This window comes from Euphorbia lathyris, chromosome 9 (genome assembly GCF_963576675.1).
Source record: "Euphorbia lathyris chromosome 9, ddEupLath1.1, whole genome shotgun sequence".
Taxonomy (NCBI): Eukaryota; Viridiplantae; Streptophyta; class Magnoliopsida; order Malpighiales; family Euphorbiaceae; genus Euphorbia; species Euphorbia lathyris.
In genome coordinates this window covers 3,934,006-4,006,094 of record NC_088918.1, presented here as the reverse complement: position 1 = coordinate 4,006,094, position 72,089 = coordinate 3,934,006, and the positions used below count along the sequence as shown (strand labels likewise).

The 72,089-nt window shown below is 38.3% G+C and overlaps 2 protein-coding genes across 3 annotated transcripts; one reads left to right on the top strand and one right to left on the bottom strand.

The window, feature by feature from the left end:
• The first annotated feature begins 16,500 nt into the window (after window positions 1–16,500).
• On the top strand, window positions 16,501–25,139 carry LOC136205624 (protein MEI2-like 4). The gene is made up of 15 exons (XM_065996303.1): window positions 16,501–16,971; window positions 17,558–17,640; window positions 17,849–17,891; window positions 18,852–19,112; window positions 19,316–19,743; window positions 19,857–20,015; window positions 20,153–20,266; window positions 20,347–20,495; window positions 20,809–20,894; window positions 20,969–21,307; window positions 22,099–22,690; window positions 23,071–23,155; window positions 23,246–23,314; window positions 23,438–23,617; window positions 24,377–25,139. Exons 2-15 carry the CDS (start codon window positions 17,578–17,580, stop codon window positions 24,524–24,526), a joined length of 2,718 nt encoding a protein of 905 aa, XP_065852375.1. The 5' UTR covers window positions 16,501–16,971; window positions 17,558–17,577; the 3' UTR covers window positions 24,527–25,139.
• An 18,387-nt stretch (window positions 25,140–43,526) lies between these two features.
• LOC136207122 (OVARIAN TUMOR DOMAIN-containing deubiquitinating enzyme 1) lies at window positions 43,527–52,080 on the bottom strand. 2 transcript variants are annotated; one of them, XM_065998401.1, is made up of 10 exons: window positions 51,926–52,080; window positions 51,659–51,837; window positions 51,462–51,527; window positions 50,023–50,106; window positions 49,775–49,897; window positions 47,904–47,956; window positions 46,533–46,582; window positions 46,346–46,446; window positions 45,004–45,276; window positions 43,527–43,876 (listed from the first exon to the last, which is right to left on the bottom strand). In XM_065998401.1, exons 2-9 carry the CDS (start codon window positions 51,821–51,823, stop codon window positions 45,016–45,018), a joined length of 903 nt encoding a protein of 300 aa, XP_065854473.1. In that variant the 5' UTR covers window positions 51,824–51,837; window positions 51,926–52,080; the 3' UTR covers window positions 43,527–43,876; window positions 45,004–45,015. The 2 variants fall into 2 exon arrangements, with proteins under 2 accessions (XP_065854473.1, XP_065854474.1); XM_065998402.1 differs by lacking the exon at window positions 51,462–51,527.
• Between the last annotated feature and the right edge of the window lie 20,009 nt (window positions 52,081–72,089).

Below are 72,089 nucleotides of genomic sequence, written 5' to 3'. Positions count from 1 at the left end.
GGGATGAGAATTACACCCAGGAGAGCTGGTTGAAGCTTCCTCAACCATCTCTTCGACCTCATTAGAGACCTCGCGGACATAATCATCGTCAAACGGCGCGAAGTCGAGGTCTGACATGATCGATAAAAGGAAAACAGAAGCAAAAAGCCGAACAAGGAGCAAATGTGAAAAGAAAAACTTACATGAAAGAGACAACACAGTGAAGTGACGGGATTAAGAGGTCAACGCCAGAAAAGAAGTAACGGAATTAAAAGGTCGACGCCGGAGAAAACGAAAGAGGGGAAATGCACAAATTCAAAAACTTTGAAATAATCGGACAAAGACGAAGCGTCCCCTATAAAAAGACCCTAAAAGGGCTCTTGCTAGACCAAGGGGGAGGCATGTGATAACCCGCGAAGCCCAAAACGGGTTATACTCATTTCGTAAGCCCAGCCCATATTAAAGCTCCATGGGCTAAGATTGGACGGGACCCGAATGAAGGAAGCGGGCGCAGTGAGTAAACCGCCCCTAATTCCTAAACGGAGCGACAAGACTCCCACTCAAAACCACGTTCGTTGCCATGAAAACCACGAAAGGGACATAGCCTAAAAAGGGGGAACCGCCCTCAGAACGTGGCCCACTAAGGAGTAACCGCCCTCGGCGGTTACCCAAAAAATACCTATAAAAGGCCTTAAGAATAAGGGAGGAGGTACGTTCACACTTTTTTTCCCAAGAGCTATTGCTAAATTATAGACTCATCCTTACAAAAACTGACTTGATCGTCGGAGAGTTTTCCCGGAGATCCTGTCTCCGGTTTTGTTTTGCAGGTAACTCCGGCAAAGAACATCAAAGCGGATCCAGCAAGTTATCATGTATACATGCTAAATTTAGAAAAACAGTTTTCCAAAAACATATGCTTAGTGTCTAAAGAGGATAACTCCTGGCTATGGCATAGAAGACTTGGGCATGTCAGTATGGACCTTCTTGCCAAACTAGCTAGAAAGCAATTAGTTGAGGGATTACCCAAATTGAAATTTGAGAAAGACCAATTATGTAAAGCTTGTCAGCAAGGGAAACAAACCAAAAAGTCATTTCAAAGTAAAAATATTGTCTCAACTAAGAGACCATTGGAATTACTACACTTGGATCTTTTCGGACCTATCCAGCCACTCAGCTTGGGAGGTAAGAAATTTTCCTTGGTCATTGTAGATGATTTCTCTCGGTACACTTGGATCATCTTGCTGAGTAGCAAGGATGAAACTTTTGAGATGTTCACTGCACTTATTAGAAAGCTTGAAATTGACAAAGACCTAAAAGTAGCTCATATTAGAAGCGACAATGGTGGAGAATTCAAAAACCAACAGTTTGATGAATTCTGTGAAACCAGTGGTATTGACCATAATTTCTCTGCTCCTAGAACACCTCAACAGAATGGGGTTGTTGAAAGGAAGAACAGAACAATTGTCGAAATTGCTAGAACCATGCTGAGTGAAAATAGGCTTCCAAAATACTTCTGGGGTGAAGCTGTCCACACAGCATCCTATATACTAAATAGGGCTCTAGTAAGATCTATACTTAAGAAAACCCCATATGAACTTTGGAAAGGACGAAAGCCCAACATTGGTTACTTTCGTGCCTTTAGTTGTAAATGTTTCATACTCAATACAAAGGACAATCTTGCAAAATTTGATGCTAAAGCTGATGAAGCAATCTTCTTAGGGTACTCAACTAACAGCAAAGCATATAGAGTCTATAATAAACGAACTCAGGTTGTAGAAGAGTCTGTCCATGTTGAGTTCGATGAAGCTGATCTTGTAGGAAAGACAACTCAGCTCACTGAAGATGAACCAAGCTCAGCTTCCGCTGATCAAAATGGAGCCTCTGAATCATCAATACAAGGGCTGACCAAAGGTAAGCAAGAAGTTGAAATAACATTTACTGACCAATCTATTCCTGTAGAGATTGCAGAAACACCTGTTCCAAATGACTCAACATTGCCCAAAGAAATAAAAATCCCAAGAGGACATTCAGAAAAGTCCATTCTTGATGCTGCTGACAACAAGTTGATGACCAGAGATCAGCTAAGGAAATACCTCAGCAATGTCGCATTCGTCTCAGTACATGAGCCAAAGAATTTTGCTGATGCTGAGCACGATGAATATTGGATAAATGCCATGCAAGAAGAGCTCGACCAATTCACCAGAAATGAGGTATGGGATTTAGTGCCTAGACCTAGGGATCAAAAGCCTATAGGAACTAAGTGGGTTTTTAGAAACAAACTATATGAGCATGGAAATATGATAAGGAACAAAGCTCGACTTGTAGCCCAAGGCTATAGTCAGCAAGAGGGAATTGACTATGGGGAAACATTTGCACCTGTTGCTAGGTTAGAAGCAATACGTATATTATGTGTCTATGCTAGTTTCATGAACTTTAAGTTATACCAAATGGATGTCAAAAGTGCATTTCTTAATGGTTTCATAAACGAAGAGGTGTATGTTAATCAACCTCCTGGGTTTGAAGATCCAAAATTTCCAAACCACGTTTATAAACTTAAAAAGGCCCTGTACGGCCTAAAACAAGCTCCAAGAGCTTGCTATGAAAGGTTAACCAACTTCCTGCTGACCAGGAACTATGTCAGGGGAAAAGCTGACACAACCTTGTTCATTAAGAAAAAGGGGAAACATATCCTACTTGCACAAATATATGTAGATGATATAATATTTGGTGCTACTGACGAATCTTTGTGCAAAGAATTTAGCAAACAGATGCAAGCTGAGTTCGAGATGTCCATGATGGGGGGAACTCAACTTCTTCCTTGGACTCCAAATCAAGCAAGGTAAGAATGGCATCTTCATAAGCCAGTCCAAGTACACCAAGAAAATGTTAAAGAAATTCAATACGATGGACTGCAAACCAATATCAACCCCTATGGGTACTGATACTGTCCTATGCAAAGATGAGAAAAGTAAGTCAATAGACACTAAACTCTATCGAGGTATGATAGGTTCGTTACTTTATCTCACAGCTAGTAGACCAGATATACAGTACTCAGTATGTTATTGTGCGAGATATCAAGCTGACCCCAGAGAATCTCATCTAACGGCTGTAAAAAGAATCTTTAGATATTTGCAGAGCTCAATTGATGCAGGTCTATGGTATCCAACTTCAAATGACTTCACACTCATAGGATATACTAATGCTGACTATGGACGAGATAAGCTAGAACGTAAAAGCACTTCGGGAGGATGTCACTTCCTTGGAAGCTGTCTAGTATCTTGGTTCAGCAAGAAGCAATCATCCGTAGCCCTGTCTACAACTAAAGCTGAGTATGTGGCTGCTGGAAGCTGTGTTGCTCAAGTTCTATGGATAAAGCAACAGCTTGAGGATTATGGAGTAAAGACTGAAACAATAGAGATCAAATGTGACAACAAGAGTGCCATTGATCTGTCCAAAAATCCAATCCAACATAGCAGGATGAAGCATGTCAGCATAAGGCATCACTTCATTAGAGATCACGTACTAAAAAATGAGATCAAGCTGACCTATGTGCCAACAAATGAACAGCTTGCAGATATTTTCACCAAGCCCTTGGCACGTGAACAATTCAACATACTAAGGGAAGTTATCGGTATGTCTAATCCCCTTCAATAATTCTCTAATGAATGTTGAGTGATTGCCATGTTGAGTGAAAATTTGAATGCTATGCCATGCTGAGTAAAATAACTCCTACTTACTGAACTTGAAATATAGAAAAATCACCTCATACTGAGTTGACATACATGTTGAGTGATTATCCTGAGTAGGTACATATACTGAGCACTATCATGTACTAAGATAGAAAATTCATCTTGATAGAACTAAGTACTCAGTATCACAAACGGTTCATTTCCTAGGAAAACCGCGCTAAAACCCACTTGCACCATTAAATGCCAACACGTGTAATAAAAAGCACCTAGGAAAGGCAAACAATTATGAGACAACCCATGCACCGGAAATGTCATAAATGACAGAATCTCTGTCGGTTGAACGCCCCAAGGATAAACGGCTAGTTCAATTAATAGGACCATCTTAGGTATATATAAATAATGGATGAATTACTCTTCAAATCTCTTCACGCGTAAATCCTTTGGTATTCAGAATCTCTCTCTCTCAAATCTTCCACAAAAATCTCTGAAAATGACCAACTCTCAGAAAATCTCCGGTGAAAATTCTAGAAAATTAATCACCGATGAAAGCCCTAAATCTCCTCCTAAGTCTAACCTAACTCCGAGCAAACGCCGTCAAACGGACCCGGCAAGTTCCTCAAAATAGAAGAAACCCAAGGTTAGGACCATGGTCAAAGTTCACTCAAAAGTCCACAACCTGGAAGTCCTCAAATGCCGCTGGTTCTCTACCAGCTTCGTTATTGCCGAAAAACCATTCTGTGAATGGATTGAGAAGAACGAGTGGACAAGACTTTTCTCTCTCCCTGGAACCATCTATCCACGATTGGTTAGGGAATTCTACTCCGGTCTCCATGTTGATAAGGACGATGCTGACTATCTGGAGACGCATGTTAAAGGTCACAAGATTGTAATCACTCCGTCCTACTTGGCAACCTTACTCAACATGCCCAACAAAGGAACCGAGTTCAAAACAACAAAAGAAAAGGTGTCAACGGAAAAGCTTGACCGGATGAAGGGTTTTTGCAAACCAAAAAATTACAAAGGAGAAATACCCAGCACGAGTATGGGGCAAAACCAGAAAATGGCGCACTACATCTTAACAAACTTCATCTTCCCTAAACTCAACTCAGCCTCGTCTGCCTCCAACTTTGAGCAGTGCTTCATATAGCACATGCTAACCTATTGTCCGCTGAATATGCCTGTGTTTTTGGTGGGAGCACTTCAACGAGGAGGTAAGAAACTTCGACTAGGTTCTCTCATCACCAAGATCCTTGAAGATCACAAGATTGAGACCATCACGGAGACTAAAAGCTTGGGAACAGAAATAACCGCAGCTTTGCTAACGGGGTTATTGTTCAACCAACCACTAAAGGGAGGTGAAGATGTTGAGGAAGATGAGGAAGAAAACGATGCTGAGCAAGAAATTGAAACTGAGCTAGCAGCAGATGATGCTGAGCCAGAAGTTGAACCAGAGGAAGTTCCTGCCGATTCCCCTAAGGCAAAGAAGAAGAGAAAGACACTTGCCACTTGTGCAAAGGATATTGAAATTGTGCCCAGGAAGAAGAGGGCTATGACCAGAGGAAAGAATGTTGATGCTGACCCACCTCAGGTTACACCTAAGTCAGCAGAGAAAAGGAAAGGACAAGCTGAGCCCGAGGAAGAAAATGAAGAATCCCCAGAACAGCTGCTACAGAAGAAAAGTAGAAATTCTGGGTTGAAAATAGTTGAGGCTGATCCCATTGATTGGGTTGTGACACCCAAATCTCACTGCACTCAGAACATTGGGATTGATCTTGAGAAAACTCCAGTTGAGCAAGCTGATGAAAGAGAAGAACAAAGACAGGTTGATACTCAGCTTAATGTTGAAGGTAATGATCATGCTGAGCAGGATAATATTGAGCAAAATCAAGAGGCACATGATGTTGACCAAGAAGAAGAGGAACATCAAAGAGAGGATCTGAATGTTGAAGCTGAGGTTGAGGATGTAGATGTTCAAACTGACCCATCACCTCCAAAAACTAAGTCCCTCAGAAGACTGAAAAAGAAAGCTGTCAAAACCCCTCTTTTTGATCTCTTGGCTGAGTCTCCATCTTTGGAGCAGAGCACGGATCCATCCGAAATCCAGTTTAAGTATTTTTCCCATCATGTTGAGTCTCCTCCCAAGGAACCAGAGCAAAATCAAGCCTCTGTTACTCACTCTGAGGAACATGCCAAGACTCCACAAAATCCAAATCCTGCCGAGCAAGAGCTCGAAGATCCAGCCACTCAACATGGGGAGAAAGCTATGGATCCACCTGTTCAAACTCAACATCCTGATCAAGACCCACTTGCTCAAGCTAGTAAGCAGCCAACTCCACCACCATCCAGCTCCACCTCCATTCCGGCGTTTGAGCCAACTTCCACTGAGTAACATGCCTATCTTAGTGCAACTCAGTCTGGCCGTCGCATCATCGAAACGGCTCAATCTCTTCTCCAGGAGTTCACCACTTCTGATGCTGCTAGGTCTGCTCATCCTGAGTCCACAAATATCTCTGCCATCACTCAACTTCTCACGAAAATTAAGGGACTCAAGGATCTTATCAGTATTGTGACCACCGTCCAATCACAGCAACCTAAGCAAGATCACATTGCCAAGCTGACTGAGCTATTCCTTCTGATGATAAACCACATGAACTCCCTTGAAGGTAAAATCAATAATCTCTCTGCCCCTAATCCAGGATATGCAACTTCAGCTGAGTTAGATCACCAATTTGCCAAACTGAGAGCAGAACTACCCAACCTTGGGCCAACGGCTAATCCTGAGTATGCCACATATGCTGAGTTGCAGGGATGCTTTGCCAAGCTGACTGCCAATCTTACATGTACATGAGAGCTTGTTTCCTCCACCTCTCAATGTACAATTGATCAACTCAGTGAAGCCGTGAGTCTTCTCAGTGTCAACAAAGCTCAGATGGATGTTGACCCCATCAATGATAAACTTTCACAAGGTATTCTATAGGCCGTTCGCTATGACAGTGCTCAATGCATCTTCTATGATTCTGCCCTATTGAAGATGTATCATCAATCCCATGAGTGTATTATCAACCTGATCACTGGGTCTATCCCCGTTCCTCGAAACGTTTGAGATGATTGCGTTCCTGTGATAGATGGCTTGAGTGAGAGCACGAAGCATTTACAACGCTATTCTAATGTTCTATCCTCAGCTGTAAGAAATGACACCTTTGTCTACAAACCCGATGCTGGCAAAACGGGGGAGAGAACTCAGGCTGGAACTCAACAAAAGACAGGTGCATCAGGAAGCAAAGTGAAAGGAAAGGGTAAGGCTTTAGAGTGAGAAAAGAAGAAAGGGTTAAGGCTGTGCTTAAAGCACAAGTGAACCTTAAGTTTTTGTCTGGTTAAAAAATCTATTTTGTGGGCACAAGTATTGTGTATGTGTATGCTTGGTTGAAAATCTATATGTTATCAAATGAACTGTCTTTCTGTTCAAATGCCATACTTGTCAATACACATTAACATAAGCCAATTGAACAAACTGATACTTAGCATATACAATAACGAGTGAATCAAACTGAGTATCCAAGCATTTCTGAAAGCTGACCTAGACTCAAAATAAATCAGAACTAAATCTAGTCAGTACACACATCCTTAGTTTATCTCAAATAAATCTTGGTAGGTTTAAGAGGTAAATTAACAGATGCAACCCTTACGGGGGAGAAAATTCAGAAATATGAAAAATAAATCAATCATGGGGAATTTCAAAACTGAGTTCCATAATTATGCATTTTGCCAACATCAAAATGGGGGAGTTTGTTGAAACACCTTTTCATAAGATTTTGATTTGACAAAATCATCCATGATTAAGAGACAATTAAATTTATGTGCTTTATTTTAATTGTACTAATCCGTTTGTTCAATGTTGAGTATAAATATAAATAAAAGATAAATATAAGAAGTAAGACAGGAAGAGGTCAGCATAGAAGCCTAAAGTATCAATCTGAGTGGAATCAAACTTAGCATCAAAAAAACAAAGACATACACGCCCATAACAACTGTCTCACGAAGCTGAGCTGACTAAACTTATACTCAGATTGGAAATTGTAAATGACAAGGCTTTACGAAGTAGAAGCTGAGTGACTCTTCAGGACAGCATGAAAAAGTCGTTAGCTAAAAGACAATGATTACCGCCCCTCTGTACCAATAATTGAATCCTTGGAAATACGCAGAAGACACATTCCGAGATGTATGGGTCAATGGATTATTGGTAAAGGACAACTGACACAAAAAGACAAGCCAGATGCAAGAGGATAAGCCTGACGTCTGAAGAAATGCAGAGGAAGGGAATGGCTGGAACAGTCTGAAGCTGACCAGAATCTGTCCCCTAAAAGAGCCGTTTTAACATTAACGGTTAGATCATTTCAAAATGATCCAACACAGATTTTTCCTATAAAAGGACAATCAAACCTCTTGGATCATTGCCGAATCACAAGAAGAAAAATACAAGAGAGAAAAGATACAAAAACACTTAGATACAAAAAGAGATCTTACACCCATCTTTCATTCTTTGTGTAAATGCTAGAGTGATCACTTGTAATCTTCTAAAGTGTTCTTTATCTAAGAAGAACAAGTGTTTATCAATTGTAAAATTGAGAGTGTAGTGCTGAGTGTTTGGTTGTAAACATTCAGTGGTAGAGAAATCTAGGTGCTGGGCTGTAGCACTTAGTAGGAGTTGAGTAGACGAATAGAGGAAGGTACTCTTGCATATTCAACTGCCTTGTAATTGGTTTGTGCTCTACCTTTAAAGAGCTCAGTATTGGATTCTAAAAGCCCAGAGGACTCTGGGGACTGGACGTAGGCGGAGAGGCCGAACTAGGATAAGTGATACTGAGTAATCTCTAAACTCTCTCTCAATATATATATATGTGCATGTGTTGTATGTGAAATTTACTCAACATATAAAATTGTTTAAAGTTGACTCTGAGTAATTTCAAGTGCTGAGTTAGAAGCTGACCTCCAAGAGTGTCAATATCTAACTTATAAATAAAATAGCTTTAGTCAATATCCGTCCAAAGCTGTCTTATAGCATATCTGGCCAAGCTGAGCAAAAGCTGAGCTGACCAACTTGCAAAATAACTAAGTCAGCATACAATTAAACGAAAAAAGTTATATTAGTTCCTAACCCCCCCCCCCTTTGGAACTAATCACACGAGACCAACACTATCTTCTGCTGATAATCGGGATCTGACATTTGGTAGAATTTCGTCTGATACACTACCGGTGCTGGTGAAAATACTCTGAAAGTAGTTGTGCAAGATATCTTTAAGGCCCGATCCCCCAACTGCACGGTATATCTGCGTCGTTTCGTAGTTCTATGAAGGAGTTGTGACGCTTTCAGGAGGAGGCATAAGCATGGAAGTATTTGGAATTGGGATCCCCTTCTTGAATCTAGTGTAGCTTAGCACGTTGCCTCTAGAAATCCTCTTGTTGTTGTAGTACTATAATGTAATCGGCCCTCACTGTGCGAAACAGCTCCATCCCCATCTGATCCACTCGGAACCGCAACACTTCCGATTGAATTCTTAGGCTGTCGGCTCTCTTTTGTAAATTGTCGTCAATTGTTTTACTTTATACCTGAAGAGCACTGATACATTTAGACATTTTAGCAGCAATGGATTTTCCAGCATTGGCTTTCTATGTACCCTGAACAACATCTATGCAGCCTCTCTCCCTAGACCAAGCATTTTCGAATCTGAAGCATTTTATCTTCGGTGCCTTGAGCCAAATTTTAAGATGGAGTAATAATGCAGAATGGTCAGAACACGCCACCGCTAGGTTCTGTAAAACTGAGTTGTCGAATTGTTCCTTCCATGTTGAGTTGACGGTGGCTCTATCAAGCCTTTCCTCCACCTATCGCTGTGAACCTCTTCTTGTTTCCCATGTGAATTGGTACCCTTTCATATGAAGGGTAGATAAACCACAATCCTCTAGAGTTGTCTGAAATCCCTCCAATAACCAATGTGACCGTAGCTGCCCCCCTCGTTTCTCTTCTGGACTAACAATATCATTAAAGTCACTGATGCAGCACCGAGCTCGGTTATTAGCGCTTGATAACAATCTCAACATCTGCCATGATTCCCTTTTTCGGCTCCGTTCAGGGAAACCATAGAAGCCAATTAGTCTCCATTGCGGAATTTGTGGTATAGAGACTAGAACATCAATAAAATTTGTCGAAACTGATTGTACGTCAATAGTAACTGAGTTATGCCACAGTAATGCAATACCACCTCCGTGGCCTCTTCCGTCCTGTATGCAGCAATTATCAAAACCAAGCTTCTTACTTACTTTTATAACCTTAACCTCTTTAATCATTGTTTCCATCAGAAAAATGATTAGAGGTCTGTGGGCACGAACCAGGTCCCTGAGGACGTTAACTGTTTGAGCGTTGCCCAACCCTTGGCAGTTCCAACTGATGATACTCATTGTCCCGGATGGACCTATGCACCAGGTCTCGCCTCTCCTCCGTTTTTATGTTGTTCGGTACAACTGAAGTTAATTGGTGAGTTTTCTAACAGTCGTGGTCTCTTCGGGTCCAGGATAAGCACATCATCTATCATTGTATTATCCGTTTACTGTGATCCTGCTCCTGTGTCGTGGTTAGTGTCCTTCATTGCTACTGGTCTATTCGGCGGCTTACTGATATTTGAGGCGTTAATGTTGTGAGGTAAGGTGTGATCAGTCTGAATAGTGTAGGATTGTGCAAATTTGGATGTGTCAGCCTCGTCAGGAGGGTCTCTAAGCCACTCTTTTCCTCTTTGTATCCCAGGCTTTCTGATCGTCGCACACAACCAGCTGCTGAACCAACGCTCTTCCATAACATTCTCGCAGTCGAACAGTGAGGGGCAGAACTTGTCTATGTGACCTATTATTCTGCAAAAGAAATAGAATTGTGGGAGGCGCTCATACCTCACATTCACCCACAACCATGTGTCGCCGCTTCGTTTGATTTTTTGTCATGTCTTTAGTGCTTTGTGAATGTCAACTATAATCTTGATTCTCATGTAGTTTCTGCGTATGCCAGTAAAATTCTTTGGGTCTGATTCGACGTACACGCCTAACTGGTTGCCTATGGCCTTGCATATTGCTTCTGTCTAGAAACCAATAGGAATATCAGAAAGCTGGACCCAAATACAGATGGAAGGATATTCATCTCTTTGGATGGAGTAGGCCCAGTGAAGGGGTGGTGAAGTTAAATACAGATGGCTCTTGTCTAAAGGACGGTAAAATTGCTGCTGGAGGGGTTCTGAGAGATGCTGGTGGTGCTTGGGTGTCGGGGTTCGCTCAGAATCTGGGTATGGGTTCTTCCTTTTCTGCAGAGCTTTGGGGGATTTTTTCTGGCCTCAGGCTGGCTAAGAATCTGGGCTTGAAGAAGCTGCTTGTGGAATCTGACAACCTTGAAGCTGTCAGATTGATTTCTGATAATAATGCTATTTGTTTAAGTAGCCAGAATTTAATCAAAGGGATTAGAAGAGTTTGCTCTTCCTTTGATTCCATCAGCTTCTGCCATATTTTCAGGGAGCAGAATCGGGTAGCGGACCGTCTTGCGGCTGAGGGCCATGTGAGGATGTTGGGAGTCTCAACCTTCTCTTCACCTCATGAGTTCCTGTCTTCTCTTCTTTTGGATGATGTGGTGGGGTTAGCTTTCCTAGGCTAATTCCGGGTTAGGTTTTTTGGCTGTTTTTGTTTGTCTTTTCTTTCCTTTTCCTACCAAAAAAAGGTGATCACCTGTACTGTTTTTATAAAATCCAAATCTATTCTAAATATAAATAAACTTTAATGGATTTGAATCGAACTCAATCATTTTGTTTGTAGAAATATTGAATGCAAATCTAGGTAACCATCTAAGTCTGTGAATAATTGTAATTCAAATCATTTTGAATTTGTTTATTTTTGGAAGAAATTTTTAGATTAGTGAATTCGATTTTAAAATTTGATACTTTCTCCATTTCAAAATAATTACCATGATTTAATAAAAAAATTCCTATTTCATCGTTATTAATGAATTCACATTACTCAATCATTATCTTAATTGATGAATGAAATGTATAATTTAGTTATGTTTTTATAAATTCAATGCAAAATAATTATAATTTGGTAATTACTAATTATTTTGAAATGGATGGTTTATAATTTACCCCAAATCAATGGTAAGTACAAATCGAGCTAATCAACTACTCCCTCCATTCCATTATATAGGTCATTCTAGCAAATTAGTTTTTTTCCTAAATATAAGTCATTCTAGGATTCCAATGCTTATTGCCCAATAGTGACATGAGAGAGAATTATTTTTTGTATTGATACATGTGTTTTTTAATATTCCAATACTTATTGTCCAATAATGACATTAGAAAGAATTTTTTTAGTTAACCAATATATTTCTTAATTTGTGTGAAATACTCTAGAATGACTTATATAATGGAATGGAGGGAGTATCATTTACCTTTCAAAAAAAATATCATTTACCTCCACTCGAAACCTGACACGTGGCAAACAAAAACCTCATAGTTGCTTACTGTAATATGGTAAGTACCTGATCATTCCTCCGTGTTTTCTTTAAAATTAAATATATAAAATTTAATAAATAATATGTTTTTATAAAATCTAAATCTATTCTAGATATAAATAAATTTTAATGGACTTGAACTCAACTCAATCATTTTATTTGTCGAAATATTGAATCCAAATCTAGGTAACTATAGGTCCGTAAATAATTATAATTAAAAATTATTTTGAATTTGTTTATTTTCACAAGAATATTTTAGATTAGTGAATTCGATTTTAAAAATTGGTACTTTCTCCGTTTTAAAATAATTACCATGATTTTTTTTATCGTAATTAATGAATTCACTTCAATCATTATCTTAATTTTTTTTGGTAGAACAATCATTATCTTAATTGATGAATGAAATGTATTTTAGTTAAATTTTTATAAATTTAATAACTCCGTCTGTGAGGGTCACTTGGTGGCCTTTACAGCCGGTCCCAAGCCCGGACAAAGGAGGAGAGTTGCGGTAGGTTTGTGGCGGCCAGCGTAAAACTTAGCCACATCTTAGGACATGAACCATGATATAAATACCGTTGGGGCGTTCCCTACTCAGCGACGCGCTGCACTTCCTAGACCCGGGTGTAGTGATAAATGTGCAAGGGTTGCTAGGTCGTCGCCCCGAAGCGGCGCGCCACCCCAGGACCCGGGGTGGTGTCAAATATGCAAGGGTTGCGAGTAAATAAGCTAGTCCACGGTAATGGTAGGGGTAGGGATAAGGGTAGTAGGTTACGCTTTGGGACATGGAACATAGGTTCTTTGACAGGAAGATTAGCTGAAATTGTAGATGTTATGAAGAGGAGGAGAATAAATATAATGTGCCTACAAGAAACCAAGTGGGTTGGAGCCAAGGCTAGAGAGATAGCTCCTTGGGGTTATAAGCTTTCGTACTCAGGAAAGGATAAGGGTAGAAATGGAGTAGGTATTCTTATTGATAATGAGTATATTGATGATGTAGTAGCGGTGTCTAGGAAGAGCGATAGAATTATGAGTGTTAAGCTAGTGATAGGGGATGAGGTTGTGAATGTCATTAGTGCATATGCGCCACAAATAGGATTAGATGTCTCTATAAGACAAGCTTTTTGGGAGGACTTAGAGGAAGTGGTGCAACAGGTTCCTAGGGATGAAAAAATGATACTGGGGGGTGATCTTAATGGACACGTGGGTTCTAGGCGAGATGGGTTTGAGAGTGTTCATGGAGGGTATGGTTTTGGAGATAAGAATGAAGCAGGAAATGATATTTTGGAATTTGCATCAGCCTATGACTTGAGTATCATGAACACATGGTTTATGAAGAGAACATCCCACTTAGTGACTTATCGGAGTGGCGGTAATGCGAGCCAAATTGACTTCTTCTTAGTAAGGAGTGCTTGGAGAAAGAGTTATATTGATTGTAAGGTGATCCCTGGTGAGAGTACGACAACCCGACATAGAGTAGTGGTGCTTGATTTTCGAAGTAGGAAATGTATAAGAAAACAAACACCACAAGTAGAGACTAAGATTAAGTGGTGGAAATTGTAAGGGGAGAATCAACAAAAATTTGTGGATGAGATGACCAAAAAAGATATTTGGACTTGTAATATGGATTTAGATATAGATTCGATATGGACTAAGATGGAGCATAGTATAAGGGAAGTAGCGAAGGAAGTTCTAGGGGAATCTAAAGGTAGCATGCCACCAGGTAAGGACACATCTTGGTGGACAGAAGAAGTACGACAAGCAGTAAAGAGTAAGCGAGAATCCTATAAAATATTGGGGAAATGTAGGAGTGATGAGAACTACGAAAAATACAAAGAGGCTAAAAAGGGAAGTAAAGAAGGTCATACGAGATGCTAGAGCAAAGGTGAATCGGGATCTGTATACAAGATCGGATACAAAAGAAGGGGAAAGAGACATATATAGAATTGCTCGGATGAGAGATAGGAAGACGCGAGATCTCGGAAAAGTTAAATGTGTGAAGGATGTGGACCAGAAAGTCCTAGTTGGAGATAAGGATATCAAGGAACGATGGAGGTCCTATTTTGATGACTTATTTAATGGAGATCGCAGACAAGATGTTGGAGATATAAGTATCCATCATGATATGATAAATCATGAATGCCTGCGGAGAATTCAAAAGGGTGAAGTCAAAATGGCATTAAGTAAGATGAAGTTGAAGAAAGCAGTAGGACCTGATGGCATCCCTATAGAGATTTGGAGATGTTTGGGAGAAAGAGGAATCGAATGGTTGACGACGTTCTTCAATAAAATTTGGAGAAACAATAAGATGCCATCAGAATGGAGGAAAAGTATCTTAATCCCTTTGTATAAGAACAAAGGCGATGTCCAAGATTGTGCCAACTATCGGGGAATCAAATTAATGAGTCACACTATGAAACTTTGGGAGCGAGTGATCGAACAAAGGCTAAGGAGGACGGTGAAGATCTCAGAAAACCAGTTTGGCTTTATACCGGGAAGATCAACTATGGAAGCCATTCATCTAATGAGACAATTAATGGAGCACTATCGAAATAAGAAGAAAGACTTGCATATGGTTTTCATTGACTTGGAGAAAGCATATGATAAGGTACCAAGGGAAGTACTTTGGTGGGCCTTGATAAGGAAAGGCATTTCGCGGAAATATATTGACATCATAAAGGACATGTATGAGGGAGCATGCACGAGTGTACGTACTAGTGTTGGGAAGACTGAAGAGTTTCCTATTATGATTGGAGTGCATCAAGGTTCCGCACTAAGCCCATTTCTTTTTGCCATCGTTATGGATGAACTAACAAGTTCACTTCAAGATGGTATACCATGGTGCATGCTGTTTGCAGATGATATTGTGTTGGTTGATGAGACGAAAGAAGGAGTGGAGAGGAAGTTGGAACTATGGAGACAAACTCTAGAATCTAGAGGCTTTAAGTTGAGCCGAAGTAAGACAAAATATTTGGAGTGTAAGTTTAGCGGCCATAGGAGTAGGGAGGTAGGGACAATCACCCTAGATGGGAGAGTTGTTCAGGCCTCGGATTGCTTCCGGTATTTAGGATCTATTATCCAAATGGATGGAGAAGTAGATGGAGATGTTGCTCATAGGATTAAAGCTGGTTGGTCGAAGTGGAAGAGTGCTACGGGTTTCCTTTGTGACCCCGGCATGCCTAATAGATTGAAGGGAAAATTCTACCGTACGACAATTAGACCAGCATTGTTATATGGTACGGAGTGTTGGGCAGTGAAACACTGCCACATCCATAAGATGTCGGTGGCGGAGATGCGTATGTTGAGATGGATGTGTGGTCATACGAGAAAGGATCGGGTGAGTAATGAAATAATTAGGACAAAAGTAGGGGTCACATCTATTGAGAATAAAATGAGAGAAAACCGACTAAGGTGGTTTGGCCATGTAAGACGTAGAGCGCTTGATGCGTCGGCTAGGAGAACCGAAGAGTGGCAAAGGGATGTAGTGGTGAGGGGTAGGGGAAGACCTAAGCAAACTTGGAGGAGGGTGATCGAGAGTGATATGAGTTTACTGGGAATTGAGGAAAATATGGTAGTGGATAGGACGGAGTGGAGGGAGCGAATTTGTGTCGCTGACACGACTTGATTTCACGGTTTTATATGATGGTTCATGTTAGCCGACCCCGAATCATTTCGGGACTAAGGCTTTGTTGTTGTTGTTGTTTTATAAATTTAATGCAAAATAATTATAATTTGGTAATTAATTATTTTAATTGATGAATGAAATGTATAATTTAGTTAAGTTTTTATAAATATAATGCAAAATAATTATAATTTGGTAATTATATAATTATTTTGAAATGGATGGTTTATAATTTACCCATATCAATGGTAAGTAAAAAATTGAGCTAATCAACGATCATCTACCTCCACTAGAAACCTGACACGTGGCAAACAAAAATCTCGATGTAGTTGCTTACTATGGTATGGTAAGTACCTGATTATTCCTCCGTGTTTTCCAATTTAAATCCCGCACGTATCTCAAGGCCTACTATACTATACTAAATTAAGAGAAAACAGAAAGACCAATGGATGATCTTCATTACACTAGCTATTTACCAAAAAGCACTGACCTTTTCAACCATTCAATCATAACAATGTAAGGTCATTTTCGTCATTTACTATCCAATCAACTAGAAAAAATAGCAACGTGGCATTTTAGACGGACAGAGACGACACAACCGATTTTATGTCTTAACGCCGTTAAAAATGATTAACGGTTTTTACAGCCTCATGATCTCGTGTTTGTAGGAGTCTGGTCTTTTTTCATTTCCCATAAACTCTCCTCTCTCTCCCTTCATTCGAGCAACACTCACATCATTTTCCTCTCACCTCCTCTCAGTCTCTGGCGAGAATTCTCCCAATCTCGCCGGAAACACCCATTGTCGGCCGGAATTCTTTTTATAATTGTTTCGGTCGTCGGTGCGGGAGAGTGAGGGAGATTGATTGAGGTGTTTGTATAAAAAATATATATTAGAAAAAAAACCAGGTGGTGGTGTGGTTAACGTGCAATGCAGGGAAAACAGAATCAAGTTAGGGTTTGGATGATCTTACACGGCACAGATGCTAAGATGATGGCTTCTGTATTCAATTTTCGTTTCCTTATGGCGTAATTTATTCCATTCATCTCTCTGTTTCAGCTCTGTTTAAATTGTTCCTTGGCATACCTCCACCTCATCGTCTCTTCTGTTCTTCTCGTTGAATTGCAATCTCTTTTTGCTTCTTAATAAGGTTCGTTTGATTGTTTGTTACGCTTTGTTTCATTTCATGCTTTGAAAATTGTGTTGTTGTTTCTTTTTCTGGCACCTATGGTGATCGATCGGTTCTGTTTTCGAATTTTAAAGTTTGAATATGTTTTTAGATATGAATTTAGTTTTTAAATGTTTGTATTGGATTCTGCACTCTCTACCGGAGGCTGAATTTGGAATTTTCTGGTTTATCGGAGGAAATGACATTAATTAGAGCTGCTTGGATCTAGCTGATTCTCATGAGAATTACCTTTTCGGTTTTGCAATTAATATTTAATGAAAGTCGATATGTTTTCTGGTGTAAAAATGCGAAACATATGCTGTACTCTTGTAGCTGAATGTTCGTAATTTTTTTTCCTTTTCTTGTGTTGAATTCTTACCATATGCGATCCGAATTATAATAACATGCAAATTTCTTTCTTTATATGTCTATTACAATATACCTTGTGTTTCTTTATCTCTTATTCGCGCTTTTTTATTCGTTCATTTGTTGTTTAAATTATTTTCCAATATGTACAGCAATGCACATGTATATAGGTATAGTCTGAATTTCCTTCTTCGTTCTGTAGATTTTTATATATCAACCATCATGCCTTCCGAAACAATGAATTTTCCGGGTTTCTATGCCGACGATGCATCACTTCCTTGTGAGGTACTGGTTTCCTGCTGTAATTTGTTCATTTTTTCGCTGCATGTTTATCTTATCTAAACTTTTTATGTTGCTATATTGCACGGTTAAATTCTGTTTTTTGAAGGATCTATTTAAAGTTTTGGCACCTGGTATAAAATTCAATAATCTCTATTATTGAGTTTCCTTGAATCATTTTTTTTTTTTGGCTTTTGCTTTCTAATCTTGGCAGATAAGTGGATTTTGGAAGTCGAACAACTTGCCTAATTACTATGGTGAGTGTTTTGATCCATGGTGTTTGTCTCATTCGTAGATTTTTCTTTTTAATCAACAAACTTGGATATGTCCTTAACGTGTACAACAACAGTGTGATAAATTAAGGTCTGGTACAACTGTTTCTGATTTTTTTGTGCTCAACCAGTTAGAACATACCTTTTCTCTTTAAAAAGCTTAGATTGGCTGTCCTACTTAGATGTATATATATACCAACTGTATTGGTGGTGTAGAAGGTAGGACACCTTCCATTTCGACGTTGCAGTTTCTGGTGTCTTTTGGGACAGGTTACCAGTCATTTCTTTTGTAAACCACTGACGTAGTGCTGAAAATGTGCTTAAGGAAATGCAGGCAAGAATTCATGAATTAATTTGCGAATATGACGAATCTACAAGATATGACGAATATAACATTTGCTGAATGAGAGTGTAAACATCCACTAACAGTATAAGCAAGGATTGACTCTATCTACCAACTGCCACTCTCTGAATCACATTAAAGTTTTGATTAGTCAACGCATCAACATCTTGAGCTAAAACTTTTTAATAGTCCTAGTAAATATATTAGGCGGTAGGGTTGAAACTTAAAGTATACCTAAATCAAGGATGAAAGCTAGGCTATTTCTGTAACAATTCTGAATGAATTATGTATTAAGGGAAGATGTAGATTGTAGAGTGAAGGAAATGCACATCTTCTTCTCGGGTCTGGTTCCTTTCCCCAAAAATCCTGTCACCTACCTTCTTTTATGGTTATTCGTGGAAGCCTGTTGTGCTCACTTTAGATGCTCACATAACTGAGATCTAGTTATTAAATTAATATAAAATTGTTAGGCTGTGCAATTTATTATGTTTTTCTTTTTTTTAAGTTAGCTGGTATTTTGCCTTTTAAAAGTTAATGGTTTGTCTCTGATAATGAATTCTATTTTTGTGGAGAACTAAAAGTTAACATTGTTCCTTGAACAGCCACTGGGAAAGCAGTTGCTAGATCACCCCGTGAGAATCTTGGAGCTATGGAATGTCAACCAGCAAAGTCACTCGAACTTGCAGTGGGAACCAACAAAGCATTTATGTCAAGACCTGTTGTCCGTGACTCTGGGATTAGATCCAATTTGAATGTACAGCAAAAGCATCAGTATGCACAAGGTGGCAGAGTTGACAACCTGTCAACTCAGAACGAGAGTAGTCTTTTCTCACGCTCCTTATCAGAATTATTTAGTAGAAAGTGTATGTTTCTTTCCCATGTTATTATTCTTATACACCCCATTTTTACATAAATGTATGGCTGTTGACAAATATACCCGATGGGATAGACTTGTGCTTTTGATTGTGTCCCTTGTGTAAATGTTGACAAGTGCCTGTTTTTGGCTTCAAAGTTCCTTTCAGGATAGTGTTTGATGTTCTGACTAGGCAATATGTTTTTGATTCAGTGAGATTGTCATCAAACAATGTTCCATATGATCAATCCGTTGATACTTTTGCTTCACATGTTGAGGAAGAGGAACCTTTTGAACCTCTTGAAGAAATTGAAGCGCAAACTATTGGAAATCTCCTTCCAACTGATGATGACTTGTTTAATGAAATGACTGATAAGATGAACACCAAACGGTCTAGTGGCAAAGATGATATGGAAGAGTTAGATGTATTCAGTAGTCTTGGTGGATTGGATTTGGGTAATGATGGTTTTGCAGCTCAGAATAATTATGAATATCCTGTAGGAGTTTCTAATGGCAAGTCCAGATACAGAAACGGTTTGCTAGCTGGAGGTAACCCATATAGTGCACCCCCTTCTAGAACGATTTTTGCAAGAAATATAAATAGCAATATCGAAGATTCTGAGCTAAGAGCGTTATTTGAGGTGTGTATTTCCTATTCCCTCTGCTTTTCCAGTGATACCTTGTCTAGTTCATGATTACTTGTCTTCCAAGCACAATGTGCCTGCTGTGAATCATTCATTTGTTGGATGTGCAGCAATATGGAGATATCCAGGCTTTTTACACATCTTGCAAGCATCAGGGTTTTGTTATGATTTCCTATTATGATATCAGAGCTGCAACAAACGCAAAGCAAGCGCTCCAGAATGTACACTTGGGGCATCATAAACTTGATATTCATTATTCAATCCCAAAGGTGAGCTTCTAAAGTCTTCTGCAATGTATGATTAGCAATTATAATCTGTGTTGTTATCAGAATTGCAATTCAATTTGCAAAATCTTTTGGCTTACAAGGGTAGTTCCATAATTCTTTGTTATGGTTCAATCTGTCAGGACAACTCAGATGAAGATATTAATCAGGGGGCTCTGGTTATTCTCAATCTTGATTCTTCCATATCAATTGATGAACTTCGTCAGATTTTTTGCGCTTTCGGAGAAATTAAAGAGGTAAGCATTTGAACTTTTAACTTTTAACAAAGAGCTGTTATGAGTATGGGGCAAGAATCTAAGTTCATCTTCCATTGCAGATTCGTGAAACCTCACCCAGAAGTCAGCACAGATTTATTGAATTTTATGATCTTAGAGCTGCTGGTGCTGCTTTCCGTGCATTGAACGGGAGTAATGTTGGAGGGAGGCAGATTAATCTTAAGCTGAGCCGTGCTGGGGGTTCAAGATGGTATTTTCAAAAGCATTCTCTCTGTATTTACTTTCTCGCATATATAATGCTTCAGTTTTTTGATCACATGCACCTTAATGACCATGTAGAATTTGGTCATTCACCGCTAGATCTAGGCTTATTAGAATCCTAAGGTGGAGATTCAAAACACCCTAAGGCTTAGATTTAATAAGCCTATATCTAACGGTGAATGACCAAATTCACTTGGTCATTAAGGTGCATGTGAACAATGCTGTCATATGTTCTTTGAATAAGCCTATAATCAGATGTTTCTTTGAATCCTGACCAAAAAGCATGTTTTTCTGTACTGCAGTTTGTTGCGACGGGTTGCTTCTGATTTTGAGCTAGATGAGTGCCGTCCTTATGCACCACAGAGTATCTCAACTAACGGATTCCCTGGTTTGTTCATTGCCAATAGAAATCATGCTCATTCTGTTATTTTCCTGGTTTACTTATAAAGCATTTTTTAACAGGGCCAGGTTCACATGCGGGAATTATTTCCAGTAGCATGGATGATGGAACTTTCTCGGGATTAGGTTCTGCCAAGCAATCTGCATTTTGTCATGGAATTTCTTCTAGTGTTCCTAACAGCATGTCCTCCTTTACAAATCAAACTGGTTTGGGGGAGCCTGGTCAACGCAAATATGATATTCAAGGCACGCCAAATTCTCATCCTCATTCACTTCCCGATAATTATGATGATCTTAAGAGCATGATTCAAAGCATGAGTTTTATGCAAGCTGAAAGAAATGGCAACAGGAAGCTACACAAAGTTAATAGTAACGGACACTTGATTGAGTTTGATGATGGTGGTAAGTACAATGGAATTTAGTTCCCTTCTTTTTCCACTGCAATTATGGTACCTTAATTGAATTTTGATTCTGATAGGAAGTGAGTGAAGTAATAAGAAAATGTTCTTCAGAATTGCACTCCATGTGAGGAAGGAAATATAAATTAGAAGAAAATAGAAAACTTTTGCTTCTCATGAATCTTTCTTTTCGTCTTACAACTAGTGCTTTCTGTTTTTTTTTTCAAAAGAAAAGCAGCAAGCAAACCCAAAATTATAATGTTAAGGGAATAGAAGCCAAGATTTTGGCTTTCCAAAAGTCAAGGCTAATTAATTTACATTATCTTCTCATTCATAGAGCATCCAAGTAAACTAGAAGTTCCAAAATATATCATATGAATGATTGCAATTATCAAGCAAATTTTCCAACTCGTAGTTATTGATTGGATTTGGGGGTAAGTTCCAACTTAGGGCGATACATAAATTTAGTGTAACCTATGCTGTTGTAGTAGCAGGAGAGGCAGAAATGTTTCGGCCTCTATTCGTACTGGTCTCGCTTAATGTAGTGGTACCTCCTAAAGTTAAGATTTCTCGACTCTTGTGTGGGTTTTTTCTGTTACCTTGGTTGTCTTAAACTGAAGTTATAGAAGTATTGGATGCTATAAAGGATGCAATTTTTCAGCCAGATGCAAGTTCGAATTCAATTGTATGAATCAATTTGTTATATATGTATATACGCATACTTAGCTGGCATTTGCTTCTTTTCCTTTCTTTCGGTTTTTGGATCTGCTGTTAATGGAAGCTCTTCTCTATCAGGACATCATTATGGATACAATCCACCTTCTCCAAGTGTGATGTGGTCAAACTCACCAACATACTTAGCTAGTCCCACAGAACGGATGCATGTATCTTCTGGATTACCATCTCCGGTTTTCAGCTCTGCTTTACCTGTAAATAACCAGCATATGGGATCAGCACCATCTTCCAATCGTTCTCTGTGGGAGAGGCGACGTGCTTATGGAGGAAAATCTTCTGATGCTGCAGGCTTTCATTCAGGTTCCCTTGGGAGCTTGGCAGTTTCTAATACTTCAGACTCTGTGGAACTCATCTCCCCTAACATGCTTCCTCATGTTCCTGGAAACTATATGGAACATAATTCAGGATTCCAACCACACCATCAGAGATCTCCAATGAGATCCCCGTTGAGATCCCCCATGAGATCCCCAATATTTCCCGGCAGGGGTCAGATGAGTCCCTCGTTTGAGTCTCCAAATGAACGCGCTAGGAGCCGTCGAAATGAAGGAAGTATAAATCCAGCTGACAAGAAACAGTATGAGCTTGATCTAGACCGCATACTTCAAGGCGACGACAAGCGAACAACGCTGATGATAAAGAATATTCCTAACAAGTATGTGCATCACTTCAATTCTGTGACTAATATTATTTGAATTGCTATTAATATTTGTACAAACCATTAACTCGCATGGTACTATCATGTCTAGGTGTTCTAAAGCTAATGTGATCCGATTTGAACAGAATAATTTTACTTAGGGGTATTAAAATGAGTGGTTGTTGTGTCATTATCATGTTATATAATCTATATATTACACATGATCATATATAAAATGCAACAAAAAAGATAATCGTGTAGTGTCAAACTGGCGATGATAGAGTACTGTCGTTCAGAAATTGGCAGCCCTAATTTTACGTTTCTCATTTAACTGGTACCTGAATTGCCTTTGGTTTAAGGTTTTATAGCTTAACATGGCCATCTGGTGGTAATGACAGGTATACATCAAAAATGCTCCTGGCTGCAATAGATGAACACCATAGAGGAACATATGACTTCATTTATCTGCCAATTGATTTCAAGGCAAGTATCTTTTTACCTCGAGGCTTTAAATTTGTTATCAATCTTGTGTTACTTTATTGATTTAAATTACTCGGCTTTCTATGGTTGCAGAATAAATGTAATGTCGGTTATGCATTCATCAATATGATTGAACCATGCCAGATAGTTCCATTCTACAAGGTTAGTTTTTGCAAAACGGATTATCGTGTTATATGATCTATAAATTATACAAAAACAATAATTGTGTCAAAAGGGTTGTCTATGCTTGTGCCGAGTAAAGCTAAATGGAAATAATTATGACAGGCATTTAATGGGAAGAAATGGGAGAAGTTCAATAGTGAAAAGATAGCATCGATTGCATATGCTCGTATACAAGGAAAACCTGCATTAGTTTCACATTTCCAGAATTCAAGTTTGATGAATGAGGATAAGCGATGCCGACCCATTCTCTTCAACACCGATGGCCCCAATGCCGGTGATCAGGTATGCACATCCCGCAAGCCATAGCTACTTTAGTTCTAGCTAGTTATAACTACGTGACGGGTAAATTACATTCATGGTCCCTGAACTATATCATTATTAACATCATAATTTCATTTCTTGACATAAAAAAGTTTAAACTTTAAATACTAGGTAAAATAAGTATTTCACCATAATTTATGGTGACATGGATAAAAAAAAGAGTTAATCATATTGTCAAACTTGTCCGACTCATCATTTCATTAAATATTTTAGCGGATATTTGTTGATTTTGACTTTAAATGTCGAGTAATGTAAAGTTTAAGCATGTTCGTATCTAGAAATGAAATTTAGGAGCCATAATGTTAATAGCGCATAGTCTAAGGCCACGCATGTATTTTACCCCGAACATGATACATGATCTGCAAATGCCTACAAAACCAAGGGCTAAATCTCTGCCAATATTAGTTTTAGATATTGAAAACCAAATTCCATTTGAGAAACAAAAAACCTATGCTGCACAAAATCTCTCTTCAATAGTGTTTTTGCATTTCCTGTCGGTTTTCGTGGCTATGTTTTTGAAGGGGTTCCTGTAAGCACTGGGTGCTTACAAGGACCCCATAGGAGAAGCCACACGTGCCGCTTCTCCTATGGGGTATTGTAAGCACCCGGTGCTTGCAATAAAGCCTCGTTTTGAAGACTATGTTTAAGAAACAACATTTCAGGTGTCCGTTTGAGAAAACTGTCCATCTGATCTCATACTGATCCTTTCTTTGTTCACAGGTCCCCTTTCCAACGGGGATTAACGTTCGAACTAGACCTGCAAAAACTACTAAAACTCCTACTCAGGAGGAGCTGAACCAGTTGACAAGTTCAGAAGAATTTTCAACCGGCGACACTTCTTCTTCCGGTTCCGGGAGAGATTCTGATTAGGAAAACAAACCAATTAAATATTGATGAATACTAACCTTATTACACTCCAAACAATTTAAAAAAAACCATCTTTTTGCCTACCCAAGTTTAAGTTTTCCGATTTTTTTGGGAAGGTTGGTTTACTCATAATTTCTGATCTTTTGGAGCTTTTTTAAAACATCATTTGGAGTCATAAATTAGACAAAGAACTAATCTTACAGTGTATCTCTATTAGAGGTGGCAATTTCATTTCTGTGTTATAAATGCTTTTCGTGTCAGAAATTGTCACCCCTAATTTCTATCTATCGAAGAAGTGTAGCGTCTTCAAAGTTTTGGATGTCTGAAGAAAATATATTTATATATATATATATATATATCTATTAAGAAAAAAGAAAAAGGAGATGATGTTTGTATAGAAGTGGAGGCTGAAGAGTGTTATTAGTTGATGTAATTGTTGTGTGGCCTTCTATTATTCATCTCATTTGTGCATAAGCCAAGGTGGGGAATGATTGATTGATTGTATTCAAAAGATTTTGGATTGCGGATATAAGTTTTTCTCTTCTTGTTGAGGAAAATTTCTGTATACATGACTTTTGTCGAATTATAATAATAATTATAGTATTTTTATTTTGAATTTCCTTTTTTTTTTTTTTTTTTTGCTTTCTATACGGACAGATTTGGTTTAGGATTGCTTTCCTAGTCCGTTTAGGACTGTGTAGTCGAATCTGTTTAGGACTTTGTATTCCTAGAATAACTGTGTATAGCTTTTAATAATACAGGGATTTATTATTCCTTGTATGATGGATTATAAGCTTTTAATAATACAGAATTTAAATTAATCTCTAAAATCTCTCTAATTCTCTGCATATCTATATCTAAAAGTTCTACATAATTTAAATTAATCCCTAAAATCTCTCTAATTCTCTACATATCTATATATAATCTATATATAATATAAAACAGTAACGATGGAGCTGAGGTGTCACTTCCTCCTTTTTTACTGATAAAAAATATAATATATTAACTTTAGTTATATTATTATATTTATTTATAAAAAGATTATTTTATCCGTACTATATCTAAGAGTTCTACAGAATTTAAATTAATCCCTAAAATCTCGCTAATTCTCTGCATATCTATATCTAAAAGTTCTATAGAATCTAAATCAATCCCTGAAATCTCTCTAATTCTCTGCATATCTATATATAATATAAAACAGTAACGATGGAGCTGAGATGTCAATTCCTCCTTTTTTACTGATAAAAAATATAATATAGAATATAATATATTAATTTTAGTTATATTATTATATTTATTTATAAAAAGATTATTTTATCCGTACTATATCTAAGAGTTCTGATATCGAGATGGGACGTGTAGAACCCGGACTTCACCTTTTGCCACTTTTTCCCTAACAAAGTGAATGTCCATCTCGACATGTTTGGTGCGATGGTGCTGAACAGGATTGCCACTGAGGTATACTGCGCTGACGTTGTCAGCGTAAACTAAGGTGGATTTTGCAATTGGACAGCCAAGTTCCAGAAGGAGGTTACGGATCCAGCATGTTTCAGAAACTACATTTGCAACACCACGATATTCAGCTTCAGCACTTGATCTCGACAGTGTAGGCTGCCGTTTGGCAGACCAGGAAATGAGACTGTCGCCGAGGAAGACACAGTAGCCGGAGGTGGAGCGACGAGTGTCGGGACAGCCAGCCCAATCAGCATCTGTGTATGACGTCAATTGAGTGGGTGAGGAGGCTAACAGACTGAGACCAAGATCCAGAGTACCGTGCACATACCGTAGAATACGCTTAAGGGCAGCCATGTGTGAAGTTTTTGGATCGTGCATAAATAAGCAAATCTGTTGTACTGCATAGAATATATCTGGTCTTGTAAGAGTAAGGTACTGAAGGGCCCCGGCAAGTCTCCTGTATTCCGTGGGGTCGTGGTAAGTGGAGCCGGAGGAAGCGCTAAGCTTCTGTTTGGTGTCGACAGGAGTATTAGCTGCGTTACAGGAGCCAAGGCCAGCCTTCTCAATGATTTTTGATGCATATTTCTTTTGGGATAGAAAAATTGAGCCGGGGGAGCGAGTCACTGAAATTCCCAAGAAATAATGCAATGGACCCAAGTCCTTCATTGCAAATTCAGAGTTCAATTGAGATAAAATAGATGCCTGTAGCCTGTTAGACGAGGTGACGAGAACTATGTCATCGACGTACAGGAGGATGTAAGCTGTATCCAGGCCTTGTCTGTAAACAAATAGAGAGTTGTCTGAGATGTTGTTGGTAAATCCCACCTTGATTACAACATTTGCAAATCGCTGATACCAGGCTCGAGGAGCCTGCTTAAGGCCGTAAAGTGATTTGCGGAGCAGACAGACATGATCGGGAAATTGAGCATCTCGGAAGCCCAATGGTTGGTGCATGTATACAGTTTCATTCAGATCGCCATGTAAGTAGGCGTTTTTGACATCTAATTGCCGAATATTCCAATTTCTGGACAAGGCTATACTGAGAACTGCTCTAATTGTTGCTGGTTTAACCACAGGACTGAAGGTTTCACCACAATCCACTCCAGCTAATTGACCGGAACCATTGCCAACCAATCTGGCTTTGTACCTCTCAAAGGAGCCATCTGCATTTTTTTTGTGCCTGAAAATCCACCAACTACGAATAACATGTGATCAAGGACTTGGAAAGCTTTGGCGTGGAGTTTGAATAGGGCGGACCAGGCGGGATAGTGACCTTTTTCGATGTCAAGGGTTATTTTGATGAATGTAGAGATGTTGGATACGGTAAGGGAGGGGTGGATTGTTACTGTGGTTTCGGAATTGTTGGTGTGGGAATTCACAGTGTTTGTGTTGGTTGGACCGGTGGAGGAATTGTTAGATGTGTTTGTCATGGTGGCTGTTGTTGAAGTCGATCTGTGTAAAGTATGTAGGGGAAGGATCGGTTTTTAATTTCACGATGAAGAGAGGGAGGAGGACGGTGTTTTAGGGTAATCGGAAATCGGTGTTTTAGGGTTAATAGGCGGCGACGGCAATGGCTGCCGCGACGGAGGTGGTGGCTGGGTAAGATTGAAGAAGATAGAATTAGGGTTGGAGAAAAAATCAGTTTAGCTCTGATACCATGTAACAAATTGGATTTTTCCGTAATTGTTATTGATAACAAAGTATCTATTTATACATGAATATAGTTTGAGTTGTGTTCAATGACTAGTCTAAGATACAGGCCTAGATATGAGGAACTAACTATAAGATGCAAGGTTATCTGTTTAATATATTCTCTAATAATGTTGAGTTTGAGCTCGTCAATTTTCTAACGAAAACAAGTTCGATTATAGATTATAATATTCGATTTATAAACGAACCGAGTTTGAACATGATGAAATTCGATTTTGAAAGCTCGAGAGCATACTCTGTTATAGGTTTATGAACAAGTTTGATTATAATGTTCATGAACATAACTAATGATTATAATTAAAGAGTTGATCGTGAGCGAAATTTATAAACAAAATTAATAAGTCACGAATAAAATGTTGAATTTGAGTTCGTCAATTTTCTAAGAAGAACATGAACAGTCCAAATTTCGGTTCGCCTCAGGTAGATTACAACTCTAACACTTGGGCAAACTTGCTTTCAAAATATGACTAGTTAGCCTATTGAGTTTTCAAAGTGTGATGGTTATACAGTATGGATGTTTTTTCTAGAGGATTTGGGAGAAGAATATTGCTTACTTGTATTAATTAGCTAAAAAAGCTTTACAAAAGGTTGTATATATGATGTAATGACATTCAAGCACATTTCATGTTATTTTAAAAAGCAGTAAATAATTTATTAGTTCTTTTTTTACTTAACACATTGTTTAGTCCTACTATTTTAAAAAACACATTATAAAATCTTTATCTTTTATTAATATTAACCATTTGGTCCATTTATCTATTCTTTTTTAGATCAATATTAACCTTGTGTTAGAACTTATAATCAATCTAATGGATGGCTTAGATCAATACAACAATCAATACAATCTAATGGCTATTGTAAAAATCTAAAGATAGCCCATTGATAGTCTTTAGAGGCGGTTTGAGAAACTTCTAACGATCTGTTTGGTACGTTTTAATGCAATATAATATAATGTAACAAAGTTATAATATAATCAAATATATAATGGAATGAAATGGAATACTAGTTCTATTACTATGTTTGGTTGGCAAATTTTAATAAAATTGATAAAGTGCAATTATCATTACAATATGTATGTTTATTTAGTTAAATGCAATTTTCATGTTTTTCGCGTTTTTCTCATTTTTCACATTTTCTCATTGTCATTTTTTCACGTTTTCATGTTTTTCATTTTTCGTTTTTTCCCGTTTTCCGCCTTTTCCGTTTTCCTCGGTTTTGCTCTTTTCTGCTTTTCTTCACTTTTCGTGTTTTTTCTTATTTTTCTTTTTTTCATGGTTGAAGGAAATTAAGGCTAAGGTATAGCAGTGGAAATATAAAATTTTTAGCCTACTTCCTTTTAACCATAGGATCCGTTAATCGTTATTTCATATAAAGAGGGATAAGAAGAAATACCTTTCGATGATCAATCTACCGTTGCAAACGAAGTGCCCACAACTTCAAAGGAGATGTAAACTGTTTACCAATCTGCCCCTATCCGAAACAGACCTTCCAGACCTCCGAACGACAATCCCTCCGGTGGAAACGTGGAAGAATATGTCTAGAAGCTACTGTCCAAAAATCGCGACGATCCGACGGTTCAATCTCCGGGAATCCTTGAAATAGTGAACTGACCTGATGTAGGCGAAGAAAAACGAATTTCTCCCTTTTGATTGTTTTTCCTTCTTTCGTGAACACGGTGAGATTAAGTTAGAATCAACCCTTATGAGATGCAACCAAAATAGATTGCCTCTAATAAACCAACACAAGATCAAAGAGAAAGAGGGATGAATAAGATTAATCAATCGATGGAATGCCGTATGAATTCTTGTTCACGAACTTGGGAATAGAATTCTTTTCTCTCTCTCTTAAGCAATTTCGAAAATCACAAGTGGGGAGGGATATAGGCTTAGTCGAAATTCATTAGGGGAGGGGTATATATATTAGCTTGTATCTAAACCCTAGTTAGATAGGAATAGGTTACTTAATAGGAATCCAATTCGGAAAAGGATTTGTAATTATTATCTCACTATATATCTAATATATTTAGGATAATAATAAATAACCTAATTGGATAATAATAGGAGTATATTAATCTAATTAAAACTCCTAATTAAATTATCTCTTAATTAATTTAATTCACAATCCTAATCTAATTAGGATTAATGGAATAAAATTAATTCCTTCCTAACATATATAAATTTCGGCCCCCTCCTAGTATTTGTGCCTTACTGGGCTTAATTGGGCTTCCATCTATTAATCATATCCATCTCTCTTTTGGTTCCAAGTCTTATGTGTGATCCATTAGGTCCTTACTACTTCTGGCCGTATGCAACCTATTAAATTAATTTCTTCAAGAATTATATTTAATCCCTTGCATAACGGAATGATGTACATAGTATGTTATTGGCAAGTCCGTAATCATTCCCCCAGAGTCCGTTAAGAAGACAGGTTGATTCTGTCGTTAACCCTTCCGTATTAGTTACGGTATAATACGATCCTTTATCAACTACATCCTTGAACTGAATCTTATGACTATGGGTAATGTCAAGTCACATATAGCGAGACGTTCGTTTTACTTGTTATTGGCCGAGTCAACTCAAAAAGATAGGTTAAGTGAAATCTGTATTTCTACTCTTAAGCTATCACCTTGCAAGGGTTTAGAGTCAAGTCTTCCACAAGCGATCCTTGGATGTATCTCCCATTAATCGAGAGTGATAAATGCTCAATCCAATGTATAACTACTCTGAAATTACTTCCTGTGACACCCAACCTTTGCAGTTCACACCCCAGAGTCATCTCTGTTAAGGATCGTGGGACCACAGGATCAAAGTCTCACATTCAGTAATTCAGGATGACCAATTAACATTCCTTTGAGTCTGAGGATTAGTTATACCTATTAATACCAATGAGATGAACAGTTGACAAGGATGAATCTACCCATCCTGTTATCTCAAGTCGGATCCCCAATCCTAATGAACAACGTTTCACCGCATCTATATAACTGTCCAGATATCTATATATGTGAAGCTTGTGAGATCAGCTTTCTGTCGGACAGAAGACATTGTTACATACAAGTCTCAACTGTGATATATCAATCCTAAATATATCACTTGACTTGGGGTGGTTTTAAGTTTATTAGTTTATTATAAAGTTTTGTCTCACTTCATGCTTGTATGAACACTTTATAATCACTTTAAACAAACTTACGGATTTCCTTTTATTAGACTTTATTTAGTGCTTAAAAGGGATTGCCTTTATATAGTTATAAAACATATATCTCATTAAAACAAATGATATAAAGAACAATTCATTTACAATAAGTTTGTATCCTGCAACAATTGACTATAGGACACAAAACCCCAACATACTCCCACTTGGACTAAAGCCAATTGTTTCTAAAACTTATCCCAGTAGAAGTTAAATGACGATCATGTACTTTCTGGGTTAAAGGCTTTGTCAACGGATCTGCAACGTTGTCCTCTGTAGGTACTCTTTCTATTCTCACATCTCCTCTAGCCACAATCTCTCTTATGATGTGGTATCGCTTTAGGTAGTATTTGGATGCATTATGAGACCGTGGTTCCTTTGCTTGCGCAATGGCTCCATTGTTATCACAGTACAGAGTAATGGGATTGACAATGTCAGGCACCACACCTAGTTCTGTAATGAACTTTCTAATCCAAACTGCTTCCTTTGCTGCTTCGGCAGCAGCGATGTACTCTGACTCGGTCGTAGAGAAAGCTACGCTTCCCTGCTTGGAACTTTTCCAACTGACCGCACCCTCATTTAGGATAAACAGGTATCCTGATTGGGATTTAAAATCATTCTCATCTGTGAGATGACTAGCGTCTGAAAATCCTTGTATTTTCAGATCTCCTTCTCCGTACACTAGAAACATATCTTTAGTTCTTCTCAAGTACTTAAGAATGTTCTTGACGGCAATCCAGTGCTCGTCTCCCGGATTCCCTTGGTAACGACTCGTTACAGATAACGCGAACGCTACGTCGGGTCTAGTGCATAGCATAGCATACATAATCGAACCGATCGCGCTGGCGTACGGGACTACAGCCATGCGTCGTTTGTCATCATCAGTTTTAGGATATTGATGATTGTTTAACTTTACTCCATGTACCATGGGTAAGTTACCTCGTTTCGATTCAAGCATGCTAAACCAATTTAGCACCTTTTCAATGTATGTAGCCTGTGAAAGACCAAGCAGTCTACGCGATCTATCTCTGTAGATCTTTATACCAAGTATATAGGCTGCTTCACCAAGGTCTTTCATTGAGAAGTTACCGGATAACCATATTTTCACTGACTGTAAAAGAGCAATGTCATTTCCCATTAACAGTATATCGTCCACATATAGTATGAGAAATGCTATAGAGCTCCCACTTGCTTTCTTGTAAATGCAAGCTTCTTCGCAATTTTGTTCGAAACCAAATTGTTTTATGGTTTCGTCAAAACGCTTGTTCCAACTTCTAGATGCTTGCTTGAGTCCATAAATGGATCTCTGAAGTTTGCAAACTTTATTTGCATCCTTTGATATGAAACCTTCAGGTTGCATCATGTATACATCCTCAAGCAGGTTTCCGTTTAGGAAAGCTGTTTTCACATCCATTTGCCAAATCTCATAATCAAAATGAGCGGCGATTGCAAGCATGATTCTGATTGATTTGGACATAGCAACGGGAGAGAAGGTTTCGTCATAATCAACACCTTGTTTTTGACGATATCCTTTCGCTACCAACCTAGCCTTATAGGTGCTAACCTTTCCATCCATGTCAGTCTTCTTTTTGAAGATCCATCTGCACCCAATGGGTTTTATCCCTTCGGGTGGATCAACCAAAGTCCAAACTTGGTTAGTATACATGGAATCCATTTCAGAATCCATGGCCTCAAGCCATGCTTTAGAATCTGGACTAGTAAGAGCCTCTTCGTAGTTTTCGGGTTCGTTGTCTAACACAGGAACCTCGTCATCATCTCCCACTAGAAAACCATATCTAACTGGGAGTTCACGAACTCTTCGTGATCTACGAATAGGTGCCACTGGAGTCTCATCTAATGGGACTTCTTCGGGTACTTCGACCGCCTCCGTTGTTTCAGTCGGTGTTTCTTCCTCTTGAACTTCGTCGAGTTCAATCACGCTTCCCTTTTGTGTTTCTTCGAGAAACTCTTTCTCTAAGAAGGTTGCGTGTTTGGATACGATTACTTTCTGATTATCTGGATGATAGAAGTAATATCCCATAGTTTCCTTAGGGTATCCAATGAAGAAACATTTATCAGATTTAGAATCTAATTTGTCGGACGCAACGCGTTTGACATATGCTGAACAACCCCATACTCTCATGAAAGAGAACACGGGTTTCCTACCAACGAACAATTCATATGGCGTGGAACTAGCGGATTTAGTTGGTACTCGATTTAGGGTGAAGAGGGCAGTTTCTAAGGCATAGCCCCAGAACGTCTTTGGAAGTAAGGCCATGCTCATCATGGATCGTACCATATTTAATAGGGTACGGTTTCTCCTCTCGGATACACCATTGTGTTGTGGTGTGTAGGGAGGTGTCCATTGTGAGCATATCCCACATTCAGTTAGATAATTCAGAAAATCATCAGAAAGATATTCGCCACCTCGATCAGATCGAAGTGTTTTTATTTTCTTTCTTAATTGATTTTCCACTTCATTCTTGAAGCATTTGAACTTGTCAAAAGCTTCTGATTTGTGCCTCATCAAGTAGATATAACCATAGCGAGTATGGTCATCTATGAAGCTAATGAAGTATCTGAATCCTCCTCTTGCTTGGACTGACATAGGACCACATACATCTGAATGAATGAGTCCTAGAGTATCTGATACACGCTCACCTTTATTGCTAAAGGGTGTCTTTGTCATTTTACCTTTTAAACATGATTCGCATGTTTCCAATGATTCAGAATCGATTGGATCTATAAGCCCATCTGAATGTAGCTTTAGCATGCGTCTCTTGTTTATATGGCCTAAACGATAATGCCACAAGTAAGTTGAATTATCTAGCTTATGTCTTTTGGTATCAATTGCAAAAACAGGAGTTTTATCATCTAACACATAAATCCCATTTTGTGATATTCCTGAAAAATAAAAGATCGAATCTTTATAAAAATTGCAACTATTGTTCTTTATTGAAATATGAAAACCGTCGTCAATGAGACGGTTAATAAAAATAATGTTACGAGACATCTCAGGAACGTATAAACAATTCCTTAATTCTATTACAAGCCCAAAGGGCAAAAGTAAAACATAATCTCCAATTGCGAGGGTGGCAACTCTTGCTCCATTTCCCACTCGCAAGTTTATGCTTCCTTTCTTTAGTTCCTTAGTCTGTTTTAGCTCCTGCATATTTGTACAAATATGAGATCCACATCCGGTATCAAGTACCCAAGATTCAGACAATGAAACCGTATTTATTTCAATATAGAACATACCAGATGTAGAAGCACCGCCTTTTCCCTTTTTGAGGGTGGCTAGATACTCCTTGCAGTTTCTCTTCCAATGCCCGTCTTTACCACAGAAGTGGCACTCTCCTTTGGGCTTCTTAACTTCCTTTCCCTTGGACACATCTTTCTTACCTTTCTTGGGATGTTTAGAATTGGGAAAGTTCCCTTTTCTTTTCTTCGATCCCTCGATTACAAGAGCCGGTATGGCCTTGTCTTTCATCATATTGGGCTCAACTGATTTGAGCATGTTTGCAAGCTCTTCAAGAGAGGTTTGCAAGTCATTCATTTGGTAGTTCATGATGAATTGTGAATAACTCTCTGGGAGGGACTGAAGAACCAAGTCGGTACTTAATTCGTTGTCCATCACAAATCCAATACTAGAAAGTTTGGTAATATAGCCTATCATCTTGACACAATGTGTCATGACAGATGTGCCCTCTTGCATCCTGCAATGATATAACAGTTTTGATATCTCATAGCGTTCGCACCTGGTTTGTTTCCCAAACAATTCCTTTAGGTGCATGATGATGGAATAGGCATAGTTGCCTTTGTAATTCCGATGTCATCGATGCAAGTATGATGCATTCGGCATGATCGTCATCAGCCTTGTGCTTCTGATAAGCATCGATTGGGAGCATCATCCTCAGGGATAGGGGGTATCGATGTATCAAATACATACCCTTTTTTTTATCGAACTTCAAAACGATTTTGAGGTTACGAAACCAGTCGGTGAAGTTTGAACTATTCAACTTGTTATCGGTAAGTATATTTTGCAGATTGGTGTTAGTCATGATTTTAAGAGTGTTTAATTAAACTTGAGAGTGAGAAAGAGTAAACGTATGTCATTCATTTGCTTTAAAGTATAACAATCTAAAATTATAGGCCTTTTAATTTATTTCAAATTGCTCCCACTATTTTGCCAAATTAATAACCCTCCATATTAATTCGAAGAATTTCACAAATCCTTTAGTGAGCTAGGATCCTAACTCCTGAGATTTCGCCTTGAGTTTACTCAACAAGCTAGTCTCATTCATTAGGTAGATTCATACAATCAATCACATCTTTAATGTGATTCCTAGGTTATTGGGTTACTAACCACATTAGTAACTAATATACTATTCATATTAATCCCAACCGTTTTGCCCATTAGTTTATGACAATATGAGTTTACTCATCCAATTATCATAATCTAATTTAAGTATTACCCCATATTCATGAAAAATGATTTTCGATAATTCAGGTGTTACCATAAGACCCCGAGCTTGAGTTTACTCAACAACCGAAAGGCCCCCAGTAATGCCGGCTAAATTATAATATTAGGGAGGGGCAACCGATTTTAATAACTTACTTATTTACTTAACTTTTTAATGAGGGATTTTATTTAAGTCTCATAATCTAACTTAGTCTTGATTTGCTTTAGCATACATCAGACATACATACATTCACATACATTGGCGTTATGGACACATTATCTAAATTATTCCGTCGAGCCAGAGACGGAATAAAAGGCCAAACCTAAGGAAATACTAACTATTACATATTTCTCTTTAGGTCCTCCGTCTTCTCCATGGCGCCTTGAAATTACATATTAATTTCTATACTACTATAAGAAAACTTCAATTGAATTGAAGGGAATCAGATGAGAGGAGAAATTGCAATAGATAGTAGAAAGGCAGGACGCGCAAGCCCTATTTCAAAAATACCAAAAGACTAAAAGAGGGTCCAAATATGTCCATAACTCCAAACATGCATAGACTCAATTAAATAAATTTAATTGGTTGATTACATAACCGGCTTATATAATATTTAGGTTAATCACATTAACTTGTCAAATTAACTTTCATCCAATTTTACTTCTCATCGTTTTGTATCTTTATATTAATCCTTAGATTAATATAACCATATAAAACGTTGATTATGATCGTCCATTTATTTTGATTTTAATTCATTTAACACTTTGATTTACATATTTGTAAAAACAAACATTTAAACGAATTATTCATTCGATAATCAAAACAGAAAACTATTAATTTCTGAAACATATATATACATTTAACATAAAACGATTTTAAACCTATTTTAAAATCAAGTGGGTGTCGGACCGGGCCCGTGGTCGGGGCCGCTGCCGATTGGCAGCAGCCCTTAGGGCACGCGGGGCGCTGCCGCCTTGCGGCAGCGGCGCCCCTGCGCCGCACGCGGCTGCTGCCGCGTGACAGCGGCCAGTCGCGCCGTGAGGCGCGACTCGGGCTGCTGTCATATTTTTTTTATATTAAATATATATATATATATATATATATATATATATATTTATATCAGTTCTAAAATAATTTTAAAACGGTTTTCAGAAATAGGATAATCTACAATAGATTTCCGTTTTTATCATTTAGAATTAATAAAACTAATTTTATCAACCTAACTATAAAACTAATAGATTTTGTTATAATGATTATCAACCGAAATAATTAGGAACATAAGCATAATCAGTTTTAATTAACAATTAATCAAAACTTTATTTATCTTTAGAATTAATCAATCAATGCTATTTGTCAATTAATCCTAACCATAAATACTTATTCAATCCTATTGAAAACTTCTATATTTTCATATATGAAATAACGGATTTAACGATGGCTCTGATACCACTGAAGGAAATTAAGACTAAGGTATAGCAGCGGAAATATAAAATTTTTAGCCTACTTCCTTTTAACCATAGGATCCGTTAATCGTTATTTCATATAAAGAGGGATAAGAAGAAATACCTTTCGATGATCAATCTACCGTTGCAAACGAAGTGCCCACAACTTCAAAGGAGATGTAAACTGTTTACCAATCTGCCCCTATCCGAAACAGACCTTCCAGACCTCCGAACGACAATCCCTTCGGTGGAAACGTGGAAGAATATGTCTAGAAGCTACTGTCCAAAAATCGCGACGATCCGACGGTTCAATCTCCGGGAATCCTTGCAATAGTGAACTGACCTGATGTAGGCGAAGAAAAACGAATTTCTCCCTTTTGATTGTTTTTCCTTCTTTCGTGAACACGGTGAGATTAAGTTAGAATCAACCCTTATGAGATGCAACCAAAATAGATTGCCTCTAATAAACCAACACAAGATCAAAGAGAAAGAGGGATGAATAAGATTAATCAATCGATGGAATGCCGTATGAATTCTTGTTCACGAACTTGGGAATAGAATTCTTTTCTCTCTCTCTTAAGCAATTTCGAAAATCACAAGTGGGGAGGGATATAGGCTTAGTCGAAATTCATTAGGGGAGGGGTATATATATTAGCTTGTATCTAAACCCTAGTTAGATAGGAATAGGTTACTTAATAGGAATCCAATTCGGAAAAGGATTCGTAATTATTATCTCACTATATATCTAATATATTTAGGATAATAATAAATAACCTAATTGGATAATAATAGGAGTATATTAATCTAATTAAAACTCCTAATTAAATTATCTCTTAATTAATTTAATTCACAATCCTAATCTAATTAGGATTAATGGAATAAAATTAATTCCTTCCTAACATATATAAATTTCGGCCCCCTCCTAGTATTTGTGCCTTACTGGGCTTAATTGGGCTTCCATCTATTAATCATATCCATCTCTCTTTTGGTTCCAAGTCTTATGTGTGATCCATTAGGTCCTTACTACTTCTGGCCGTATGCAACCTATTAAATTAATTTCTTCAAGAATTATATTTAATCCCTTGCATAACGGAATGATGTACAGAGTATGTTATTGGCAAGTCCGTAATCATTCCCCCAGAGTCCGTTAAGAAGACAGGTTGATTCTGTCGTTAACCCTTCCGTATTAGTTACGGTATAATACGATCCTTTATCAACTACATCCTTGAACTGAATCTTATGACTATGGGTAATGTCAAGTCACATATAGCGAGACGTTCGTTTTACTTGTTATTGGCCGAGTCAACTCAAAAAGATAGGTTAAGTGAAATCTGTATTTCCACTCTTAAGCTATCACCTTGCAAGGGTTTAGAGTCAAGTCTTCCACAAGCGATCCTTGGATGTATCTCCCATTAATCGGGAGTGATAAATGCTCAATACAATGTATAACTACCCTGAAATTACTTCCTGTGACACCCAACCTTTGCAGTTCACACCCCAGAGTCATCTCTGTTAAGGATCGTGGGACCACAGGATCAAAGTCTCACATTCAGTAATTCAGGATGACCAATTAACATTCCTTTGAGTCTGAGGATTAGTTATACCTATTAATACCAATGAGATGAACAGTTGACAAGGATGAATCTACCCATCCTGTTATCTCAAGTCGGATCCCCAATCCTAATGAACAACGTTTCACCGGATCTATGTAACTGTCCAGATATCTATATATGTGAAGCTTGTGAAATCAGCTTTCTGTCGGACAGAAGACATTGTTACATACAAGTCTCAACTGTGATATATCAATCCTAAATATATCACTTGACTTGGGGTGGTTTTAAGTTTATTAGTTTATTATAAAGTTTTGTCTCACTTCATGCTTGTATGAACACTTTATAATCACTTTAAACAAACTTACGGATTTCCTTTTATTAGACTTTATTTAGTGCTTAAAAGGGATTGCCTTTATATAGTTATAAAACATATATCTCATTAAAACAAATGATATAAAGAACAATTCATTTGCAATAAGTTTGTATCCTGCAACAATTGACTATAGGACACAAAACCCCAACAATGGTTTTCTTGTTTTTTTTTTGTTTTGCATTTTTTTTCTCCTTTTTTGGGTTTTTCACATTTTTCTCTTTTTCACACTTTTTCGGTTTTTATGTTTTCATGTGTTTTTCGTATTTCGCATTTCACCATTAGTAATAAAAATACGAAGGTTAATCGTGATATGGATTCATGCTTCTTTTGTTCGTAATGCCCATTACATAAATTTGCAAAAAAAATAATAATTAAGTGATGTATTTGTGATTCCATTACGAAAAAAATGGTATGACTAACAAAACATGGTAATGAACTTCAATTATAATAGACATTCCATTACAATGTACCAAACATGATCCAAGTAGTTCTCCGTGGTTCTGCCAAGCATTGGGCCCATAACATGGGGACCTTAGGTTCCCTGTCGCAGTTCTCGTAGCTTTAGGAAGGTTCCAGAAGTCTAGCATATTCTCGCATGTTTGTCATCTAACTAAGGTTCTTCTCTGCTCAAACAGAAGTTTGTTAGGTGCGTTGCTAGCGCGGGGCCTGTTAGTGCTGGCAAGCAAATTTGCACGGGCCCGAGAGCTCTCCATGCTAATTATTCCACTCTATACAATATTTCTGCCAAATCCTAAACATCGTAGATTTAGAATGACCCAAATAATCTTCCCATACAATATAAAGGTGTTTGCAATCCTCCAGATATATTTTGGGATGGGGGAGTATTTAATAAGATGCACCTATATTTGTTTTGCCTTAACCTCATGTTGGTAAAAAAGACTATTACAATGGTGTGGGCGGACTCTGATCCGACGATGCTAAGCACACGCCCTCTCGTTTTTTGATTGCTTTTAGGCTTGATGGCAATCTAAGTCGCTCGGATGTTTCACGTGATGGCCAAGGACTTTGAGAATAGTGAAATTCTGAAAATACCCTCTGACCACATTCTCGATCCTTATGTGTGAGTATCATGGGACCGTAGAGCTCTCCACGCCAATTATCCCACTCTATACAATATTTCCGCCAGATCCCAAAGATCATAGATTTAGAATGACCTAAATAATCCTCCCATACAATATAAAGGCATTTACAATATGAAGAGGCACATATATTTGTTTTGCCTTAACCTCATGTTGGTAAAAAGACTGTTATAAGGGTATGGACGGACTCTGACCTGACGATGCTAAACACGCATGGTCTCGTTGTTCAGTTGCTTTTAGGTTTGATGACAATCTAAGTTGCCCATATGTTTTTCATGATGGCCATTGTGAATAGTGAAATTCCAAAGATACCCTTGAACCACATTCTCGACCCTTATGTGTGAGTATCACAGGCACATTGTGGATGAAGTCACACTACCCGTGATAACAGCTGTAGTTCATTTTATGGAAACTATACTATAAATTAGGTGTAAATCGAGACAAAAACATTGCTCGACTAAAACAAGTTATTTCTAATCGTGACTATTAGAGTTGAAACCGAAACCGAAACTGAAGAGAAATAACTTGACAATGTGATTATTAAATCAATTGATCAAAAAGCTTAAATTGATAGATAAAATTTAAAAATAATTTTTATTGTTATTATATATGACAAAAACAACATAATTTACAAAAATAACAAATTTGATACAATTTGTAATAGCGTGGAATATATAGATTACATAATAAAATTAAGAGAAGTAAAAACAACTTATGTTTTTTTTTTTACTTTTTTGTAAAAATGGTACCTGGAAAAAAATAATTGTCTAGAGGAGACCTGTGATTTTCGTTTTCGAACGACTTCAAAATTAAAAAATTCAAAGACTTGGTGATATTCTAAATAACTATTATTCTTCAACTTTTTAATTTTGAAATTATTTAGGTGTTGTTTGGTGAGAAAAACAAATTGAATGTTTAGGGAGAGAAAGCTCCGAAATGATGATTTTCGAAAATAAAAAACTTGGTTCCATAGTAAATGTGGCACTAAACAATTTTAATTCTTGGAATTTTTCATTTTGAGTTCGTTAATGGCCATTTTTGTAGTATCAAATTAAACGATCATCGGTTTTTGCAAAACAAAATTGTGTAATTTGCCCCTATCTGTTTTCTGAGAAGTACAAATTTACCCATAACATAAGAAATTGTGTAATTCTCCCACTAACGTTTTCAAACAAGATTCAATTTTATTTATCTAACAAAAAATTTCAACAAACTAGTTTATTATTGTTTAACTCATTATTTAATTATCACATCGGACCTTCAAACATCAATTATGTCTAAAATAGTTATTCTGTTACTAATACAGTTACAAATAACATGTCACAATACAATATTTAAATATGTAAGATACAAGTTAATCATTTAAAACCATCTTAAATGTGTACAATGTTATTAAAACAATTATAAACAATATGTTAAAATGCATGAAACTGTTTCAGTTTAAAAACTTGTTTGGAAAATAAGACGTGGCAGTTGAATAATTGTCAAATCTATCCACTCAGATTTTCTGTTAGAGCATCTCCAACACTAACTAGCTATTTGACTCTCTAAAATAATATAAAATATTAGTTTAGTTAAATTTAACTAGCCAAATTTATGTTCTGCTCCAACCATACTAGCTATTTGACTCTCTATTTGATTATTTTATCATTAAAAGTGATTAAATTTAAAGAAAAAAAAGAAAAAGTAGAAAAAAGATACAAAGAGGAAAGAGAAAAAATGAATAAAAAATAAGAATAACTAGCCAAAGAGACTAGCCAAATTTAACTAGTGAAAATGGCTAGCTATTTATTTTAGAGAGCCATGTCACATTGTTGGAGTGGTCACTCTCTAAATGGCTAGCTAAATTTGACAATTTAGAGAACAATGTCACCCTATTGGAGATGTTCTTAGGTATGAACAAAATTGATCTTGTTTAGCAACGTTAAAAATAAAATTACACCATTTCGTACGTTAAGAATAAATTTAAACTCTCCAAAAGCGATTGGAGAAAATTTGGACCGTATCATGTTTTCGTACCACAAAATACAACTTGAATCCAAGGCTAATTTCATTGCTTTCGCCGCACCAAAGAGACCAGACACAAGAAGCTAAGTGACATAGGACTAAAACATGGTTTACTGAGTACAGGGTAGGATGCAGTTGCTGCCCGCCATGGGTGAGGGAATTTCCGTGGGACGTAACATCTTGCCCCACTTGATTTACCACTGTCCTCGTTGCGCCTTCAACCTTGTATTGTTTGATGAAGTTGGCGAATCTCCATAGGACGTCTTCTTATACCCAACTAGCTTCTTCATCGGGCTGATTCCCCATTTTCACTAATTGTTTAGCGTAAGGTGGGACTCTACACTTTTGAACCAGCCTCTTTGCTACGGATGTTAATGAGCTATAGCAGTTCGCAAACTATTCGAGCTCAGCTCGTTCAAAACTCCACTCAATGAGGCTCGACTTAAGTTCGGGATCAGCTCCAACACTAACGAACCTGAACCTAAGATTTCTTATGTTCGATACAAAAAAATCGCGAATAGACTCGATTATTTTATAATTACTGTATATATTTTATTATTTTTTATATATATATTTAATATGTATTTTCATTATTTAAAGTTTTTCTTTTATTAATTATTTTTAGTTTTTCATTATAATTCACAACTCATGCAAAATTTAACCCATTAGAAAATGTCACTAAAAAAACTTTAGGCTTTGAGCCTTTAGTTAGAAAATTAAGTTTTGATATAAAAAAATACAGTTATCGTAGATACACAACTACTACTAACAAAGTTATCACATTTTGTAAGTTTGTATTCTCCACCGATAAGTAGCATCTACTATTCTTAAATCTCAATATGACATGTGATTATTATTTTTTTCTTTTAAAAATATATATTTTGAACTCATGTGTAGTATGTTATAAGACTTTTGTTTTTCCTATACTACTTATTCTATGCATGCATAATGAATCCGGTTAAAACTCGTTAAAAGCTCAACTTTATCAAAACTCAGTCAAATTCAATCAAGCTCAGCTCGAGAGAGCTCGACTCAATATATTAACGAGCCAATATCCAAATTCGGGGTCTGCTCGGCTCGTTAATAGCCATACTCTTTGTTAGCATATCCCCTTTTTACTGAGATGGATTAACAATCGTCGTTGGCGCTCGGATTACCATGATCAAATCACCTTAAGTATTAAAAAAACTAATTTTCTTTGTTTTTGGAGGAATCTAATCCCAAATTAAACTACATCTGCTCAACGGAGAAAAAACAGAAGAAAACCATTGAGAATGATGCTAAATTTTTTGCTGATTGCAGATTTGCAATCTAACTTAAGCAAAAGACACTGTCCTGTGACTATCAAAAGTCATCCGTTTAAACGGATTTCAACAATCTCGGGCAGAAAAGCTCCGGCACTTGAACTCCAATATTTTCTGAAACTAACAGCAGCAAATTGGAAGAAATTTCAACCTAACATAAATGAAAGACCCCGTCCTGTGACTATCAAAAGTAACAGATTTCAACAATGTCGGGCAGAAAAGCTCCGAGACTTGGAACTCTACCAATATTTTCTGAAACTAACAGCAGCAAATTGGGAGAAATTTCCACCTAACGTAAATGAAAGACCCCGTCCTGTGACTATCAAAAGGCATCCGTTTAAACAATCTCGGGCAGAAAAGTTCCGAGACTTCAACTCTACCAATATTTTCTGAAACTAACAGCAACAAACTGGAAGAAATTTGATACCTTCATATATAAATGTGACAGAAACACCAAGTTTTTCGTTTTGTTTTACCGAATCAACATATTTCCCCTTTTCTGGAATGCAATTTCATGATCCAAAACAAGGTGAAGACCTGCTCAATCCGTGAATTGAAACAAATCATTTTCGCATCTTCTCAATCAATTTGGCATTTTTGTATCGACTCGACTTTTACAGTTCAGAAGCATTTGAACATTTTTGAACAAGCTATAAAACTCAGCAAATGAGCTTAAAGCCTTTGACTTACAACACTAGGCTTCCTGCCATTAGTAAATTTTCGCTTCACATTCCGCATTTACCAGGAATCTGTAAACAGCCTGCAGGAAATACAAGAAAAAAGAAAACATCAACAAAAAAGTCTCATACAAAGAGGCATCGGTGCCGTGTTATGTTGCACGGAAACTTTGATTTTAGTGTTTGACATTTCCGAAACTTGTATGAAATTCGGGTAACATTTCCGTAATTAGTAAAAATTTGAAACCTGTGTCTTAAAATTTGGAATCTAGTTTCCTAGGATGTAATGTGTTTTAAGAAGTGCAACAGTTAATCCCAGATATTTTCTAGATCATGTTCTACAAGTTTCCAAAATGAAAAAAATCTTTTTTTCCCCTCTATTTTATGACTTGTATGTAATTTTTTTTAATGTATATAAAAAGACATTGAGTATACATTCTTATCGTTTTAACTATTTATAGATATATATATGGGATAAGGGTCAAATTTGACCTATCGTTTTCGGTGAAGTGCAAATTTGGCCCTAAAGTATGAAATGGTCCGAATTTAATTCTAACATTTCCAAGCAAGATCAAATTTAGCCCTGCCTTACCGAAAATTTGAAAATGCTGGTTTGACTATTATTTAACTGTCATATAGGACCTTCCAAATATCAATTACGTCTAAGACATTTGATTATCAATGACACACTTACAAAAAAAAACTGTTAAAATGCTAAGTTAGCCACATACAAGTTAATCACAATTTTTTTTTTTTGTTCAATGTGTCTAAAATGTACTATGTTATTAATATAGTTACATATAACCAACCAAAAATGTACAAAATTGATCGTCAAACTTGTTTGGAAGGTCTGATATGATAATTAAATTACAGTCAAACCAGCTTTTCAAAATTTGGGTAATGTAGAGCTAAAATTAATCTTACTTGGAAATGTTAAAACTTAAATTTGCACCATTTCATATGATAGGCTAAATCTGCACTTCTTAAAAAACTTTAAGGTCAAATTTGAGCATTATCTCTAGATATATCCATATATTTTTATTAGTTACCAATTTCGGTTTCTTGTATTTTTTACAAATAAAGTTTCCCGTTTTCCGTTTCAATTTCTATATCTGCTTTCATGTAACATAGACATAAAGAAACACTACACCCTGCTATTCCCAACACTAATGTAACACACGAGAACTAGAGAGATTCACGATTATCTTACCAGGTTAGGCAATCACTTTGCGTAAAGAATATCGTAGTGGCCCGGACGATAAAGCAAGGTAATGAAGGGACTATTTGTTACAGAACCATCACTATTAGGATGATCATCGCCGGTAGGAACAAAATCATGATGATTTACGCTAACCCCAGCCGCATCGCAAGAACTCCGGTCAAGGTATGCAACACGAATCGGCACACCCAATGCATCTGATAAGGCAGTAATATGCACATGATCGCTCTCTTCGCCCATAGGTTCCACCGATGACTTGCAAAACTAAAAGCCAGAGCAGAGAAGAACGTTAGAGATATAGAGCTGATATGGCAAATTTAAACTTACATAGTCATCGATAGAGGTGTTAATGAGTCTTGGTAGTTCGCAAAATCGATTCGAGTCCGGTATCGGCTCAAGCACTAACGAGCCTGAACTTTCTTAGGTTCGGCTCAAAAACTCTCGAACAAGCTCGATTATTTTTTAATTACTATATATATTTCATTAAATTTTTTATTTTATATATAATATTTCAGTAAATTTTTCTTTCACAACACAAATTTTAACTCATCAAAAGTAGCTAGAAAATTAGATTTTGATAAAGAACAAAATATATTACAAACTTTAATATATATTTCATTGTGTAAATTTTTCTGGAGTTTATGTTCTTCGACCATGAGTAGCATTTACTATTCTTGAATCTCGACCATAACATGTGATTGTTTTTTTTTTAATATTATGTTATAATGCTTTTTTTTTTGTCTCCTATACTACTTATTCTATCATGCATGATGAATTTGGTTAAAGCTACTTCAAAGTTTGATAAAAGCTCGACTCGGTCAAAACTCAGTCAAAGCTCGGATCGAAAGGGTTCGGCTCGAGATATTATGAGCCAATACCGAACCTATTTAGGTTCAAGCTCGCTCATTTACAAACCCTAGATAGAGTATACTTTCAACCACTCTAAGAGGGCGTTTGGTTCGGGGTCTTTAGGAATGGGAATGAGAGGGTTTCATTCCCTTTGTTCTTGTTTGTTTAAAAAAAAAAAACTCATTCCTTTTACCCATTTTAGATTATGGGTTTATCCCACTTCAGGTTAAGCCCATTACCCCAAGCCATGTAGGGAATTGGATTCCCTTTACCCCATTCCCTTTCCTAAACATATCCAAACACATAGGGGAATTAATGCTTATTCCTTTCCTTTCCTTTAGTTTCCCTTTCTTGATTCCTTTTCCCTTACCCATTGTGAACCAAACGCCCCCTAATTTTCTGCCGAATAATAGAGTCCATATTGAAACTAACACTGAAAGGAAATCTCATTAATACAACTGAAGAATAGTAGCATTGAACAAACCTGTTCTACTGTTGTATTCGCTAAGCCCATTATAAATGGTTCAAAGAACTCTGAGCGTTTTCGTATTTCACCGGAAGTAACAAATCTGAAAAACATGACAACTAACCAACAAATCGAGTTAGGAAATATATTTCAACTAGGATGAAAGTTTATCAATTAATATCATCTAGTCTTTGGAATTACTCACCATAGTCTGATACAGACTGATCTCGGCTCCTATTTATGAGTTCATTGTGACTGTATAGAAAATAAAAGTAAGACTCTATTGTCCAAAAATAAGAAGTCATTTAATTAGAACAAATGGAGCAATGGTCATTATTATAGATAGGGCTTTAATCGAGCCGAGCCGAGCCGAGCCGAGCTTTGGTCTGCTCATGCTCGACTGGACAGAAATTTGACAAGCTCGAGCTCAATCGTGAGCTGCTCGCAAGCTTGTTCACGAGCAGCTCGTTAATCTGTTCATGAACTTCGCTCCTAAACAAATGTTCATTTGAAATTTCTTTAACACAAAACTGCAGAGCTTTGAAACCTGGGTAAATGCATCATTATTGGACACTGAATTTTCATGCTCGTCTCAAAATGGTCCCTCAATTTCAATTTGTCTCAATAAAAATCATTCCATTTTGATTTTTGTCACAATAAAATCAGTCCGACGACTTCAAGAGCGAAAAGAGACTGGAAAAGTGATGTGGTTGCCACATCAGCAATAGTCAACTTTCATTGATGACCGAAACGACATTTGGACCTTATTGAGATAAATTGAAGTTGAGTGACCATTTTGAAATAACCATGAAATTTCAATGGTGCATTTAACCCTTTGAAACCTACAAAACTAAAGTTTACACTAAAAGTACGTTATTTTACATTTCCCCCTTTATAATACTATTATTAAAAACCGAATCAAGCCAAGCTTACTCACGAATGTGAGCATGAACATTATAATCGAGCTTGTTCATGAACCTATAACCGAGCATGCTCGCAAGCTTTCAAACCGAGTTTTGTGCTCAAGCTCAACTCATTTATAAATGACTTAAAACATAATGAGCTCCCTGAACTAGTCCAAAAAAGTAGACTGCCCCTTGAACTTACTTGTCTCGTTTGCTCCTTGAACTTGCTTAAAGTGACATGATTAACCCTCTAAATAAATAGAAAGTTAATTTGTTTTGTGGATTTAGAATCATGAACTAGACCTTTATTTAAAAAAAAAAATTGAATTTTTTTACATATTTTTCAAATTAAAATTTATGTCACTTTAAACAAGTTCAGAGGGCTAATAGAACACTCTAAGCAAGTTCAAGGGGTTAATAATAGGTCACTTTAAACAAATCCCGCTGGTCAATAGGTTACTTTAAGCAAGTTCAGGATCCAATCTGCTTTTTTTGACAAGTTAAAGGATACGCTGATGTATTAAGCCTTTATAAATCAAGCTGAACATGGTCGAACTTTTATCGAGCCGAACACCGAGCCGCTCGGCTCATTTACAGCCAAAATGAAACACAAGGAATGGCACATAAGATGACCAAGTAAATGCACTAATTGGAAATGTTAATGTACATACCTTATTGATGTTTCATTTCCTTGAAGAACGGAATCCAACTGCTCCAAGAATAACTGCATTTTTCCCATAGAATCAGTGTTATTTGTAAATAGTGAAAATAACAAAAGAGTTGTTACAAGTAGTAGGACTTGGCGTGAATCGTAAAGATACTATATTAGATTGAATATCTGATGAAAATAATCCAAAATCGGACCAAATTGTTGCCCTTTTTTTTTTACCGAACTGTCGAATTTGTTAAAAAATAGTCAAAATTTCATTCCAATTCTGAATCTTTTTCATCAGATATTCCGTCCAATCTATTATAGGATCCGTGTCCAGCCCTAATAAGTAGTACAAATATAATTTTCATAACCATAATGCATTAAACACTTAAATGTTTGCCACAACAGTAACTTTACTAATTCAATCATCCCAACATGAGATGGAAGACTACATTTAATTAACTATGTTTCAAATGTGCCCCAAATTGGAAAAGAATATCTTCAAAATTCCTTCCATGCTCTCCGGTGCTTAACAGAAAATATTACCATTTCGAATCCAAGTAAACATTGAGTTCAAGCAAAATTCACAGATCCACCTTTCCTTGGATTACCACACTAAAAGGGTGAGTAACTACTAACTAATCTCCTAGGCTTCGTTTGTGCAGGAAAATATTGTGTTTTGGAAAATTTTGTGGAGAAGAATAAAATATTTTCCACTGGAAAATACTTTTCGGTGTTTGGCTACATCGGAAAATATTTTCTGGTCACTAACTTAAGGTGTATAATATTATATTTATTCATACTTTTTTATTTTCAACTATATATATTATAATGAAAAATGGAAAAACATGATGCCGACTTCCGTGACCCACCACGAAAAGTTCAAAAATTGTTGATTAATGATGTTGAAGATATGCTAAATTTATATGAGGCATCTTTTCTGAGCATAAGAGGAGAAGATATATTGGACGAAGTCATAGCTTTCGGGACAACAAATCCTAAATTCCAATTAATATATATAATCCATCAACCCAAATAATAATACATTAAACTCATACTAGAAATAGGAATTAACAAGAATAAAATAGATCGGAATAAGCGAATAAAAGTGGTTTGCTGTCTTAACAAGGGGAGGAAGCAATCAAAATTAAAATAGATCAGAGCAGAGAAATCAAAAATAAAACAGACCGGAACATAGAAATTAGGCCTAATACATCACCAGCTCCCTGAACTTGTCCATAATAGTAGATTGACTCTCTAAACTTTACAAGTGTCTCACCAGCTCCTTGAACTTGATTATTTCGTATCACCAACTCCCTGAATTTGTCCATAAAAGTAGATTAGCTCCTTGAACTTTATGGTAATACGGAATAATTAAGTTCAAGGAGCTGGTGAGACACTTGTAAAGTTTAGAGAACCAATCTACTATTATGGACAAGTTCAGGGAGCTGGTGATGTATTAGGCCTAGAAATTATATATATAAATATGGCTGGTGACAATGATATCTAAAGAAATGAAACAAGTATCAAAGAAGAGGGAATAACCTTTGGTTGCTATTAGAAAGAAGAAGTATGAGAGTTTCAACTTTTGGAAAAATTCCTTCACATATTTTCCGGTTGACTTCTAAATATTTTCCGTTGACTTATTTTCTAAAGCAAATAAACACCGGAAAATCAGGAAAATATTTTCCAGCACGATATTTTCCGGCAAACAAATGGAAATGCAAACTTAACATAGTTGCATACACTAATCTTGATTTGTTTCTCTAATCATATTGGTTAAACACAACATTAACAGGCCTACTTAGAAATACCAGCGTAAAAGGAGCAAATAAGCTAGCAAAAAATAAAACAGAAAGAGATAGTTCTGCATAGTAGTAATTGATTTACCGAAAAAAAATCCTCAAATGTGAACTCAGCATAACCCAATGCCTGAAGCGTTTTCCTACATTTTTCCACATTTGTTTTGATACGATCAACTTCTGCACGGTCTTGTGTTTCCAAAATATGCTCCTATTTTGTGCAAATAAAAAACGTAATCTATTAGAAAATCAACTTCCTTTGAACAAGAAATTGTGAAATCAAATATAAGAGAATAAGGAGATTTGGATTTAAGCATATGAAACAGTAATGCATACAAGATAAGCAAACATGAAACTTCTGAAGAAGCAGTTTCCATCTCCACGGGTTCGCCTCATGGCAACATACTGCTCTGCAAGCACCTACAGAAAAAAGCCATAACAGAACAGACATTGAGGAATAGCCATAGATGTTAAGGCGCTAAGGGGTCCTGGAGCCTAGGCTCAAGGCGCGCGACTGAGGAACACGAAGTGCAGAAAAAAAAAATATACTCTTTTTACTAATTAAAGCATAAACCAAAAAAAACAAACTTATGACCACACAAACAAAACAAAACCACATAAAAACACAATACTAAATCATAAATGTCAAAAACACCAAGTTAAGTTCATACTTCATAGAGACATTAACATATACTTAACAGTCTTAACGTAAGTACCTAACCAATGCTACTAAGCTAATAACCATTCATGTCACTTGATATTCTTCTTTACGTGACTTCTCTTAATCCCTTTAGTCTTTCTATATTTAGTTATGCCTTGATATTCTTATTTAGATCAAGGGTTAAGATTAATCTTATTTAAATTAGATTAGTGGTTAAAATTAGTCAAACATTTGTTTTACACAAAACGAGGTGCACAAGCCTCGAGTGAGGCGCGCCTTTAACATGGGAATAGGCATAGTGAGATCAAACAAGGGATAATGATCAAATTTAACCCTAAAGTTTTAAAAGAAGTGCAGATTTAGCCCTAACGTAACAAATGGTGCAAATTTAACACTGGCGTTTCCAAGCAAAATCAATTTTAAGTTATTTTAACCGTCACTTCAGACCTTCCAAATATCAATTATGTTTATGATATTTAGTGTAAAAGCATTTCCAGGAGACTTCTTTGTTGGACTCTTAAGTTAAATTTTGAAGAGTTTGGATTAAAAATCAACTCCAAGAGACTCTTAATCACTCCTCAAATCACTAGGAGCGTCTCTTCCCTCTCTATTATTGAGGAGCATCTCTCCGACATGTATTTTGATACTCTTAAAAAGCTAATGGTCAATTGTTTATATTATAGTCGGAGAATGAACTAAGAGTCTCTGTTATTCTTTCATTTATATCATTTTCGAATTTAGCAAGTGCGGAAACGGTTTATTTTGTATGTGGATCAATATATCTACGTGGTTGCATCAAAAGAAAGGACTCAGATCCGAATGATCGGAATGACCTAAATGCTGAAGATTGGATTGTAAGAATTGATTTCTTATTGTACTTGTTGTGTTTTAATCTAATGAAGTTATAAGCATTTTCATCAATATATATATATATATATATACAAAACTGTTTCCGTCCATAAACAAAATATTGTACGAAACTATTTCAATTTATCGACAAACTTGATGTTTGGAAGGTACATGTGACACTTAAATAATTGTCAAATCAATCTTTTCAAATTTTTGGTAACATAGGTCTAAATTTGCAATTCTATTGAAACACAAAGTAAAGCACCTTTATCTTCTCGAGCAAAATAGGGCTTCCTGATTGATATTCAACAGCTAATGAAGAAAGAGGCTCCTGTAATTAAATCAATGCTTTCATCACCAAATAAACATTCAATTGAAAGCAAAACTAAAATCAATCATAAGGAATTACGCAATCAACATGTTGAAGTAATTTCAAAAACTAATGCGTAGCAGGAAGTAAACCTTGTCGCCGAGGAAAGGAATTTTATCGGCTTCGGCGGAGCGAATAGCAGAGTGTTGTTGCATGATATCATCGTCCCCAAATTTAGCCCATTCTTCGAATTCTGAAGCCTTAACCTCCACTTTCACTTCACTATCCGCTAACTGCACCTCCTCTTCAGTCTGCATCTCTATTTTTCTCTCTAAAAATCGAAAGAGATCACAAAATCAGAAGAAGAATGGAAGAAGCTCAAGGATTGGAATTTGAGGAGTAGGAGGAATACTGGTTACCTGAAAATCAAAAACTGATGAGAAGCGTTGAATCGTGAACTGGCTGATCTGCAAGCTTAGAGCTCCGTTTGGTTTGATTTGATTTGATTTGATTTGGGACAATACACAGGATTCGATTACGAAAAATAGATGTTTCTTTTCTTTATGCCTTTTATTTTCTTTTAAAGGAACAAAAATAAATTAAAATTCGAATTTTCATATTTTTTTGAAAAAAATTTAATTTAATAAGTCTAATTTATTACTCATTGTACATATTTTTATGGATTTTGAATGGTGTATCTCTCTCAAATTTGGGTAAATTGCACTCATGATCACTGAACTTTAATCATTTTAACGTTGTGACCACTGAACTTCAATTCTTAGCGGTATAGTCACTGAATTTTACACTTTTTAATACTGATAACCACTCAATGCCTCAAAACGACCGTTGAACGTCTTAAAATAAAAAATTCGAAGAGTTAATGATATTCTAAGGAACTTTAATTCTGGAACATTTTCGTTTTGATGTCATATAGGTGTTGTTTGGTTAGGATATAGTGTGTGAATTTTTAAAGAGAGAAAGCTAAAAAAAATATAATTTTGAAAAATAAAAAAATGTGGTTTCATGGTAAATGTTGTTTTGAACAACTTTAATTCTTGAATATTTTCATTTTGAGGTCGTTAACGATCATTTTAAAGAGTTAGTTAAAGTTGAGTAGTCATCGGTGTTAAAATGGGTATGTTCAATGGCCATGAGTGTAATTTACCCAAACAAAATAAATTAAATTTGAATTAATAAAATTATTAATATTAAATTTCATATTTTTTTGAAAAAATTAAATTTCATACTTTTTTTTTTTACTGAATTAAATTTCATACTTAATAAGTCTAATTTATTACTCATTAAAAAATTGTACATATTTTTTAGTGGGCGACTATATACCGCTCCTAAATTCCGGTTCATCGCACCCTATTGACCATTTTGCCCTTCTCATTATTTCAAACAAGAATTTTGAAAATTCCAAATCCTCTCTACTTCTTTTCCGTTTTCAAAAAACCGACCTAAAACGAGATGGCACGAAAAGTAGGCATCGGCAAAGGATACATGGGTATTACGGTAAGTTTTTCCGTTCAAACATTTAACGAATTAGTGATTTTAAGGGCTGAAAATCGGGATTAAAATCCCAGATTTTCAACCAGGCGGGTGCGACGCACATGTTCCACCTACGGTGGAACGCATGAACTATGCGTTCCACCGTAGATGGAACATGTGCGCGACGAGCGATCCACCGTATGGTGGATCGCACGGTGCACGCGCTCCACCGTAAGGTGGATCGCTCGTCGTACGCGTTCCACCTAAGGTGGAACGCGTACAAGACGTGCGCTCCACCTTGTGATGGAGCGCACGTCGCGCCCGTTTGGCCTACGGGCCAAACGTTTGCGGCGCACTAGTCGGCCCTAAGGCCGACTGGTGCGCCGCACCCGTTTGGGCCTTAGGGCAGGTGGTGTAAGCCACCCGCCCAGGCCAAAAAGGGCCAAATTTTGATTTTTTTTTTAAATTTGTATGGACCGGGCGTAGGCAGACCCGAACATATATAAAAAAATTATGGTAAATTGAATATAATAAATAAATAATATTACAGGATCAGGAGGGATCTGACCCCAGACACACGTCTTCACGTCCTGTTACTGCATCTGCTCGGCGGGAGCGGGCGGAGCAGCAGCGGTTCATGGCGGACGCCCGGAGGGCACATGCAGCACAGGCGGAGCGTGCTGAGGGACAGGATGAGGCGGCTGATATAGACATGGACGGGGATGCCTCTATGCATCGTCCTAGTTCTGATACTATCCCCATACATCGTGGCATCGTGACGAGAGGTTGAGACGGACGATTTTCTTCTACCGCAGCATCTTCTTCTGGTAAGAGAAATTTAAAAATGTGTTTATTTGTATTTGTTTTAATCGTGATTATTGAAAAATATACCAAAAATTTAATGTAAACCGTTTGCTGTAATTTCAGGTAGCAGCAAGCGATCGAGGAGTGTAGAGGATGACTCGGTTGTGAAGGACCCCGTACCCGGGGGTCCATTTGATGGTGCTGTGATCCCGAGCTTTCTGGGACATATTGCATGTGCTATCTGGGCCGGTCAGGATAGGGGCGTCCTTAGGTGTCATACCAGATCAGGGTATTGCTCGAAGCTGAGATCATGGTACAATGGTTCTTCCAGGACGATTCAGTCGCGTATCGAGTCATCTGGCATGTTCCATTTACCTGGTATTATGCATAGTCACATAGATGTTGCTCTGATCACGGCATTTGTAGAGCGGTGGCAGCCAGACACGTCATCATTTCACATGCCATTTGGCGAGATGACCATTTTGATGCATGATGTGTGGGAGATATTGCGCATCCCCCTAGATGGTGCCATGGTGACTGCTGATGCGACTATTGATGAGCTTAAGGAGTGTGTGATGGATTTGTTTGGGATGACTCGGGTTCAGTTAGATGCCCGTCATTATTCTTCTGGTGGTATACGAGCCGCTTCCGTCATGGAGCACTGTGGAGGTGATCGGATTCCTGAGACCCAGGCTATAGCTTGGACGTGGCTGATGCTCGGTTCCACCTTGTTCGTAGATAAGAGTGGTGACTGTTGGTCCCTTATTTAGTTGCAAGTATAGTTCTAAGGGGGGGTTAGGAACTATTCTAAACTTTTCCGCAATTTAGGCAGACTTCTTTTACTAAAGAAAAGGTTTGAACAGCGGCGCTGAGTAAACAGCAAGATACTGGCTTAGTCAACAGGTGACTAGGACAGTTTCTTAGCTTGAGTCAGGAGATAGCACTTAGATTCTATTCCTGAGCTCTTACGTTTTAATGCGCACAACTCAACTTGACCTCTTGACTTGGTCAGTTTTGATTGTTTAAGCAAGCAATATAAATAAGGAGTCAAAGGTTTAGAAATACTTCACTCAGCAGATTTATCCAGGTTCGGCTTCTTCTAAGCCTACGTCCTGTCCCCGGAACACGTCCGAGATTTCGAATCCTCTACTGAGCTCTTTAAAGGTAGAGCATCAAACCTTTTACAATATCAGCAATTGAGTATGACAAGAGTACATTCCTCTATACTTCTACTCAATCCTAATCTCTCCGCTGAGTACTTAAAACCGAGTACTCGGCCTCTCCTTTCTATCTCTAGAAATGATAAGTGTTTTTGTCCTAATACAAAGATGTGCTAAGACACTTTAGACGATTTACAATCACTCTAGACTTTTACACAGATATGAAAATGTAGTGTAAGAATTTTGCTTTGCTTCTTGCTTGCAGAACTTGTAGAGATTTGGTCAGCGTAATGGCTTGATAAAGTTCTCACTTTTGTGAAGCTTGTGATGGCACTATTTATAGAGACGTCTGGTCATTCGGTCATTTCGAATTTCGAAATAACCATTGGAGGGAAACGGCTATGTGTCGTTGTCATCCTGACTTGCATAGAGCTCTCGGCCAATCACAATCGTGTATCTTCTGTCCTCGGTCAGCACAGCAGATGGTCTCTCCTTTTATGGTAAAGTCAACTGGACAGCATACTGTGTCGTCTGAACTTTGCCAAAAGAGGAAACACTTTGTCTGGAAGTTTTCCTTTGCCAGCTGCTGTCTTGTACGCTTTGTCGAGACTACTCAGCAGCTTCATCTTGAAGTTGTTCCCGAAGGTCTTCTAGATCCTTCCGATTGCTGAGTTGCGTTTTGAACAAAAACGGCAACGTCTTGACATACGCGGGCCGAGTGTACTGAGTTGTTTGACTTGGGCCTTGGCTTCCGCAATGGGCTTGGGCCCTTCGATTCTTATGTCTTATAATATGTTAACTCAACATTGAACAAACACATTAGTAGAATTAAATCAAAGCATTTAAACTTTAGTGTGTTTAGAATATGTATATATATTATACTTAAACAATTTTGTCAAATCAAAATTATATGGAAAGGTGTTTCAACAAACTCCCCCATTTTGATGTTGGCAAAACTATTCAGCAAGGAACTCAGTATGAGCTCCCCCATGACAGTTGACCTAATATACTTTAGCAAACTCCCCCGTAAGGGTTGAGCTACTGACTTAGTTTTACTTAAAAAAAATTTAAGGATTTAAATAAGTAAGTCTAAGGTCAGTTTTTAGGTATAGGTCAGCTATATCACATATTCTATTTACTCAGTAGTAAGCGGAAGGTTTAAACATATAGAGCGCGTGCTGAGTAATTTGTTCAATGAGTTTTTATCAGAATATTTCATAAGTATATGGGTTCATGTCAAACATGTTATCAGCATATAATTTAGTTAATATTACAAGTTTTAAACATAGCTGATTTAATTGAAGATACATAAGGACTCAGTACATAAAAGCATATATCATAACTCAAGATTTGAATAAGAGAAGTAAGTATGATATATTGATAGAAGTCAGCAGTTACACAGCAAAAGAAATAAACATAGCACATATTACAAAAGTTAAGACCTAGCCTATCTATTTCTTTTTCTTGCCTTGTGACTGACTTTTCTCGTACTGACGTTGCTCATGCTGAGCTCTAGCAGCTTGCGCTTTCTCCCCCGTTTTGTCAACTTCAGGGAGCTTAAACGCATCGGTTAAGACAGCTCGAGTCAGTTCTTGTGAAAGCTCTTTTAGTTTGTCAGCACTTTCATTGACCCCATCAAAAATGGCAACTCCATCAGCTGATACTTCGACTGGTATATGAAGATCAGTAGCACTGAGCATATTTACACTGAAAGCTTGTGCTTTGGCTTGCCAAATGAGAGCTTCAGTGAGGCCAGCAAAGACTTGGTGGAAGGTTTTCAAGAGTGCTGAGTCATAATGATGACGCTGGATATTGTTATGACGGATGTGATTGAAGGATTGCTGTGCAAGAGATAGCAACTCATTTTGCTTCATCGCGTCAGTATCCATCTCTTGCTTGTTGAGGTTAAGTAGCCGTATGGCCTCACCAATTTGCTCGACTGAGCACTGACTATAGGATACCATTTGCTCATTTGTCTTAAGTTGCTCGGTATGAAGCTGAGCAAAGAGCATCTTGAGTTCTGAGGAAGTAGCGTAGTCAGTGTTCACAGCAGACAACTTCTGAACTTGCTGATGGAGTGAGTTCAGATGTTGAATTGTTGACAGCTGTATCTCTGCCAACTTGGCAATTGAATCCTACTTAGCTTGCTGTGCTTGTAATGACAGAACGACATTCAGCAGATCCTTGAGTCCCTTGACTTCATTGAGAAGTAGAGTGACTTGGGAGAGCTGAGTTGCGTCAGGAATTGAAGATCCAGCAGCAGGCGAAGCGGAATGTTGAAGATCGTGGATGAGTGCTTGCACTGAGTCAATGAGCTTTTTGCCGGACTCAGTGGCATCCCGATGTACATCAGTATGACCAGAAGAAAGTGGAGTGAAAGGAGTACCCTGGTCAGTGACTGGATGACTTGGCTCAATCTGCACTTGAGTTGGAGGTAAGGTTGATTGATCAGCAGAGAGGTTGGTGATGGAAGTCATAACCCGAACACTGTTTGTGCTGACGGCAGAAGGATGAGGAGTCAGCACCATGCTTGAGGAAACAGCATGGACAGTGCTTGGTTCAACCTGACTTGTTGAAGTGGTGGAAGTGGTATGCTCGGCATGTTCATGTTGAGAAGAAACAGAGGCTTGTTTTTCCAACGGCGTTGTAGTAGAGGAAGTTCAGGGCCGTTTGAAAAATTTTAATTTGACGGTAGAAGGATCCTTTGTTGTCTTGGAGAGGACAAGTTCAGGAATAGTCAGTGATTGCTCATGAAGTTCACTGACTGGCACCTCACTGGCCTTAACCAGCTTCCTCCTTCTACATGGTGGAGTGGAAGTAGGAGCAGCTTCTTCTGAGTGAGTGGAAGTAGTTTCCTTTTCCTCAGTATTGGTCTGGTCAGCTTGATCAACTTGCTCAACTTGCTCAACTCCAGCAGCTAACTCGGTGTCAGTTTGCACAGCTCCACACTCTAACCCAGTGTTAGCATTTTCAACCTCGATTTCGCTGTCATACTCTTCAGACTCCTCAGCGTCATCCTGACCGCTGGCTTCAGCTTCTTCTTCAGCAGTGCTGTCTCCATCAAGTTCTTCCTCAACTTGGGAGATGAAGTGGTCATCTAACTGGACCTCAGTTTCCTCAGCATCAGTACCCTGGCATTGAGTGAAATGAGAATCACTCGGTACAATAAAGTCGGTTGGTATAACGTCCAGAGGTGCCAGTGTTGAAGTCTTTTGCTTCTTCTGAGGTAGCTCAGCAGCTTTCTCAGTTACAGGCTCATCTTGCCTGTGTCTCTTTTCAGCTGACTTTCCAGCTAACTTCTGCTTCTTTGCAGGAGACTCAACATTCGATGAAGGAGTCTCAGCAGACTTTCTCTTGCGAGAAGCTGGGGCCTTAGTTCTTCGTCCTTTCTTAGGCTCAGCAACAGTTTCCTCGGTTTGGCCAGTTTGGCCAGCAGCAGCAGCAGCTTTTCCTTTCTTCAAGGGCTGCCCATATTTCAGTGCCCTCAGCGAGGCAGCTGTGATTTCGGTTCCTCTGAAAGATTCCTCACCTTCGAGGTCAATCTTGTGGTCGATGAGGATCCTGGTGATGATTGATCCCAACCTCAGTGTACCCGTGCTGCGTAGGAACCCAGCAACTAGGAAGACCGGCATGTTGATGGCGGTGTACGTCAGCATGTGCCATATGAAGCACTATTCAAAGTTGGTTGCTGATGTAGTGCAGTTGATCTTTAGGTAAATGAAATAGCTCAGCAGGTAGTGAGCCATCTTCTGGTGCTGTCCCATTAAAGATGATGAGATCTCGCCTGAGTGACCCTCAGGTTTGCAGAAGGTATGGACGTAGTTGGTTTTGTCCTGGTCTCCTGACTTCCTCAGCCTTACTCCCTCAGTTTTGAGCTGGAGGAGATTTCCTATGTACAGAGGGTTGATGAAGATGGTTTTCCCTTTTACTTCAGTGCTTAGGTAGTCGGTGGAGTCACTGGCAACCTTGAGGTTGTGGTAAAATTCTCTTACTAGGTCAGGATAGGTCTCATCCCTGACCGAGAACAGCCCAGTCCATTCGTTCTTTGCTATCCATTCGGCAAATGGCTGTTCGTTCTGTACAAAGTGCTCCGAAACCCATCTGGAGGGTTCTACCTTCCATTCAGATATATTGTCGAAGACCTTGGAGTAGGTCCTGATCTTAACAGCTTTCTCTTTGCCAGAAGTTTGGCCAATTTTACCCTTGCTCGGTGTGGAAGGGTTTTGTGAAGGTTCATCGGAGCTGGACTTTTGGTGGCCGGCACTGGAGACTTTGAAAGATAACTTAGTCATTCTTCGAAGATGGAGGAATTAGAGGAATTTGAGAGAAAAGAAGTTCTAAGTGATTTCATTGCCTTAAGAATTGATTAAGCGTAAAGAGTAAAAGATGGGGAAATACCCATAATTTATAGACGAATTGAACGGTGTGGATCTTAATCGAATCCATGTGTCAGTTTTGCCTTGGGATCATGTACCGACAACGATCCTGGCATTTATGACACATTACGGCGAATACGTCATCCTAGGCTATACGCGTGCTTTGCATTTATGCTAACGGATTAATCACTCAGTATTTAGAATGTCAAGCGTTTGATATTCTGAGTGGTCAGTGCAGTATTTAAGGATGATTTTAAGTTCAAGTTCTAAACTAATTTGCTCAGTATGCAAGTTTTACTCAGTTATTGTATATTCAGACAGTTCCGATGAGTAACTCAGCAAACAATAAATCATTCAGTATGTAATTCACTCAGCATTCATATTCATTTAGCACAGGAATTCACTGAAGAGGATTAAACATACCAATTGCTTCTCTTAGTATGCTGAACTGCTCACGAGCCAGTGGCTTCGTGAAGATATCCGCAAGCTGTTCGTCCGTTGGGACAAAGGTCAGCTTGATCTCACCCTTGAGTACATGGTCTCTAATGAAGTGATGTCTGATGCTGACATGCTTCATTCTACTGTGTTGAATTGGGTTCTTGGACAGATCAATTGCACTTTTGTTGTCACATTTGACCTCAATTGTCTTCGTTTGAACACCATAATCTTCAAGTTGTTGCTTGATCCATAGGACTTGAGCAACACAATGACCAGCAGCAATGTACTCAGCTTCAGTGGTGGACAAGGCTACTGACGCCTGCTTTTTGCTGAACCAGGATACAAGACAGCTTCCTTAGAAGTGGCATCCTCCAGAGGTGCTTTTACATTCCAGCTTATCTCGTCCATAGTCAGCGTCAGTGTATCCGATAAGTGTAAAATCATGAGTATTTGGATACCACAAACCTGCGTTCACTGAGCTTTGCAAATATCTAAGGATTCTTTTTACAGCAATGTAATGAGATTCCTTAGGGTTAGATTGATATCTAGCACAGTAGCATACTGAAAACTGAATGTCCGGTCTACTGGCTGTTAAGTAAAGTAGAGAGCCTATCATACCTCGATATAACTTGCTGTCTACTGACTTACCATTCTCATCAGCGCAGAGGACAGTGTCAGTGCCCATAGGAGTGGATATTGGCTTGCAATTTTCCAAGTCATATTTCTTTAAGATCTCCTTGGCATATTTGGCTTGACTGATGAAGATGCCATTCTTTCCTTGTTTAACTTGAAGACCGAGGAAGAAGTTGAGTTCTCCCATCATAGACATTTCAAACTCAGTCTGCATTTGTTTGCTAAACTCCTTGCACATTGATTCGTTAGTTGCACCAAATATTATATCATCAACATAAATTTGGGCCAGCAGGGTATCTTTACCCTTTTTCTTAATGAATAAGGTTGTATCAGCTTTGCCCCTGACGTAATTTCTAGTCAGCAGGAAACTGGTCAGCCTCTCGTACCAAGCACGTGGTGCTTGCTTGAGGCCGTACAGAGCCTTTTTGAGTTTGTAAACATGGTTTGGGAACTTAGGGTCCTCAAAACCTGGAGGTTGATTTACATAAACCTCCTCGTTTATAACTCCATTAAGAAATGCACTTTTGACATCCATTTGGAATAATTTAAAATTCATGTAAGATGCATATGCACATAATATTCTAATTGCCTCTAGCCTTGCCACTGGGGCAAAGGTCTCACCGTAGTCTATACCTTCTTCCTGACTGTAGCCCTGAGCTACAAGCCTTGCTTTGTTCCTGACTACGTTTCCTTGTTCGTCCATCTTGTTCCTGAAGACCCATCTTGTTCCGATGGTCTTTTGACTCTTTGGATGAGGCACTAACTCTCATACATCATTTCTTCGAAATTGATCGAGCTCCTCTTGCATTGCGTTCATCCAGAATTCATCGTACTCAGCTTCAGCGAAATTCTTCGGTTCTTGTACTGAGATGAAAGCAACATTGCTGAGGTACTTCCTGAGTTGATTCCTCGTCATCAGGGTATTCCCAGCAGAATCAAGGATTGCACTTTCGGAGTGCCCTCTTGGAATCTTTATTTCTTTGGGTAGATTCATGTCTTGTGCTGTTCCTGTTTCAACAATCTCTACAGAAGTAGATGGGTCAGTAAAAGTAATCTTAGGTTCACTCTTACTCTTGGTCAGCCTTTTCGTGAATGACTCAGTAGCTGGTTCTGAGTCAGCGATGGTTACTGAGTTTGGATCATCTTCGGTCAGCGGCTGGTATCTACCTGCAGGGTCAGTTTCATCGAACTCTACATGTATTGACTCTTCTAAAACTTGAGTTCGCTTATTAAAAACTATGTATGCTTTGCTGTTTGTTGAGTAGCCCAGAAAGATAGCTTCATCAGCTTTTGAATCAAACTTTGCTAAGCTATCTTTGGTATTTAAAATAAAACATCTACAGCCAAAGGCACGAAAGTATCCAATATTGGGCTTTCGTCCTTTCCAAAGTTCATAGGGGGTTTTCTTGAGTATAAGTCTAACTAGAGCCCTATTAAGAATGTAGCATGCTGTGTTAACAGCCTCTCCCCAAAAATACTTTGGAAGCCTATGCTCATCCAGCATCGTCCTGGATATTTCAACCAGAGTTCTGTTCTTCCTTTCTACAATCCCATTTTGCTGAGGTGTTCTAGGAGCAGAAAAATTGTGGTCAATGCCGCTGGCTTCACAGAATTCAACAAACTTTTGGTTTTTGAATTCTCCACCGTTATCACTACGGATATGAGCTAATTTTAGGTCTTTTTCATTTTCAACTTTTCTAACCAAATTTGAAAATGTCTCAAAGGTCTCATCCTTGCTGGTCAGCAAGATAACCCACGTATACCGAGATAAATCATCTACAATGACCAAGGAAAATCTTCTTTCACTCAGACTCAGCGGCTGGACTGGACCAAAGAGATCCAAGTGTAGTAATTCTAACGGACGTTTAGTTGAGACAATGTTTTTACTGTGAAAAGATTGTTTGGTTTGTTTTCCAGCTTGGCAAGCGTGGCATAATTGATCTTTTTGAAATTTAAGTTCAGGCAGTCCCTCAACCAATTGCTTTCTTGCTAGTTTGGCCAGGAGGTCCATGCTTACATGACCAAGTCTCCTGTGCCATAGCCAGAAATTTTCTTCCTTTGTTACTAAGCACACAGTTTTTGAAAACTTTTTCTCTAAGTCTAGCATAAAGACATTATCTATCCGAGGGGCAGTTAAAATTAACTCATTAGTTTTACCCTCGTATATTTTACATCCAGTAGCATCAAATATAACTTTTCTCCCATTGTCACATAGCTGAGCTACGCTGAGTAAGTTATATTTGAGTCCGCTGACTAGGGAGACAGATTCAATAGTAGGATTACCTCCGAAGGTTCCTGAGCCTACTATCTTACCCTTCTTGTTGTCTCCAAAACTTACACTCCCTCCTCGTTTACGTTCAAACGTGATGAACTGAGTTTCATCACCCGTCATATGCCTTGAGCATGCGCTGTCAATATACCACATCTTTGACTTCTCGGCACATCTCAGGCTTACCTGCATTGTAACTAGTTACTTTTAGGTACCCAATTCTTTTTGGGTCCTGACTTGTTAGGTGCAACAGGTATAGCATCATATTTTATTTTATGGCGACATACATGGACAGTATGGCCATTCTTTCCACAGAAGTCACAACTGACCTTCTGTTTAGGATTTTTTACTGACTTGTCAGCACCCCAGTGCGGAGCGTGCCAGCACACTTTAGTAGTGTGTCCTAACTTCCCACAAAAGTCACACTGGACTTTTCGCTGGGGATTCCATCTCTGCTGAGTACATTGGTACTGAGTTCTCAGAGGAATGTTATTTTTCTTAGGAACCTTTAGTTGGTTCTGGATGGTTGTGACGTCCTTCCTCAGTTTCTTTGAAACTGACTGGACTTCAGACACATACTCATGCATGATCTTCATATTATCATGCAGGGTCGAATTGTCCTGAAGAAGGTATCTGAGGTCACTCAGTTTGACCTCTTCCACTTCGTCACAACGCCTGCTGAGTGCTCTAACCTTTTTATTAAACTTCTTAACAAGTGTATAGAGATCACTCAGGGCATTAACCATATTGTTTCTGAGCTGGGGAAGAGAAATTACCTCATTTGATTGCTCTTCATCATCTGATGCGATGGATGGGTCGGCATGCTCAGAGACGCATGGCTCAACAAGTTCGTCAGCCATAAAGCATATCTTCGCTGACTCGGTGGCCTCAGTTTCTGTTGATGAAGATTCATCACTGTCACTCCAAGTAGCCACCATTGCCTTCTTCCCACTCTTCTTGTCTTTCCTCAGCGTGGGGCAGTTTGACTTAATATGGCCAGCTTGATGGCACTCAAAGCATGTAATGGGCTTTGAGCTGTCCTTTCTGTATTTGCTGTCGCTTGAGTCAGCCTTATACTTATCAAACTTTTTGTAAGGCTTTTTAGAATATTTGTCGTTCTTCCTGAACAGCCTCTTCATCTTTCTTGTGAACATGGCCATCTCCTCATCATCAGTTGAACTCCCGTCAGTGGAGTCAGCCTTCATGACAAGTGACTTCTGCTTCTTGTCATCAGATTTTTCCTTCACCTCAAAGTTTTTCATGGATATCTCATGGGTCAGCAATGAACCGATGAGTTCGTCATATTTGTAGGTGGTTAAATCCTGAGCTTCCTCAACTGCTGTCTTCTTTGCTTGCCAGTCTTTTGGAAGACTTCTGAGTATCTTTTTGACTTGTTCTTCCTCAGTGAAGATTTTCCCAAGTCTCTTGAGCTCATTAATGATGTTGGTGAACCTTGCGTTCATGTCTGAAATGCCCTCATCATTGTTCATCTCGAACAGCTCGTACAGTCTCATTTGCTGATTCACCTTGGATTCTTTTACTTTGTTTGTTCCCTCGTAGGTGACTTCCAGCTTCTTCCAGATCTCTTGTGCCGACTCACAACCTGAGATTTTGTTATATTCTGCAGCATCGAGCGCACAGTGAAGCATATTGATAGCCGAAGCATGGTTTTAAAGCTTCTTAAGATCATCCTCTGTCCATTTGGCCTCAGCTTTTATAACTGTTTGGCCAGCCACAACCTCAACAGGTACAAACGGCCCTTGGACTATAGATAGCCAGGCACTCATGTTTGTAGCCTGAATGAAGTTTTTCATCCTATTCTTCCAGAAGGTATAGTTTGACCCGAAGAATAGGGGAGGCCTAGTAATGGACAGCCCCTCAGGCAGTATTTGAGTTGTTTGGTTTCCAGGGAGAAACCGAGTGCTGTTTTCGCCCATGGTAGGGATCAGCTCAAGGTTGTTAGACATTTTACAGTGAGCTTTTAAGCTCTGATACCACTTGTTGGTCCCTTATTTAGTTGCAAGTATAGTTCCAAGGGGGGGTTAGGAACTATTCTAAACTTTTTCGCAATTTAGGCAGAATTCTTTTACTAAAGAAAAGGTTTGAACAGCGGCGCTGAGTAAACAGCAAGATACTGGCTTAGTCAACAGGTGACTAGGTCAGTTTCTTAGCTTAAGTCAGGAGATAGCACTTAGAGTCTATTCCTGAGCTCTTACGTTTTAATGCGCACAACTCAACTTGACCTCTTGACTTGGTCAGTTTTGATTGTTTAAGCAAGCAATATAAATAAGGAGTCAAAGGTTTAGAAATACTTCACTCAGCAGATTTATCCAGGTTCGGCTTCTTCTAAGCCTACGTCCTGTCCCCGGAACACGTCCGAGATTTCGAATCCTCTACTGAGCTCTTTAAAGGTAGAGCCTCAAACCTTTTACAATATCAGCAATTGAGTATGACAAGAGTACCTTCCTCTATACTTCTACTCAATCCTAATCTCTCCGCTGAGTACTTAAAACCGAGTACTCAACCTCTCCTTTCTATCTCTAGAAATGATAAGTGTTTTTGTCCTAATACAAAGATGTGCTAAGACACTTTAGACGATTTACAATCACTCTAGACTTTTACACAGATATGAAAATGTAGTGTAAGAATTTTGCTTTGCTTCTTGCTTGCAGAACTTGTAGAGATTTGGTCAGCGTAATGGCTTGATAAAGTTCTCACTTTTGTGAAGCTTGTGATGGCACTATTTATAGAGACGTCTGGTCATTCGGTCATTTCGAATTTCGAAATAACCATTGGAGGGAAACGGCTATGTGTCGTTGTCATCCTGACTTGCATAGAGCTCTCGGCCAATCACAATCGTGTATCTTCTGTCCTCGGTCAGCACAGCAGATGGTCTCTCCTTTTATGGTAAAGTCAACTGGACAGCATACTGTGTCGTCTGAACTTTGCCAAAAGAGGAAACACTTTGTCTGGAAGTTTTCCTTTGCCAGCTGCTGTCTTGTACGCTTTGTCGAGACTACTCAGCAGCTTCATCTTGAAGTTGTTCCCGAAGGTCTTCTAGATCCTTCCGATTGCTGAGTTGCGTTTTGAACAAAAACGGCAACGTCTTGACATACGCGGGCCGAGTGTACTGAGTTGTTTGACTTGGGCCTTGGCTTCCGCAATGGGCTTGGGCCCTTCGATTCTTATGTCTTATAATATGTTAACTCAACATTGAACAAACACATTAGTAGAATTAAATCAAAGCATTTAAACTTTAGTGTGTTTAGAATATGTATATATATTATACTTAAACAATTTTGTCAAATCAAAATTATGTGGAAAGGTGTTTCAACAATGACCGCATCCGACCTTCTTGTCTGTTAGAGGTGCAGGACTCGGCGGCTGGAGCCGTTGGACTTTCTTGGGGATCAGCTGCACTAGCATATCTATACCGTCATCTTGGTATTGCTACCAGAGGAGATTGCGGGCAGATGACGGGTTGTATGACATTGCTCCAGTCCTAGATTTACGAGTATTTTCCTTGCTTCAGGCCACATCGAGAGGCAGTTACAGTTGACCCGGATCTTCCTAGGGCTTCGTTGTGGCCATCTATATCGATGGAGAAGAGCGATGAGCGGCTGAGAGCATTTCGTGCCCGGCTTGATGTGTTGACAGCAGATGAGGTATACTTGCTATATAATTATAAATACTGTTCAATTAAAACAAATTTGTATTACTGGTATATGTTAATGTAATTTTATACATCTGTAGGTCATGTGGATGCCGTATGGCCCTGATGCCATTACGGAGACCCCGAGGACTCTATATGCTGGATGGATATGGTATCGGGATGTGATCGAGCCGTACATGCCGGGGCCATGCCTTCGACAGCTTGGACATGTGCAGACCATTCCTAGACCGATATTGCAGCCTTCTAAGGCTGTTCGCCTGTGGACCAGTTTGAAGTATCGTGTAGAGGTGCCAGCTGTGATGGTGCAGGGTATTTGGGACTCTTTTCCCTAGTCGTCCGTCCTTATATTGTCTATATTCACTCCAGCATATACTCCATCAGATTGTGAGGATCAGTACATGCATTGGTACACCCGTCACTCACACCCTCGTCTACTTCCGGAGATTGTTGCACCCGGACCGACTGTTTATACTCGCTCGAACAGTGAGATTGTAAGTTATTTTTGGTTTTTCTTTACTAGTCTACTAATGTGAAATGATATTTACTGAAATGTGAAGTGATATTAACTTTGTTTTTTGTTCCTTACTTTTTACAGTGGGTTAGTCGATTAGCTGGCTGGGGTGAAACTGTGTTGGATCACATGAGTCATCTGGACGAGGATGCTGCGATTGTATATAGGCAGTCGTTAGAGCAGATTATGGGTGCTTGGCATTTGGCCAAGTGAGTTATGACTGTATTTCGAAGTATTTTAGTACTATTATGACTGAATTTGGTATTTTGATATTATCATTTTTTTTGTGGTACGTTTTGTTATTATTGCAAATTTAAGAATACATTAGAACGACATAAACAACATAAACTGGAAAAATACATTACAACAACATAAACTGAAAAAATACATTACAACGACATAAACGGAAAAAAAAAATACATTAGTCACTATCTTCTTCGTACTCGTCAATGTTTGGTGAAGATGTCGCTGGTACACCTGACTGTATTGCAAGGTATATCTCTTTCTCCTCTGCAATATTCGTCTCATATTCCACAGGAAAAATGTTCCATGGAGCATTTCCTCTATTTCTTGGCCAAGCTCGTCCTGGAAGGTAATCGTTCTTTGAAGCGCTGATACTCTGTAGTACTCGAACCTCTAATTTATAGCGATCCCAATTTTTCACGATTGAGTAAGGATAAGTTCGATGAAACTCATGAGAAATTTCAGACTCTGTCCATCTTAAAAAGATGATGGAGTTGAAATTTTTTTTAGGGATAATTTCCCTCTGATTACCATGCAGTAGTCTGGCGAACATAGCTTTCCAGTCATCAATAGGCATAAACCACTTCAGAAATGTTTGAATATGACTAGGAATATTTCCTTCATTCAAAGTGTTCAACCATTCCTCTAGAGCAAATTCAAAAGGCATGTAATACATATAACATAAGAACCATAGCATGTGTTGTGAGTATATTGGAAACTCACCAGCAGACGGAAGCTTGAAGCAAAACATAAATGGAGTTTCAGGATGGAACATTGCTGGACTCACAAATGTCTCTCCATATACACGGATTGCGTAGTATTGGTAATCAAGCATCTTCGTCGTGCAATCAGACTTATTCAAAGTTGACACTATGCTTTTCTCGGGAGGAAAATTAGGGAACTCATTGGTAAAATCAGATGAAGCCATTTATGTTTGAGAGTTTTCGTTGAAATGAATTTAAAGAGTAAATGTGGATAACTGAAGTAGAAAAATTGTTTAATTTTATAGATGGAGAATATAGCCATTGGAATATATCCGTTTGAATATAGCCGTTGGAATATAGCCGTTGGAATATAGCCGTTGGAATACTATGCTGTTCGAATATATTAATCAGAATTAACCTGTAACATTACAGAACAACACAGAATTAATCAGAATTCACCTGTAACATTACAGAACCACACAGAATTAATCAGAATTAACCTGTAACATTACAGAACCACACGGAATTAATCAGAATTAACCTGTAACATTACAGAACCACACAGAATTAATCAGAATTCAACCTGTAACATTACAAAACCACACAGAATTAATCAAAATTCACCTGTAACATTACAGAACCACACAGAATTAATCAGAATTCAACCTGTAACATTACAGAACCACACAGAATTAATCAGAATTCAACCTGTAACATTACAGAACCACACAGAATTAATCAGAATTCACCTGTAACATTACAGAACCACACAATATCAAATACTAATATCCCCTAAGTTTGGCCAATCTGGTCCACTGTGTCACCCTATCCTGATAGAAGCGCTCCCATCCTACAACGCTTTGGCCTCGGTGCACAAACCACCAGTGTACTATAGGGGGCACCGGAAAGTTAGGCGATAAATTTAAACGTATGTAGTGCTGGCAGTGATTCCCTAAATGAGCTATACAAATCTCACGTGATGGTCTTGTAGCAGTGGATGCGGCATACAATGGTAAGATAGTACCACACAACGCTAATGTGTCCCCACCTGAGAAACCAAATAACATGATAGCAGAATTGTACATTGTAGCAACCGGCCACAAGTCATCCCAAACGATCATCCAATAATCCGGCGTACAACCTGCACCGTCCCAACTTACTCTACGAAGAGCTGCATCAACAGTATCGACAAACACTCTTTGATACAGACAACGGTTATCAATTACTTCATTTCGAATGTGATGCCTAACTGTCTGCCACGCTTCTTCGTCACCAAAAATGTAAGTTGCTACCGTACGGAAACCATAATTTCCATCACCTACAACGTCGTAGTATGATTCAACGTATGGTTTAATTATGCCAACTATTTTATCGGAATGTACGAAGTTAGAACCATAATACGTTTTTCCATCTGCATTCATGTATATTAGTGTAAAACAACTCTATATTGCAAAATAGTTATAAAAAAAGTTAGGTTTATCAGATAAACATTACCTGATGAGGCAGCATTATGTACCGAGGATGATGAGCTGATTCTGCCACTTCTACCACGACTCCTAGATGAACTAGTAGAACGAGCCCGTCCACGACGAGTTTCATTGTATTCCCAAGAACTCGGCATACGTTTTGTGGATTTGCTCACCTTAGGTCGCCCTCGCACATTAATTTTGACATCGGGTTCGGTGTACTGAGCTTGATCAGGGTGTAGTTGATCATGGATAAACATTGAAATATTACGCATTAAGGATGGGTCGGCTTTAGAGACTTGGTCCACTAAGGACTTAAAATATCGCTGCTCCTCGTTCAGATCATTACGCCCGTCATTTTCATCAGTGTGACCATGATTGATTAAAAGTGTTCTCCAAAACACGTGAACACTCTCAGTACTGATCATTTGTTCCAGATCACAAGCTCGTTTCAGCTCACATGCACATGGTATCTGATGCGATGTTCTCAATACACAACCGCAACGCACGTACACTTCATGGCTCAACCCTCTCATGCGCTCTAACTCTTGATTCAACAACTGCAGACAGTAGTGAGAGACTTTGAATACAAGTTGGCTTAATGGGCGTCCGGCGAAAGTGACTGCTTGACGATGCCGGGACTGCTCAAGCATGTACCTGATACGAAGACAAAATTATTATTAGTTAGTGAAATGATACAACCATAAATGCAAATTCCAAAATTGCAGTAGAAGAAATTGCAAATACCTTATATTGGTTGCTTGTGATTCAATCTGCTTGTGAACCTTCTGCCATACCGTGTCAAGGGACCCAGTTGCCGTATTGAGCCATTGCTTTAGACTAGCATGTTCGCTCTCCACTCGACAAGTAGTTGTGTTGCCAAAATGTAGGAACTCCTTTGTCCAAGCAACAACAAACTTCTCCTTATGCACCAACCACGTCTCCTCAACATACGAGATAACTCCTTTGAACCTGCTCATCTTTTCCTTCATCATCATAAGATTGGTCTCGTACTCCTCAATGGTTAATGATTCTAATATTGTTCTCCATTTGCCATTCTTGAATTTAGAGGCAAGGCCTTTATCTCTAATGATTCTATACACACGATCTTCCACATCCTTATTTATATGCCAAGTGCATAGCAAGTGCGCTGCTTGTGGAAAAACTTCTTGGATCGGCTTTAATAACCCAAGCTCCCTGTCACTAACAACAACGGTCGGGTTAAGATCATCCCCAAGCAAAATCTTCAGCCTTTGCAAAATCCAACGATAGCTCCCTTCGGTCTCGTCTTTAACAATAGCATACGCTATCTTGAAGTTATTATTGCATGGCGTCATCCCAACAATCTCAACAAACAGCATTTTGTACTTGTTTGTTTTGTACGTTGAATCAATGCCGATGTACCAGTGGTAAGTCCTGAACATATCAACTGACTCTGGATGTGCCATGAACACATGCGTTATCACACCTGAATCAGCCTGTGTGTAATTAACATATTTGTTCTCCACAGCAATATGGTAGAATTGACTAGCCAGGTCTCTACCTTCAAACGCGTCCCTCCTCATTTTGTCCCTGTAATTATATATGTGTTTAATTACTGAGTTGTCCTCTGGGTGTTTTTCTTTAACTGCTGCTAAAATAGCACAAGGCTTTGCTTGAGCTGAAGTCATATCACGCACAATTTGTTTAGATGCGATACTGAGTCCGCTCATTTGCCGACTTCCCTCTGGATACATACGCATTATATGGTTATGCATTCCAGTTAACCCAGCCTTAGCCTTTATCCCCCATCCAGAAAGGTCTGCATGTTGATAGGCTTTAATTTGAAATTTACAGCGGCACGCTTTAGTTTTACTTTTCCTAATTGCAGGATCTTCATCAATTTTCACAACACCTCTATATCGTTCACCCCGTGAACATCACAACAACTTCTGTTTTCTCCCATGTTTGTGCGAAGATATTACAATCTCAAACCCATTCTGAATAGCTATCTTTTTTGCCCAATCAATAGCATCCTGACTTGAGGGGAAAACGGTATCCGTTATGAAACGCGAACTATAATCAATGTTATCGGGGTTCCAATCTTCTATCGGTACCTGAATATACGAAAAATTGCCATTAAAATTAAAAAAAAATACTTCGGGGCTATTTCTCCCGTTCAAAATTAATTCGGGGCAATTTCTGCCCATTTTGGCCTGAACGGGCAGGCTGTCCGTTTCACCATAGGTGGAAACGAGCAGCGCGTACTGCCCGTTCCAAAGGTGGAGCGGGTGGCGCGTACCACCCGTTCCATGGGTGGAGCGGGTGGCGCGTACCACCCGTTCCATGGGTCGAGCGGGTGGCGATTACCACCCGTTCCTTAGGCCGAACGGGTAGTTCATCCGTTCGGCCTAAGGAAAGGGTGGTATGCGCCACCTGCCTAGGCAAAAACCGAATTAAAAAAAAATACCTAAATAACGTTTTTAATAATCGTAATATTACCTCGTGTTCGAACTCATTGTCTTCAGGAATGCTTTGATCCATTTTTGTCAAATCCGGGATTTGTGCTCGGGAGAGAAAAGTAGAGAGAGTTTTAAAGGTTTTGGGGAAAAAATGAGAAGGGTAAAATGGTCAAAACGGTGCGGTGAACCGGAATTTAGGGGCGGTATATAGCAATACCCTATGTTTTATGGATTTTTAATGTTGGCTTTCTCTCTCTCAAATTTGGGTAAATTACACCCATGGTCACTAAACTTTAACCATTTTAACATTGTGACCATTGAACTTCAATTCTTAACAATATGACTACTGAACTTTACACTTTTACTCAACACCT

What these genes read in the sequence shown, in the direction of transcription:
- LOC136205624 (XM_065996303.1), top strand. Translation starts at nt 17,578, where the DNA reads ATGCCTTCCGAAACAATGAATTTTCCGGGTTTCTATGCCGACGATGCA. An exon ending in AGCTAAGAGCGTTATTTGAG is followed by an intron (nt 19,744 to 19,856) that starts GTGTGTATTTCC and finishes TTGGATGTGCAG; the next exon opens with CAATATGGAGATATCCAGGC. An exon ending in ATCTGCCAATTGATTTCAAG is followed by an intron (nt 23,156 to 23,245) that starts GCAAGTATCTTT and finishes CTATGGTTGCAG; the next exon opens with AATAAATGTAATGTCGGTTA.
- LOC136207122 (XM_065998401.1), bottom strand. Translation starts at nt 51,823, where the DNA reads ATGCAGACTGAAGAGGAGGTGCAGTTAGCGGATAGTGAAGTGAAAGTG. An exon ending in CATTTGAGGATTTTTTTTCG is followed by an intron (nt 47,957 to 49,774) that starts GTAAATCAATTA and finishes GGAAAAATGCAG; the next exon opens with TTATTCTTGGAGCAGTTGGA. An exon ending in CGAATACAACAGTAGAACAG is followed by an intron (nt 45,277 to 46,345) that starts GTTTGTTCAATG and finishes TCTGGCTTTTAG; the next exon opens with TTTTGCAAGTCATCGGTGGA.